Genomic DNA, 72,089 nt, shown 5'->3' with positions numbered 1-72,089 from the left:
GAATTCTTCGTAGTGTTGGTCTCTCCCAGCCTGGACAGTTCTAATGCCATCAATAAATTTCCAGAGCATCAGATGGTCCATCCTGAACTCTAGCGGCATTCTGCGGTGGCAAGTTTCAACAAATTAAATTATCATAGCTTTTAGGACCAAACTGGTATCGCCGAAAATCCCCGGGTATCGTGAAAGAGGCCAAATTTAGCGGTTCAATATTTGCACTGACTAATTCGAAATAATTTCAACTATTTATATACCTCAAAAATTAAAAAAAATTCTAAAAAGAATATCCCCGAAAATAAAAACAAAAATAAGAAGATAAGAAAATTGAAGCTTGGGTCAAAGTGGTCGGGGTCGAAAAGGTCGTTGCCGAACTGGCCTCGGGTCAAAACGGCAGGTGCGAAACAAATGGGGTCAAAACGGCGGGGTCAAAACATCCGGGTACGTTCTCGACGGCTTGACCAAAAAAAAATAGAGTGGTGAGACCCCCACTAATCGCTCCAAATGGTCCCAATGTGGTAAATCCAACAACAATGGAGAATACCTGGGCCGTTGATTTTTCTTTACATTTAATATCGATTAAAGCAGATAAGTAAATAACATATGTTTGTCTGCATTAGGAATCTACCGTTTACTTAGGTCGACCACATTTAATATACTATCCCATCGCACCCTGACTGTGGTTTTCGACGGTTTCGGTCGGCAAAACAACTTTCATTAATTGAATTAATTTAATAATTAGGTTATACAAATAGGTATATTTCCCCAGTAAATACCGGGTACACCGCAGTGGCGTAACTAGGAACCCCGGGGCCCTTTTAAATAGCACCGATTTTAATCATTAGCGTTTGGGGGCCCCCTAGTTCTCGGGGCCCCCCCGCGCCGTGGGGGCGCTATTTACGCCACTTTACTACACCGCTAGATACTACGCCAAAAGAGCGAGTGTCTTACAAGGAGACATTCCGAAGTGTAAGTCACCGATTTTGTTCAAACTCGGGGGATTGGTAGACTTTCGTGTAACTTGAAAAAACCTAAAGGGAATTTATTCAATGGGCAACCATTTTGCCATGGGACCGAAAAATGGTTTTGCCAACAACAAATGGAAATTTTCCCATTGAAAATAACATAAGATTCTGACCGATTCCTAGGACCCCCCCCCTGTGAAAAATTTTAACAAATTTCAAAATTTCGAAAATGCCAAAAATATAAAAAAATAGATAAAAACTGACAAAAAAAACATCAAAATTGATCAACTGTTGATCAATTTGAGGTCAAAATCCCATGTTATTTTTAATGGGAAAATTTAAAATTTTGTGTTGTGATAAACATTTTTCGTTGTCATGGCAAAACGGTTGCCCATTGAATAAATTCCCTTTAGTATTTTTCATGATTCATGGAGGTCTACCAATCCCCCGAGTTTGAACAAAATCGGTGGTTTACACTTCGGGATGTCTCCTTGTTAGTTCTTTAGGCATACACACGTTTTTTTTTTTAATTGATGCAATTTTTAAAAGCCTTCTTCTATAGACCGTATAATAAAAGGAAAATAATTATGAAGTCAACTTATAATTGGTTAAAATTGTCATTAACCAGTTGGTTATATTGTGTATGGTGCCGTGCGTGGAGACAGTTATTGCAGCGTTCTTTTTCCGTTATGAATGTGTCCGAGTTTCACCGCTGGCGTGTTTCCTTGGTTACCCAAATAGGCATAGTTACCCGGGAAGTACTGGTCGCCCCAGATTGTTGGTTAATAAATTTTTCTAAAAATACGGTGTGAAACATTATGAAGATAGTATTCAAAAATTTCGTAAATTGAAGAAAATGTTAAATTCAGGGTTGTTGCAATTTAATTTAGAAAACCATGTTAGTGGTAAGTTCTTCGTTTATCGATTGAAATGATAACCATAGATATTTATTGGAATTTCAAGAGTGTGTACCATTGAATTGGGAATAGTACCGCTGGGATGACAATTTCCATCTGCCTTCAGCGAGACAAATTTTTCAAAATTGAGAACACTAACATTTGTCGGTGGCACCATCGGCTGTTAGCGGCGAGAACTATATACTATACCATTGAATTAATAGTACTAATGTACTTGGAAAGTGATAGATGGCGCTACCCGTATAATGATAGAGTTGACAGCTGAGTGCCCTAACTCGAAATTTCAGAATTTGTTTCGCGAAACCACGAATCCCGAACGCGCCTATGTCATTCTAGTGGTACTATTCCGAATTCAATGGTGTGTACCTTGTCAATGGTTGTTTCCTTAATTTGACATTTTCATTAAATTAAGGGCTTGCCACCACCCTCCTAAGCATTGTAACCCGGCCACCTGAAAAAATGACTTCAAAAGTCACTTGATGACTTAGGCCTAAGGTGGTGTCTTGGGTATTAGCCTAGCTGATTATTATAACCAATTTTATATAATTTTTTGTCATCTCCGCCACTGAATTAGCCATTGAACTTTAACGTTAATGATCCAAATTTTAAATGAAAGTCAATATACCAAGCCTCGACATCACAAATTCAATTTTACCCATCGGGGTTGAGAAGTTGGTTATCTCACCTATTTCACTAATTTTTGCACAATTTGCAGGCCCGTAGCCAGGGAACGGGCCTGAGGGGGGCCCTCAAAAGTAATTTGTGCCCCCTCAAAAATTCTGAGTGCCCCGTCGTTCCACCTCAAAAGGTATCTGTGTCCCATTCTAAATATCATTCTGCCCCTAGAAAAAATATCAAAGTAAATAAACAAAATCAATAAAAAATATCCTATTCACATATTATATTTAGTTAAGTCCAACGGTCCAAACTATATTAATTACTTTCGTGTATCTTGCTTTACTATATTAGTATCACTTCCACCATTTGAAGTTAAACGTTTTATCTGCAGCTGAAAAAATAATATGGCGCGTAATCTAGTACAAATATGGATTGGACTAAACTAACTAAAGTTAAGTAGTATTGTAGTCTATATGCTATTCTACGGTGTGGCCGTTTATTCGTTTTTACCCAAGTTTAATAACTGCGGCTTATTTCACTTGCTTCCCTTTTTGTAGTCACGTTCTGTGGCTCAGAATAATAAAAGTTTCCCAAGCGGCGTTATTCCTGTTTCCCTTGCGTGTGGAACATGTTGAAGCAGACGCTATTTTAACAGTGTTGCCATGCATTTTTCGTTCTAAATTATTTATTTCACACCGGAAATGTATAACAAACCTGTTAATAAGCATAGAAATTTCATTGGTAACTATAATGCTGCCGCCTACGGCCGAGCTTGTGGCCAGTTCGTTTTGAACCTTCAGCCAATGAGAGGCCGTAGAGTGGTTCCACAAGGAGGATAATAATCCTCCTGGGTTCAGCTATTATCGTGGGAGCTAGGTGACGTCATTCTCTATGGTGACATTATATTCTTGGCAGAACCACTCTTTGAGGTCTGATTGGCTGAGATCTGGCTATCGTCTGCCACGGCGTTTGGTTCATTTTCCAGTTACAAGGCAGCATTATAGTTAGATAATTTCTATGTTAATAAGTCGCTGGAAAACAGGTCTGTCATGCATTTTCGATGCACAATAAATAATTTAGAATGAAAAATGCATGGAAACCCCGTTAGAATAGCGTCTAATTCACCAAGGATCCTATATGTTAGAAGGATATGAAGTGAGGGACGAAAAATGGCAGTGCCGTCGGTGGGTCATGCGCGATAGAGAATCCGTCTTTAGATTCCGCCAAGGACAAAACATGGAGGAAGCACCACCAAAATTTGTCCTTGAGGGAATAGAAACAAGACGTCCCATGTTTAGAGGATCTCTTAATATCGACGGTGCTGCCGGCGTTTTGAAAACACGGCCGGAGGGCTACCTATCTTTCTAACATATAGGATCCTTGGATTCACCCGGTTCTACGGGTTCTGACCGTTCTGAGGTTCCTTGGCTTACGCAAGATGCCCGACACACGCACTTCACAGAACGGGACGTCTCTGGGGGTTGCTTGTCTACGCGTTTATTCTTTAATCTATTCTCTTTTCACTCTCTATTACTCGTCTACGGTTTGACGGCCGGATTGCGGGTTTCTTATACTCTTTTTCTTTACTTTATTCGGACTTCTTACAAGCTGATGAGGGCGACAGGCGTAGGTACTTCGGATTTCGGTATGAAAAGTCCGGCTAGGCGAGGGAATCGGTCTTTTTCATCTGGTTTTTATATCTTGGGATTGTTAGATAATCGGTGTGCATCAGGTTTCATGAGGTTGGAGAAGGCATTGCTCTTCCTACACTTATGTCTGCTTGAGGTATGACTTTCTGGTCGGAATGCTCTGGACCGATGTCATCGGGGTGGTTGGTTTGCGCGAGGTATTCAGCGAGGGGTCTTTTTTTAAGTTAAGTACTTCCGACATGGTACCTTTCTTGGTCCGAGAATAAGAATTCTCTCGCATTCTGACTAACGTGACTGTCTGACTCTTGAGAATCAGCATTCTCTACATGGCTTGTCACCGCAGTTGAAACAAAAAACAAATGGTGACCTCACGTTTGTTGTGGTTCATTGGTGCACTTAAAACTCGTGTCCCTTGATGCCATGATGACGTCATCTTATCTGGGAAGGTTCGCTCGTGGTTTCGGGGGGGGGGAGGGAAGGGATGAGATAGAGGGTCTCGGGGTTATTTTTAGTTTTGCCTCCTAGCGGAAACGTCCGGACGCACCCTCGACCTGGTGACGGCAGCCTTGGAAAAAGTACGCTCTTCTAGGAGTATTGTTACCTGGTAGTAGGTCTTAAGCCTATAACATGAAAATGGTTTCATGGGATCTCTGTGAGCTGAGTAGAGGTCAGCGTTTGGATAGTTAACCGTTTATTTGAATAATATCCATAAACTAAAATTATCCAACAAATAATCAGTTATTTTTGGCTTTTTCCCATATTAAATCGTTTCTATCCATGGATAATATCCATGGATAAACGGTTAACCGCAATTTTCATGATTAATTGAAATTTTGCCAGTTAATTTATCTGTTACGCCGATCTCTAGAGCTGAGGGAATATTGCTGGTCCAGTCTTTTGTCTAATTCAGAACTCGTAAAGTTTTGGGAAAACATGGCTGGGAAGATTTGCGAAATGTATTGCACCACGGTCATATGACAAAGAGAAAAACACTTTATTTAGCGAGGGATTTATGTGTTACGTAGCTGAAAGCTGGGATTTAGTTCATCATATATTTAAAGAAAACTGTTTTATAAATCAACTTAGTTTTATAATATAAGGCGAGGGTAGATCGAGTTTATTATATGTATTAACTACATTTTATTCGTATGGGGCATTCTAAAATTATTTAGGTTTTTATCATTAATTTTAATTATATTTAACGACTGGGATTAGTTTTTATTAAATCGATATTTGAATTCTTAAGGCTTTGATATAGTGGGCTTTATGAATACTTAAAATTAACTATCGATAAATAGCTAAATTAGTATCAATAATGGTCAAGTGTCTGAGGGAAAATCTAAAAGCAAATAAAACAAAAAATAAATTACAATATGTAAGCATGCGGGGGAAAGTGAACCTGAAGGGTTACAAGACTCTTAAGCTCATTTTAAAGTAATCTTGGCCTCAAAGGTCTTGGAAAACATTTTTTTAAGGGTTCCATATTGGGCATAACTCTTCAACTGTTACAATTAAAACCGTGCATCAACTCATAGAGCTTTAAAAAACCATCGATTCTACATTTTTGATTTGGGTGAGGACACTGGGCTAAAACTTTGGCATTATCCATATTTGAGATTTCGCCATATTCTACTAAACTCCTCAGTCGATAAGATTATAAGGGTATATGGCAAATCAATCGTTAGGAAATACCCAAACCCATGCTGTCTTTAACCATTCGGGCCCCAAAACGTTAGCTCTAACCATTGATTTTGACCATGGAATTTATGAACTTTGTACCAATGTCACCCTTAATTTGGTCCATAAATCTGACTATTCATGGTCTCAAAATTCCGATTTAAATTTTAGTGATATTTTCCGGCTCGTGAACTTACAGTGTTAAAAGAGACAAATTAAACCATTTCCCGCTTCATTATTTTGGCGAGGAAGCCCGTTAAACTTAGTCAGCTTGGGGAGTTTTATTTGTGATTAATCATTCTTTATTTTTAACGAAATTTCTCTATTATATACTTATTTGATGTTAAATAAAACTGCGTTATATTTGAATATATATTTTTAATAAAAGATGAATTATTGGACTTCACCACTTCACCGTAAGCCTTCTATTATAAACGTTTACTGAAAATTATTACTTCAGAGGATTATTGTGTATAGGAGACCAAAATTTGAAACAGGACAGATTTAATAAGGTGTTACTTTTTATTTGGTTTTTGGAAGACATGGTTATTGGGAAAACGTTGAAAACTTTATTTCTATGAGGAAAAGTATTTCTTTAATAGTTTTAACGAGGTGTTATTTATGATATTTTTCCTTTTTACCAATGGTGGTTTGGAAAGCGTAGTAATATATTTTTCTATGAGGAAATGTTTTGCTTACATAACTCTAATGAAATGTTAATTTTAACTGTTTATTATTAGGCATAATTATTAATTATTGAGAGTGCGTAATATTTGATTTTACAGGATAAAATACAATGTGATTTAAATATTTAGTCTCATACATGTAGATTCTAAATTTGATAAGATTTTAAGGAGTTATTAAGAGGTTCTTTATATGAAGTGTGAGAAAGAAACGCCCAGTTTGCTTTAAAATGTTTATTGTTTAACATTTATCTAAAATTGTATCAAATATTTTTTTTGAATTTTTTTTTCAAATATTTCTTAATAAAGTTTGAACAAATCTGATCTGCTAGATTAGATCAAATTAGGATCAAAGTTTGATCAAAATATTTGATCAAATTATATTTCGATCCAATAACATTTATTTTCGTAAGGGATATATTTCTAATGAAATTGCGGTATCAGTAGAAGTAAAATTTTATTAAATTCCGATGTGTTATTTTAGCAAGAAAACGTTTATCAAATTGTGATCAAATAGAATTTGATCAAATAAACTTTTTTCAAACTTTGATCAAATTTTACTTGATTACATTAATTTTTATATTCTGATGAAATGACATTTGATCAAGTAAGATCTTATCAAATTTGGATAAAAAATATTTTATTAAATTTTATTTTGATCAAATACCACTTTTGATCCTTTTTTGATAAAATTTCAAAACGTTTACCAACCCTTTTCGTAAGGTTACCGAATATACTCTACACATTGGGGAAGAAAGCGTTTACAAAGTTATCAGCAACTTTATGTTTACTTTATTAAAGGTACACCTAGTGACGTTGACAAAAAAACTAAAAAAAATACAAACACCACCTTGTTTTATTCCAGAGTATGTTTTTTACTTTTACGTCAGATCCTTGAATCTTGTTTTTACATTTTTTGCAATTAAATGGCATTTTTTATATTTTCAGATCTGTTTTAACGGATATTGTGTATTAAGTGATACAGATAATGTCGATGCTTAGAGAAGAAGCTCAAAAAATTTCAACTACGTTTCGACCAAAACGATATGATGATTCATGACGTATGAAATTTTATCTTGATCACGATACCCAATTATATTTTCAAAAAAAATATTTTTGTTTCAATTGACGTTTTAAAACTCGATAGAGACCTACAACGGCAACTTTAACTTTTGGCGATTGCATAGAAAGTGTGGATTTCTAAAATCTATTTTTCTGAAATAAATAGTGACATGTGTTTAATTTAGGCAATAGTAGAGATACTGATTTTTTTTAAATTAAAAATCATAATTTATTTTTATTTGGCTTAAATCGATTAACAAATATCTCGCTAGGAGGGATACCAATTTGAATAATGGGTTTATGCTTATGAATCAGCCCCATTAGTATTCTGCCTACGCATATATAGGCCCTAAATGGGTTAGAGTATGCAATAACTGGTGGCTTTACCGGGGAGTTGGGGTCCGGCTCTTGTAACCCATAAGGGCGGTGGCGCACTGGGAGATGTTAGCTCTGATCAAATGGTCCTATCGCCACCTCGGACTTCGGTCAGGTTTGGGCTGGATACTGAACTTCGGTTCAGGCTAACGGAGAGGGTCCAGGCAAACTGGCCGCCTCGGCGGATTGGGTAGCCTGCTGAGGGGTGGCGAGCCTCCATATGCGGGCACGGCGGTCCTGTTTCCCGGCCTTTTGGGGTCCACCGGGATCTCCGCTGCCAGCTGTGCCGGGTTACTTGGGCTGCTGTGTGCTCGTCGTTCCCCTTTAGGAGCTCTCTCCAAAGGGTTTGACTCCTTACCTACGTAGGTAGGGTGTCGGCTGGAGTTGCTATAGCATCCACTCTTAATCTCATTGCTGTGTGCGAAGTGGATATTGGTCCACCCATTGCTGCACCTTCTGCTGGGTTGAGTGGCTTGCGTATAAGGTGCGACCATCAGTAGTAGGGTTCTGCTACCCATGTTGGATTTGTCGCCGGTCCGGGCTTGGGGACGCTGGCGTAGGGCACTATGATGATAGGCCTCCGGTGGTATGGTCTTTGTTACTAGGTACACCGGGCTATAAATTCTGTCACACTGCCTACGCATATAGGCCCACGAGGGGTCGGAGTGAGCAATAACTAGTGGCTTTACCGGGGAGTCGGGGTCCGGCTCTTGTAACCCAGCACGGGTGGTGGCACACTGGAAGATGTTAGCTCCGTCCAAATGGTCATATCTCCACCTACGACTTCGGTCTGGTGTGGGCTGGTAACTGGGCTTCAGCCCAGGCTAACAGAGAGGTGCCGGGCAAACTGGCCGTCTTGGCGGATTGAGTTGCCTGCTGTGGGGCTACGGGCCTCCGTATGAGGGCACGGCGGACCCATCTCCCGGCCTTTTGGAGTTCCACCGGGATATCCGGTGCCAGCTGTGCCGGGTTATGCGGGCTGCTGTGTGCCCGCCGTTCCCCTTTAGGCGTTCCTTCCAAAGGACTTGGCTCTCTACCTTTCTAGGTAGGGTGCCGGCTGGTGTTGCCAGAGCATCCGCTCTTATTCCCACTGCTGTGTGCGAAGTGGGGGCTGGTCGACCTATTGCTGCACCTTCTTCTGGGTTGAGTGGCTTGCGTCGGGGGTGAGACCGTCAGTAGTAGGGTTCTGCTACCCATGCTGGTTTTGTCACCTGTCCGAGCTTGCGGACGCTGACGTAGGGCCACCGGTGGTGTGGTTTCAATCTTACCGGTACACCGGGCTATAAATCTAATGCATGCCTACGCATATAATTATAGTACTCAACATTAAATATTATAACTTTAGTTCCATTCTTGCGTGGGATAATGCAATTTCGTAGATGGAACCGGATTTATGAAAACTGAACGTGTTAATTTTGAAGATAGCACATTTTGCATGTATTACGTAAGTTATATTTAAGTATCTTACAGCGACAACTGATTGCAAAAAGAGAAGTACATTTTTAAAACTTTATTTATCTTGTTTATATTGAGATAAAAAATTAAAAATATTTAGGGAGCTTATTAGTCTAATTAATCATAAAATAATAGTTACCTTCTCTACCCTTGTTTTAAGGCTCGGACAATTTCAAAATTACAATAAATTATTTTATTCATCAAAATATACAATGCATTCCGTGAATAAGAAATTCAATCTGTCATCCATCTAGAAAATACGTCAAATGTTTATTAAAATACGTGATACCTAAAATAGGTTTTGGAAATATAAGCTAATGAGATAATAAGTTCCATTGAAAAATCTTGACCAATTTGTCATTGCAGAAAGTTGCCGGACAATGCGAAAATGGTATTTTAAAAGACAATCACTAAAGAGGACAATAAAAAAAACCAGTTAAAAAAATTGAAACTTTAATACTAAAACATATATATGCATACATATTTTGATAATTCCATTTGAACTAAAATAATTTTGCCGATTTAGCGTCCAGAGATTGGATGTTGAAATATTTTCACGTAGAGAATGATCGTTGCGTTGGGAATTAGGCGTTGCGTTGGAATTTTAGCGTTGCGTTGTAAATAATTACGACATGATTAAAACATAACTTCTAATTTTTTAATTATAAAGCAATAAAACGTACATTACTACAGTAGTAGTTTGTTGAAGACTGAACTATTTACAACACTACAGGTTTTTATATAGTCCTTATTTAGTTTTTTAGTTTACTTGTTATCAAAGTTCTTATTATCAAAAAAAAGGTCTAAAAAAAGTGAAAATTTTACACACTCCCCACTATGATCATGAAAATGTTCATTAAGTGATCTCCAGAGGACACAATAGATTCACAGCCCTTCTAAGTACCAGTCCTAAGGGTAACCGTAGCTCGCAGGATCGGACTTGATTATCTCGACCAATGAACGTTTCTTGAACTCGGGCTATTTGCCACATCTGTCTTGGTTGACGGTTATCGGAAATTAGGACGACGTCGCCACACTTCAAGGTTGAATCTTTGGTTTACTCGATGCACCGTGCGGAGATCTCGAATATATTCCGAATGCCACCTTTTCCAGAATTAATCCATTAGTCGTTGACGATACTTCCATCGCTTAGTCATTTCGGCTCGATTAGGTTCTTTCTTGGTATCTCGAAAGTTCTTTGGAGGAAGACAGGTTAATCGCTGACCAATTAGGAAATGAGCTGGTTATAAAGGTATAGGTTCTCCGATGTCGCTGCTGACGTAGGTGATAGGTCGGGAATTGATGGTTGCCTCGGTTTCAGTTAAGATTGTAAGAATTTCTTCGAACGAAAGTAAGGCTTTCCCGAAGATTTTCTTTAATATTTTTTTTATAGCTAGTACCATCCTTTCCCAGAAGCCCCCCCCCCCCCCCACCAGGGGGCTCGCTCCACTATGAATTTCTAGTCGATACCCTTAGATCCAAAAAACTCCTTAACTTCAGGCGATCTTATAGTTCTCCATAAGATCGACAAGTCCTCTTCGGCTCGGTGAAATGTTTTCCCATTGTCCGAATAGATAGTTCTACAAACGCCTCGCCGAGAAATGAAACGTTGGAACGCCAGCAAGTATCGCTCCGTTGACAAGTCTGAAATTAGCTCTAAGTGCAAAGCACGAGTAACGGCTCACGTAAATATTACTATATAAGCTTTCTTACGATCTTGACCTTCTTTGTATATTATGGGACCAGCAAAGTCTACTCCTGTTGTTTCAAAGGGTGGAGCTTCTGTGACTCGTCTCTGGGTAGCGGAGCTGGAATAACTTTCATAGGCTTGGCTTTGAACCTTTTAAAGATTAAACATTTGTTTAGACACCGTTTCACTTGTTGACGTCCCTTCAGGATCCAGTAGCGTTCTCTTAATTGCGTTAGATTTTCCGCAGCTCCGGAATGGAGAACTTCTTCGTGAGCGTTAAGGATAACTAAATCGGAAAATTTATTAATGTTTGGTAACATTATAGGATGTTTCTGGTCGAAGTTGAAATTTGATTTTGAAGTCTTCCTCCCAATCTTATAATCACGTCGTTGTCGAGAAAGGCATGGAATTCGTAAAGCTTCGACGTTGTATCGATCAGTTTTCCTCCCTGAAGATGTTTCAGCTCTGTACTGAAGACTTGTTTTTGTACCAATTGCATCCAGTAGCTCTCAGCTCGTACTAGTTCATTCGTTGTAAGTGGACCTGTGGCCTTAGTAGTAGCCTTCTTGTGGTTTTGAAAGAGTCGTTGGATACAAGCAGTGATTCTCAGCGGTCTTCCAAGAGTACTAAAGTCCTCCAAATTCAAGATGGGATCAACATCATTGTTTTCAGCCACCGTGGAGTGAACGACTGTCTCTTCCAGGTCACCTTCCAATTTTTGCTCCTTCAACAAAATGGTACTGTACCATTCTTTAACGAGACTTGACAACCAATTTGGACCATGCCACCACGCTTCAGTTGAAAGCAACTTCTCCATAGAAAGTCCTCTACTTAAGTGATCAGCGGGGTTCGTAGAGCCGCTGCAATGTCTCCAACCTGACGGATCTGAGAGTTGTTGTATTTCTTTAACTCGGTTGGCGACAAACGGTTTCCATTTCAGAGAGCAGCCCGTAATCCAACTAAGGACAATAGACGAGTCAGTCCAATAATAAATCTGCGACTCACCAACGGGAAATTCCTTTTTCATATAGTTAGTCAACCGTGCAGCAATGAGAGCACCCATCAGCTCCAATCGTGGTAGCGTGATTTTCTTTATAGGAGACACTCGGCTCTTGGACGAAACCTGACCTGATCATCTTTCATTTTACATCGGACGTATAGAACAGCTCCATAGGCCTTAAGACGTCTTGATTTCGGTACAGCGAATGGTACTGTCGAGGAATTGAAACTCGCTTTAGGCTCGAGAGATCAGAACACCATTGCTGCCAGTCTCCGCGTAAGGAATCGGTAAGTTCTTGGTCCCAATTAATTTTCTCGACCCATAATTCTTGAAAAAGAATTTTTATTCTAACGGTAAAAGGTGATAGATAGCCTACCGGATCGAAGATTCGTCCCGCTGCTTTTAGGACCTCTCTCTTGGTCGACTTCGATGTCACAAGGCAATCCAATAGGTTTTCGACTTCAAACGTGAAAGCGTCTGTTTGAGCATCCCACGATATTCCCAAGACTTTCAAGAGTGATGTTCCTGGAATTTCAGTTCTCTCGGTTGATTGACAATTTTCGGCTTGCCAGCATTCGTTAAGCTGAGAAGAGTTACTTCTCCATTTCCTCAACGACATACCTGCTTTAAGCATTATTTATCTGGCCTCCTTTGAGCGTTGATACGCTGCAGCGGTATCCTCGTCTCCAGTAAGAAAATAATCCACGTATAAGTCTTGATCAAGTTGTTTACAAGTTTCGGGGTATTCAGCAAGATGTTCTTTAACGTGATAGCGGATGGTGGCTGCCAATAAAAATGGACTGCAAGTTAGGCCAAAGGTTACTCGGGCAAACTGGAACTCTCGAATTTCGGGTGCTTCTGTCGGATAGTTTAATTTCTCGATCCAGAGAAACCTCACTGCATGACGGTCTCCTTTTCGCAAGGAAATCTTTAAAAACGCTTGTTGAACATCAGACACAATCGCCACGTTACGTAAGCGAATCTTCAGTAACTCTGGGTTCAAATTCGGTCCAGATATTAAACATTGGTTAAGTGAGAGAAAACCAACTTCTTTAGAGGAGCCATCGAAGACGATACGAGTCTTAGTAGTACTTCGTCCACTTCTAATTACGGGCTGGTGTGGTAAATAATAAACACCATTTCCAGTGTCAACTGAGGCTACTTCTTCGTTTACACCATTTTCTTGGTATTCACGGAAAGTCTCTTGATAGGCTTGATATAATGCAGGGTTTTTCTGAAGACGTCTAATTAATGAACGTAAGCGATTAAGAGCAGTACTATAGTTTTTAGATAAATTGCCACGATCTTCGACCCAAGGAAGTGGAATTTCGTATCTTCCGTTTTTGAACTGGATAGTCTTTTCGAAGCGCTGAACTAAAGTTTCTTCAGTGGTAGATAGAGACGAACCATCGGCGTCTTTTATCCCGAGAGATTCGAGCTCCCAAAATTCTTTCAAACGTTCCGATACTTCTTGGTATTCTTCAGCTATACCAACGTTCACCCCAACTCCAGCAAGATTGACGCCGACGTGAATACTATTTACTAGACTCGGACCTTGAACGACCCATCCTAGAAAGGTCTCCAAGTGATTCGTTAATTCGTTTGATATTACCAGTAACCAGGGTCCAGTAGAAATCAGAGCCAACGAGCAGAGTAAGATCGTCGTTCCCATCGTGAAATTTCGAAGGTAGGGCATCCGCTAGAAAAATATCTTCGTCTCCAATGCATTGTGTGATTTGATCCCCGGGTACTCTTATAGTAGCCGTGCTTATTTCGTTAGACTCCAAAGCTTCAAGAGTAATAGTTTTGTTATTCACCAGATTTTTTATAGTAAACTTGACTCGAGGATACGTAGTTTCTTCGGGTCTATTTTTGCCAAAGGTATGTAACATCAGCTTTTCTTCTCCAACAGACTGCAGCCCCAGTTTCCAGGAAATATCCTTGCGTATGAAAGTACGCTGGCTGCCTGTATCAAGTAAACAGCGGATTAAAGTACTACCTTTGGAGCCCTCGATCTCTGCTCGGGCTGTCTGCAAGAGTATAACCCGTTGTCCAATGTATCTAGATACCACTGTCGTTACGGCGGCGTTCTTTGGCTCAGTGTTGATCTTTGATTTTGAAAAGTTGTCATAGTCTTGGCACACAGCCTCGTGATGTCGGAAAGTACATTTCTTACAGGACAGCTTTATTTTACAGTTCCTTGCCCGATGACGTCCAGTTACGCATTTGAAACAGAGGGATTTCTTTTTAAGGACTTCCTTCCTTTCGGATATTTCCATGACCTCTTTACAATCCTCGGGGCTGTGACCATATTTATCACAGAAAGGACAGGTTCCCCCACTGGTCGTAGTTAACGCTGCAGCTGAAGAAAACTTTCCATATTTATTAGGATAATGAGAATTATCGTATACGTTACTCTTGAAGCGTCGTTTCGTTTCGTTGCCTCTGATACACAGTCGTAAATTTCAGCTTCTTCGCGGCTTTCTACTTCTCTCTGAATGATGTCCAGAATTTCTTGAAGATCCCAGTCCCTTGACTGTTTATTGAGCTCCACTCTCAACTCCTTGGGAAGTAATCGTAATATGATAGGACAAAGAATGGCACTATACTGATCTGAATCGACTCCCAGACTCTGCAAACTTCGCACTTCAGTCTTACACGTATCGTAGAACTTCCTTAGTCCAATTATATCGGAGGACCTCTTGACCGGCATCATTTTCAGCATCTGATTAATGTGAACGTCTACCAGAGTCTTCTTTCTGTCGTACCTCTCTTTGAGAAGCGCTATCGCTGAGACGTAATTTTCGGGTGTTATTTTAAAACCAGCTATGACTTCGGCTGCTGATCCACCAAGGTAAGACTTGAGATAGCTGAACTTGTCAACATCAGCTAGGCAATAGTTTTCGTGAATGGATACCTCGAATGATGACCAAAAGGTTTGCCACTGATGAATATCCCCGTAGAATTTCTGGTTAGCGAGATTCGTCCAGTGAATGGTTTTATCTTGAATTTCTAAGGCGTAAGTGGTCTCTTCTTCCATTTCGTCTTCCGTCTGCAGGAACTCTTCGTAATCGCTGTCGATTTTTTTAAACGCCTCAGCTTTCGTACTTAGCTTTAGAACGAGGCTTTCTAGTTCTGTTGCATTTACTTCTCTTTTCGCAAGTTCAGCTTCGATGAGATTCGAGATCTTTGTAACTGCCGATCGGTACGCTGTTCGCTTCCCTTTTAGCTTTTCCATCGTCTTAATCGTCGGATTTCGTAGCGTTGTTCGTTGATGACCTTGGATTGACTTCCGATAATTGAACGTCGAATGAACTCAGTCCTTATTCTTGGGATCGTAGCGTTGTTCGTTGATAACTTCGGTTTGACTTCCGGTAATTGAACGTAGAATGAAGTTAACCTAAGTCCCGAATTTCGGCACCATGAAATATTTTCACGTAGAGAATGATCGTTGCGTTGGGAATTAGGCGTTGCGTTGGAATTTTAGCGTTGCGTTGTAAATAATTACGACATGATTAAAACATAACTTCTAATTTTAATAATAAAGCAATAAAACGAACATTAATACAGTAGTAGTTTGTTGAAGACTGAACTATTTACAACACTACAGGTTTTTATATAGTCCTTATTTTTTAGTTTACTTGTTATCAAAGTTCTTATTATCAAAAAAAAAGGTCTAAAAAAAAGGGAAAATTTTACAGCTGTCTAGCTAAGAATTTTTATATTCCAAATCGAACATCGAATAAAACGATATCACGAACAGTTGAATTCCACACTATGTTAAAAGTAAATTCCTCATATTTAAGTAAAATTTGAAACCAATTTTTAACTATCCTGTATATAAGTTAAAAAAGTGCCCTATAAAAACCTCGGGAAATCACTTATTTGATGCCTTGGTTACTCGGAACATCCCTTACTAGTGGCATCGCTTACTATAGGCATCCTTACTAGTTGCATTGACCAACATGGGTATTAGCCTATTAAAAAAAACATGAGACAGCCTTAGGTAATTTTTACCTAATCATATCGTTTTTAAGGCATCGCACTTACTGGCCTGGTCCTTAGCGACCTCATTCTTGATATTGGTTTTTTTCATGCCTTTTGCGTAAATAAAATGAAGGAAGATCAGGTGAACAAATATGTTATAATTAACAAATGTTTAGATACCGTAAAAAAGTTACGTAACGCAGTAAGAAGGAGAAGCCCACCTAATGTGATTTGATATTTTATATTTTTACCTCTCCGAGGGGACTTTGTACCCTAGGAGGAGTTATACAACCACCGTGTCTGTCTGTCTGTCTGTGGGTCTGTCTGTCAGGCCTGCGTTCGCATTTTCGGGGCAAAGGGTAATCACTGCGTACGCAGTTTCTTAGAATCAGGGAAAAGGTTTTTCCAAAAGCTACCTCTTTTTGTCATTGGGCGTAGTATAATTTTTTAAACGGCCGGGAATCGAACCCGAGCCCTCTTGCACGACAGGTGAGCGTTCTACCGCAGAACCACGGATTTAGTTACGGTTCATTGAAAAATAAATACTCTTCCGAGGAGAGGTATATTTTGGCTTGCCAACTTGTTTTGTTGTTGTAACTTATATAACTAATTAATAATATTAATAACAGACTCACGGTTTTAGCAGTTGAAGTCACAAGTCAAAGTGTTCGAACGGCGTTCGCAGTTGGCAATCCGAAGCAAAGTGATATCAAATGTGATCCCAGTTTTCAGAGACGTAGAAAAATCTACATTTAATTCCGCTCCAATTACGTGATCTGAGATACGAGAAGTGATATTGCAGTCTTCTTGGGTGTATTCGTGTGTTGTGTTGGGGTGTTTGCGTTGCGCGTTTGTCATGCTATTGATAGTTACTGCATTTTGAAACAAAAGACATACCTAGTGCTAAGGGCTTCCACCAATTGTTTATGGTATACGTCTTATTGTCAAGGCCATTAGCATCGAATGGGATTCGAGCCCGGGTCACCTACATGGCAGGCACGTGTTCAACCATTGGATTATAAAAGCTAATTACTTCGAAGAGAAACTCAGGAATACGAAGCGATTCAATGTAAGTGAAAAATAAATTAAACTTGGGTGGAAAAAAATATTCGTGTCGGACGGGAAATATACCCGTTTCTATTGCAGGACGGCAACTGATTTCAGACTTCACCAGCGCCACTTCGCCAGTTTATAATCATTGCTGGAATAGGTGCGTATGTAATATAATCGAGAAAAGAATTGAAATTTTCAAAAGAAGATCGCTATACAGCGACCGAGAAACGACCCCAAGTCTTTCATTTATAATAATAATAATAATAATAATCAGCTAGGCTAATACCCAAGACACCACCTTAGGCCTAAGTTATCGAGGGACTTTTAAAGCCATTAGTTCAGGTGGCCGTGTTACAATGCGTAGGAGGGTGGTGGAAAGCCCTTCATGTTACGTGAGCCAACAGTTCCCTACACTAACTATTACCGTTAACCGCCACAAGTTTTACATTACAAAATAATTAGAAATTAGTAGCATAAATTCTACTTCGCTGGTTTCGAGAACACTTAATGCCTGTAGGTGCACATAGTGCCACGTCAAATCACCGCGTTAGGAATGTCGCTGTTTATTGTTTTAAATCTCTTTTGCGGTTTGGATTTTTTTTAAATAAAGGGTTTTATAAAATAAATTACTATGAACAGATTTGAGAATGCATATCATGTTCATGAGGAACGAAATTAAAATAACAGGTGCAATTAAAAATACTAAGTATTGTGACAACGGTAGCAGTATCGCCATCTGTTGCTTCTTATCTACAATAATAATTTTTTAAATTAGTTTTCTGAGCCTTAATTTTAATGAAAATGGGTATAATTGTCAAAAGAAACTCAAGTATACTCGTTGCAAAATTTAAACTTTATCACGCGAACCATTTTAAAGTTACAGGGGGGGGGGGCAAAAAAATTAGTTAATTCAAAGTAATTTTCCTACATACATCTTATATCAAATATGTAAATCTGACATCTTTTCAGTTAAAAAATAAACCTAAAATATGAAATAGCATCCAATCACACGTATCTTAAAAATGTTTACGTGGTCCGAACAAAATGATAAAATGAGTGTAATAAAAATGTATATAAACAAAACAAGTCGGCCAAGCCGTAGAATTAATTCCACATCCGCCAAATTCAAATCGTTCATGTATGTCGCCTTAGTGGTTTCTGAGAATCAAAGACCTAACTTTATGCACCCCTGAGGGCTCCCAAGTGGTATCGTGATCAAGATAAAATTTCATAAGTCATACATCGTCATATCGTTTTGGTCGAAGGTAACGGAACGAGAACGCAAGCCGTTTTTAAATTTAAATTATTATTAACCAAACTGAATTGTTTTACATACCGGGTTTTAAAAATTAGGTACCAAAACGTCAACGCGTTAGTTGTCATTATAATTTTCTCAAAACAAATTTTTTAAGACACCTGGTTTTGGAAATTATGTAGCGTCGACACCCTTTACCATCGCAATTAACTAGCGCACGGTCATCCATACATAAAAACCAAAAAAGGGGCACTTATTTATGAAAACGGCACTGTTAAGGGTTATATGCTAGTCACAGGACTCACGCAGTGTGCAAATATCAGGGGCTAGAACAGTAGGGACTAAAAATCACCAATAGTTAGTTTTAATTGACGGGGTTGGCGTAGTGGACAGATCTTTCACCTCGCAGCAAGAGGAGCCGGGTTCGATTACAGATTGTGGCGCTGGTTGAAAACTCAGAACCCCTCCTTCTGTGTAGAGTTAGCAAGTTTTATCCCCACTGGTTTAAGGGGTTTTCTCCCGAGTTCTTCAGTTTCCGCCTTCCATTAAAACTTGTAGAGGTAAATGGTAATAGTTAGTGTAGGGAGCTGTTGGCTCGCGGTGCATGCGGGGCTTGCCACCACACTCCTACGCATTGTAACCCGGCCACCTGTTGAAAGGCATTTAAAGTCACTAGATGACTTAGAGTCTTAGGGGGTGTCTTGGGTAGTAACCTAGCTGATTATTAATTGTAACGCTATACTGGATTTAGCCACTTATTGAGTATTCTCTTTCCGATCAGGAGACATGTCATAAAAACATAATCAAAGCTATTCTAAATTTTAATAATGCTCAAATTGGCGGTCCCAGTTTTCGCGTAGAACAACGTCACATCATTGATGGTTTAAGCCTATTTTGTTAATGAGGACTTAGTTAAGCAAAATAACTGTATGAAGGAAGCTTCATCAAGCTTTTCAAAATGGAGATATTAATTAACCCTGTTGCAATCATTTCATCTTGTCTCAAAATTATGGTGCGCCTCAGCGCGAAACTAAAATTTATTGCGTATTTTGATACTAGGAGCCTTTCGCATTGATTGGGAAGAAACGATTGCGTTACGTGGACTCCAAGATCCAAAGACCGGACTCTGCTCGACATTTTCGCGCTTGATCAACGAAATAATGTTGCCAAGCTTCTTCTGCTTTGGCACTCCCGACGTTATCGCGCTCACCTTAAGCAATTAAGTGATGACGCTTTCGCGCCGGGAAGAAAACGCGCGACTGCGCAGTAGCTCCTTCCAAAAATTACCCAGCCAAGGTCAAATATCGCTACCGTGAAGGCGCCAAAACCCATTTCACCGTTGGGCGATTTGGCCTTGGGGGTGAATAAAAGCGGTAAAAGTAACGTCACTCTTTTGTAAAACTCCACGCTCTTCCCGCCAGGCCGTCTATACAGGGGAACCTAGTCACTTCCTATCCTTCTAAAAATATCGAATCCTTGCATTAAGAGACAAGATTGATTGTGGTGAGATATGTATCGCCATAATCAGAAGAATCAATTTTTTGTACCTGTAAATTTTGAAGATTTTGGCTGAATAAATATGGCATACAGAATAATGAGTAATTATTGCAGATATTTGGAAAAAAGATATTGGCCTCAAGTAGCGACGTTTTTGTTTAATGTTTTGGAATTCGCTTTTGCTAAATAAACTCTAAAATAAAAAAAATTCTAGTTTAAATGGTTTTTTTAATTTCATTATCTAAGCTAAATGGAGCACCCTTTTTTGGTCTTGTTAGTCCAAAACATTTCTGACGACGGCATTTGGTCAGTTTAAAAAATATAAAGGAAATCACTTTACAGCAAGTGGTTATGTTACTTATGTAGGCCATTTCTCAAGATAGCAGACATAAGCGTATTTTGAAAATGTACCTATTTTGTCCGTTGATTTTTTTACAATAATAAAACGACGAAGCTGTACTCATTATTGGATGTTTGTATATGCTTCTTATAGAAAATGTATGTCTCACTATATATGTATAAATATTTTACGCCATTTTCCATAATTATTCTAATATATCAACGTTGTTGGATCAAAATGAATTATTACAAAAATTTATCGTTGGTAAATTGACGTGTATAGTTAAATATTTTAATTTATTTTTGTCCAAGTTTAATGGCGACAGCATTTGAACAATTTGTGGTTCTACAGTGATAAATATATAATTATAACTTAAGTTACCGAAATAAACATAAAATCATCTTACATATTAATTTATTGATGCTCTTGACTATTTAGAATTAATGTTTTATTCGGATATTTTGTAGATATTGAAAAATATCAAGAATTTGTGCCAAAATGAGTACATGACATAAGTAGGATTAATTTCGTGTAATAACAAAAAGTGGATCAATATGTGTTGACATTTTTGAAATAATTTTATATTTAAACTGAAGTTTATTTGTTAAATTAGTTTTAGTACCAATAATTCGGAATGCGACAAAATTTGATTTTAAAATTGCCTTTTCTCTCAAACATAACCGAGAAATAGGTTTAAGTTTGAATCAATTATAGAATCTTTGACGATTTAAAATGAAGAAACAATTTACTCGCATTGCATTCTTTGAATGTAACCTTCTATTTCGTCAATATATTGTTTTTTAACTGATTTCCAATAAATTGGTTTTAGCTATGTTAGTAACACAATTTAATGATTGTTTTTATTTCTCCGTAGTTCAAAGTGTTATGAAAAGGTGTTCTACTTTATAACTCGCTGTTAAAAACTTGAATTTTTTTACTTAGTTATGCTTTGATTAGTTTCATTAACTTCTTTTTAAATAATGTTTCAGGTCTTTCAAAGGAAGTAGTGATATTCGAAGTGAAAAGTCGTTAAGAACTTTTTAGTTTCTGTTTCGAATTAGAAAAATTGGATCTACGGTTGCGAACTGTTCCTACGCTCTATATGTTTCATGCGAGGAACTTAATTTGGTTATGAAAAATAACTTATCAACGCAAACATGAATTCTTATTATATATTTATTTCTAGATTTTACAGGTTTTTTTTAAACGTAATTCGCTGTTTTCTTGAATAAAAGAAACTAAATGCACCTTCCTTTTCTGCAGTGGCCCATTTTGTTCTGTAAGGAGTTCAATATTAAGATTTTATAAATCAATTACACGGCTAGAGGAGAGTTCTAAATATCCATCGCTAATTGCTACTAACACCTTCCACGGCTAGTCATGTTTACGTAATTAAAAAAAGCTTTCCACTATCCATGTAAGAATAAGTAAAAAGGCTAAACCTTTTAAAAAATCAAAAAATTCAAATGGCCACATACATTGTGACTACGTACGGTAAACATTTAATTTAATACCAAATTTTTTTTAATTATGCTTAAAGAGAGCGAATACTTAGTAGTAATCTAGATTCCTAATGTCACCGAAAAAGAAAACTAAATAAGGACGATTTTTTTCAAAATTCGTCAATCACGACACAAAATGTAGTTTTTAGGAAACCAAATAGTAATAGCAGAACATGAGGTAATTTAAGAGAATAGCTCAATATCCTCGCCAAACAAATTCTTCCTGAGAATAAATAAATACATATTTGAAATAATTAAAACGATATTTACATTTTCATTTATGCATAATAATCCATTCGCCATATTGGTAACAAGAGTTGAAATTATTCCATTCACGTTCACAACGCTACATTTTGCTAGGCATTCTGAATACTACAAGAGAAAAATTTTGCAACTTTTAAAGTACGGGCATAGATAGGTTTCAAATAATTAAGATTGTTAACCGTTGCCCCTTCAAACGGCACTATATGCTTCTCCTTAACACGCAATTTCAACTTTTTGCCATAAACAAGGACACTCTGTACAAATACCACTTGGGAAGAGCATCAACTGGTTATATGGCCAGCTCCCTGGGCCTTAAACAAGGCTGACCAATATCCCCATTGTTCGCCCATTACGTAGTGCCGTTTGATCGAAGATTATGCCAATTACAAAGACGATTCCATCTAACCGAAACAGCAAGACTGGATATCCACTGTTCGACCAATGCGTTCTTCTTTGCTGATGACATAGTGGGCTGGGCAAGCTCAGCGACTGAAATGCACGAGTGGTAGCTACTCCTCGGAGTACGGCCGTACCTTCAGTCCTTCGAAACGTGCCATTCTTTTTATGAATCCAAACATTCCGTACACTTTATCCAAGACAAAACTATCTAGACGTCCATGAACAATCTCTGTTGAAAACGTGCAAAGGCTATCTCGTGTAACGCGTCACATATGCTACCAATCATACAAAATCAACTTGACTACTCGTTCTATCTTTAAAGTGGTTAGTGTCCCCGCACTGACATATGGCAATAAGTTGCTGAAGATCGACTCAGTCTTTCTCAAACAGGTAGACCAAGCTCAACATTGTTTCGACAAGACAGCTGTGGGTGGAAACTTCATTAAGTCCAGGCTTCCATCAAGGGTGTCCTTGGTCCACTTTTAAATTTCGGGAGGCGAAGAGTAAGTTCAACTATTTAGGTCATCAGATTCACATCGACCAATATAGGCTGGCCAAGCGAGTTTTTGAATACGGACGTCTAACAGCGACCAAAACAAAGGGGCTTCACCAAATGACACAGCTGGACCATTGGTACGCGCAAAGTAGTCTCAAAGAAAGGTGGAAAGAGAGTATTGTAAAGATCGCAACTAGACTGGAAGATGGAAGTGGCGAAACATAAAAGACTGGAGCTCTATTATCACAAGGACACCACAGCGTCTGAGCTATTCTATTCAAATTATATCGGCAGTGACAGGTTTTTTCCAGTTCGCTGTGGAACCGTGCCTACTGGTAAAAAGCTACGCTAGATTTTTGGCAACGATCCTGCGTGTCTCCAATGTGGAGAGCTCATGGAAGACATACACCGCATTATCGGTTGAAGTTTACAAATTCTTAAGAGGCCATACCAGATAAGTTTGTCTAGCAAATTTTGAGCCATTTAATATGTTAAAATTTCTACAATACGGGATAATAAGATTAATATTTAATTAAATTCTTAAATTTGGTCATTAGTGCTTTGACTGGGGGTGTATGGGGCTCAGCATTTTCAGAAATCCTTAACTTACAACTGGAAAGCTTACAATAATTTCCTTATAATTTCCAATCCTATTATTTCTTTTTAAGATTTTAAGTGTTTTTTTTATTATTCGCGTTCCTGTTTAATGTTAGTATAACTATCAAAACTAACGTAATTGGACATTTTTTTGGATTACTCCAACTTTCTCGGTTTGTGTTCAGCTTTGATAACGTAGTCATTTTATACCTCCAACAAAATTCATTTTAATAAAGCTGCATCAATTATCCTACAAGATTCCCATACGCGTTTTGATAGGTGGCTTAACCAGTCAAATTAGGATCTAGACGCCAAACTTATTTTTTAATTTGGTGTTAGCTTTTTTGTTATGAGGCAAAATAAATAATATCGCTTTTGGGATAGATAACTGTTATAGGGTTGTAAAGTGGTTCGAAAATAACTAGAGTGGGGGTACAATGACACTGAAAAGTATAACTGTAGAAGGGCTACGAAGTAACTGTAGTAATTGAGCTCTAATGCGACTACAAATTAACTATAATGTTTCTGCAATTTGACTGAAGGATACATTAAACGTTGCTGCAGGAGAGCTGCAAAGTGGCTTCAATCAAGCTCTAATTTGACTTGATGTAACTGTTACGGGACTGTTATGTAAATGGACTGCTTTAAGACTGTAATGGTTCAGCAAAATCACTACAATTAGGCTGTAAGTTATCTAATTTTTTTCTACTGTTTGCGTTAGGAATATTTCTTTCAAGTTCGGAAAAATGGCTTAAATTAAAAACTTTTCAGCACCCAAAAAGATGTATTTCAACTAAACTGCAGATTCTAAATGAATTGATTATAAATTTGCTATTTGGCTGCCTTGCATCCATATTACTACCTCTACATTTTTGTGTGTTAGCTTATAAACTAGTTATGTCAAAATTTCTATATCCTGCTAGCTTATCTCATAAGTTATTAAAAAATATTTCTAATATCAGGATGCGTTTTTATCGTTTTGCAAGCTAATAAGCAAAAATCACACCATATTTTTAAATTGATTAGAAAATCACTCAAATGGCTATGAAGCAAGCGTCTATAGGGTGATGAAACTTTCACCAAAACGACATGTATACCAATTTAAGCTTGTGTCTCAAATTGGTTAATTTTGTTATCTATTTAATCGGCCCAGAACTAATAGTTTCTTTCCTTAATCTGCAAATACACCTGTGTGTTGCAGGAAAGCACGGGCGGCCCAAAATTCAACCCAGCACCAGTCCTGATCGTTACCTTAATGTTATAGTTGAAATTCTTCGATTTGGCTCTGCAAGCTTCATCCGCATTCTCGTCGTTTAACGTGCAGGAGCTATTTAAGCAAACCTGTTAAATTTATCTAGTGTTAATTCGCCATTAGTGTATAAACTCTGTCATCATGGGTTATTTTTAATCAAACAGTAAATTTTCGCTTTTTGAAGTAGAAAACAAAGACTTCTACGCAATTAAACGTTATCGCCGCTATCCTTGGTCATTTTCTTGAAAGATTTAAGTAAGGGCAAAGAAAGAGGTTTTGGACTTTATAAATATTTCCCACAATACAACAACTATATTAAAATAACTATATAATATTTGGTACTTGGCTGATGTAGAAGCTATTTATTTGATTGGGTATTTATATCTAAAGTCAACCTATTTAACGAAATGATATAGCGTATCTAGTCGTTATTTTAAGTGGAATATGATCTTTCTCTTAAACCTTGATGTGAAATATTTATACTCTAGTTTATAAAAAGCAATTGCAAAAGTACGAGTAAAGTCTAGTTCCCACTTAGCGAAAAAAAAAACAATTTTCCCGCTGAAAATTGACGCTCGCGAATAAATTTTGCGATTTTTTTCAAATTCGCCGCTAAAGTCGCGTCTCCGCGGTATCTAGCGAATGTTCTATTTTTTTCCACACCTTGGCGATAAAAAGCTTCAGCCAATCAGAAAACGCGTTTCCTCGATCTATTCCGCTCCCATCCGTCACTTATTAAGCCTAGGTCTTTAGAAAAGCAGCTCAGCCAATTTGACCAAGATACTGAAGTAAAGGTAATTATCTCACGAATAGAATCGTTTATTTATTGAAATTATCAACAGGAACATCCATTTGGGTCATTTTGAACTGATGTTTTATGTTAGTTCTAAAACATTATTAAAAACCCGCACGAGATGTTTTCAGCGTTTTTAAATTTTCGCGCTAAAGTGAGAACCGCTTCCCCAGCGACCGAAAAAGTGCGTCTTTTTTCGTTGCGCGAAAATTTTATTCGTCTCGAAAATTCGCTAAGTGGGAACTAGCCTTTTAGTAGAAAAAAATTCAAAGTATTATAACGTGACGGTATTTGGTTGTCGAATCCGGATACAATTTTAAAAAAAGCTGGCTATATTAAAACTTCCATGATTCCGGGTTCCCGTAAACAGCGGCGTTAACGTTATGATGCGACAAAAAGTCAATCAAAAGGGGTTTTCGTTACCCCCGGTGATTTAGTGCCATTGGACGTCTCAACTGGTTCTCCGCACGGAACGCCCGATGGGTATTCCCTCGTGTATCTATTTTCGTTTCCATCTACGCATTGCACTTCACAGTCATATTGATCCTTCAATAAAAATAAATGTACATTATTTTTGTAGGTACTCAAATCTCATTAATATTGAAGACAGACTAGACGAGTAGAGAAGCAGCAGAAAAATATCGGGTTTGGAAACCCTTATCTTAAAGGGATCCATCACTCGCAACAGGGGGAGGCATAGGGGTAACATAAAATCCGGACTTGCAGTGTGCTTCAAAACCAGTTTTTTTGTGACCCCTATGCCTTCCCCTGTTGTGAGTGAGGGATCCCTTTAAGTTTCTCAAAATATATAGATTTTATAGTCTTTGAGCTCGGACATAGCATTTTACTTAAGTTCGGGTTACATTTATCTTATACTTAAAGAAAATATTAATAATTGGGTGATTTTTAGCGTGGCTTTCAAAACACCTTACACACTATCATAAAGTTTTCTTTCCAGAACAAAATTTAATTGGTCCGTTATCTCATTTAGATTCCAAAAACATATCTTTCGATGCGATTGAACCACACGCCGTTACATTTTTAGAATCCCCTTTTTTGATGGGGAAACGCTAGACACCGATTCCCGAGAAACGTCCCAACAAAAGAATTACTCAAAATTAAAGAGTGACAGGTCTGTTGGAAAAAAACCTCAATCGACATATGCCAAAAAAATGTTTTCTCACTGAATAGATAGCGTGTCCTTCATCTCTATTTATTTGTCTACATAATTCGTTTTCATCAACGCCAATCCAAATCAGAGACACATATTTAGGAGTACTTTGACTTTCCACAAGGTATTCTACAAATTAAAAAAAGGTCATTAGGATCTACTTCGATATTTATTTGGAGAGCTAGCTTTCTCAAAATTGAATTAAATATTTTTTTAAATTTGAGATAAATAAATAAATAAATAATCAGCTAGACTTATACCTAAGACCATTTACACCTGGACTGCAATGAAGGTAGGCGTTGTTGTTAGGCTAGTGTCGTCGCTACCCCAACGCCACCATCGTTATTTAGAGGCAACTCTCGTCCACAAGGGAATTCGGACTGAAAAAACGCGCTCACTTCGCGCTCCTCTCCTGACATTTTGCTCGGTCGCCCCGCGAGTAGGGACCAATTTTCGCCCGTTATTTACGGCGTCAAGAGAAAAACAGCGGAAGAGAGCGCGAACCGTTCGCCTCCTAAAGAAGGGGGATCAAAAAAGGTGGGTTGCTACATGTTTGTGGATTACTATCGCGGATTTTCTCCACTTGGTGGTGTTTTGTAGCGGACACTCTGAAATCGGAGTTATAACGTTTGCATTGTAGTCCAGGTGTAAATGGTCTTAGCTTATACCAAGGGTAACTTCTGTGGCAAAGGGGACGAAGCCACCTTACCCACATCTTTAATAGTAACTTTTTGGACCTCAAAACATTTTTAAGAAGAAGTTAATCATTAATCCATTTTAGGATTATAGCGATTTTCTACTTTCAATCCACATTGAAATGAGGATCTATTTGTTTTGAAAATTATACCTTAAGTTGCTTAAGGAATATTACTTTTAAATGACATTTCTGGCCAATTCGCAGGACCCCACAGCCCGCATACCCACTTTTGTCAGATTTCTTTCCAATTCAAAATTCAGAATGCCATCTCTATCCAAATATTTCATATTTGACTTTAGAAACCTTTACGAATTGTTCATTTTCGTTGGATACTTTAGGCGTACCTTTTATAACAACGCACGTTACGCTATCTTGGGTATACAGGGTTTGACTTGGATATGCTATGCTGGGTACTTTCGAGGTTCTTTTAGTGTAAGCCCATTTTCTTATACAGGGTGTTTCTTATCATACCAATGAAAAATACGTTAATCGATAAATCTGATTTTTCACTGTTTTAAGGACAAGATGATAAGGATCGTTGTTAAGGTATTAAGTTGTTGAGAAAGTGATGATTTTGGAAAAAATCGTTTTCAGTAATTATTTTTGTGCTTATCACGTTAGTGCACAGGGTGATGGAAATATGTTTTCTAATGTATGAAGTAATATATGAAGCGTTGTAATTATAATTAGTGGTAATGATTAGTGCCTTGATTATGTTAATGAACATAATTATTAAGCTATTTTACCGGGTGGTTGATATAATGCTCATTTTAGTTAAATTTATACTTATGTAGTTAAAGAAAAATTATTTATTTCATTGAAATATTTTTCATACTTAATGGACTGGGTGATTAATCAACCTTGGTCATAAATTTATAATAAAATTCCCCTTTGGTTATTAATGCTTAGTGCGTTAGTTATGTTAAACGACAGGGTGATTGGTATATTATTTTTAATAAAAAGTGATTTTGAAAAACTCCGATGTTCTACAAAACTCCTCTTGGGTTATTATTGTACGCTTTTTTGATCATGTACAAGATTATTAAAAACGTATTCAAATTTTAATTTCTTATACAAAATAAATTGAATGCATTGAGAAATTGTGTGTACTCGCGACTGCTATTGGCATCTCGTTTATATAGCATTACAGTAAAATACATTTATTTTTAAGAATATAGACGTTCTAATTTGGTGTAACAACGGCAGTCATTTGTTTGGTTTTACGAAGTGGACAACACTTTTAACCAAAAGAACAAACATTGCTTAGTATTGATAATTGTTCATTTTTTAATTATAATATAATTGTCGCAATAGTCACAAGAGTCACAGCTGCCTAGATTTATTAATTATTTTTGGTTTATATAGTTGGTGACCTTATATAGAAAAAAAATCGATTTCCTTCAAAACGATTAGAATTCGAAACACGATCGTAGCTGGTACCAAAATAAGTACTGAATTGGTGTATTGATCCAGATAAACGTTGTTTGCCAGACTGGAACTTATCAGTACGGTGCAGAAGTGCTTTCTTTCTCTGACATTTTGGGGTTTAAAACTAATTTGGCGAAGCTATTTATTTTAATGTTTTACATTTAAGATTAAAAGTATACTTTTTAATTAGCATATTGGACTAATAAAATCTACCTAAGCCTTACATTTAAGATTTTAAAACTGCATCTAAATAATGGAAATAATAATTAATCAAAATCCTTATCAGTTCTTCTTCAATGTGCGATTGTGTACATTCGTGTTCCAATAAAAAGGTAACGCCGTACGATAAAATGGGAAAACTATTTATTTGTTTCTAAGACTTGGGAGAAAGATAGCTAAAGTTAATCATTATGGGTAAAGATTTTAAACACGCCAAATCCATCAAAAATTATGTTCCATCTATATAAATTTTAATTGACTACATCACAAAGTTTGTATTTATTATTCTATTTTTAGCCTACAAATGGACAATGGGAAGCTATCGTTAACGCGATGATCGCGCTTATTGCACGGACAAAGGAAGCACCCGGTAAATTATAAGAAGACAGTTAATTATTGAAATCTGACCACAGAATTTCGCTTACCGCAGTTGAAATAGCAGAAGGATAGAAGCGCAAGGATTCGAGAATTCATTTTTTCGAGCGTCTCTCTTCACGTCCTGCGACAGAATAAATTATTTGAATTCTTGGGGTAGGGATTATTTTATAGAAAAATTCCGAGTTTCGCTAGCGTTGTCACGTTTCGTAGGCTCATTTTTAAAGACATGTTATTGGAATTGAATGAACAATTGCTTATTATTACCATGTACAATTTCGATATAGAAGCTGAGATGCTGTTGACAACGACCAGAATACGAAAACAAAATTATTACACATGTTATTGCGAATTGACACTTGTCACTTTAGCTTACGTGTTAGAGTTTCAATACGTTTCTCTGATTTGAAAAGGTATCGTAACTCAATTGGAAATTCTAACTACAGATAAATTCATCAAAACAAATTTTACATTCAAAGCAGTTTATTATAAATGACAATCATTCTCACGTACTTGGAACGACGAAAAGTGCAGTTGAGTGAAAAAAGATGATGTGGACAGCTTCATCGGAACAAAGTGGCTTATCTTTTACCCATTAGGGTAAAATAAGTTCAAGATCGGGCAACATTTTGTTGCACTTCTATTTGGTAATTCAAAGTCCATAAGACGTTCTGTGGATAAATATTAGCAGCCCTTGAATAGATTTGTGACAGTGCGTCACTATAACAACTAATATTTTATTATTAAAACAAAGTTACATCAAAGGATTAGGAATGTATTTTATTTAATGATTTTGGCCAATTGTACTACTTTAATAAATCTGGAAAGTTGATTATTTGATTAGAATTATTTCATTTTTCAATATAATAATTTTTCATTTTAAGAACATGAAGTAAAAACCAATCCAATTTTTAAAATATTTTTGATGATGTTGAAATGTTCCTCGAATTTGCATCGCTGGTTACATTTTGAAATTAGAATACCTACACAATTGTTTTAGAATTTTGAAATATACGGAAATAATAACATTCCGGCCACCTTGAAACGCACATTTAAAAAAAACACAGTTATACAAAAAAACTCAAAATGACATAATTTGACAACTGGTAGTATTAGAATTTTTTCTGTCGTTTTTACTGTAGCCACCCGAACGCAGTTATCGGCACCCGGATGTAAATCAATAATCCTAGCTAACTTCCATTTAGTAGGAGGAAGATCTTCATATTTTAGTAAAAATAGATCTCCAACTTAAGTATTTTTCCGTGTTTGTGTCCATTTTCGAGTGAGGTATTCTTTTAGCCAACATTTCCAAATATGCTGAAATATTTTTTGGTCTCACTGCCAGCGTGATAGTCTGTTGATTTTTTCAAATGTCAAATTTTCTTCAGGAACAGCTGTAAATGTGTATCCAATTTAAAAATGCCCTGGAGTAAGCGCTTGTAGGTCATCTGGATCTGAACTAAGCGCTGTCAGAGGCCTTGAATTCAAACACGCTTCTATTTGGCCAAGTAATTTTTCCATTTCTTCATAGGTAATATTTTTTGACCCATGACAGATTTAAGGTTTTGTTTCAATGACTTTACTCCGGCTTCCCAAACTGTTCCGAAATGAGGCGCTGCTGGCGGATTGAAATACCAAGTTATGCTTTGGTCTGCCAACCATCTTGTGATTTGTTCATTGCTTGTTGTGGTCGTAAGGTATCTGATGAACTCCTTTAACTCTAGATTTGCTCTTGTGAAGTTGGTTCCGCAGAGTTTTTCCTCTCCTCGACACGAAAAGTTTTAGCGCTGCTATGAAAGCGTTGGTTGACATGTCGCTGACTAATTCGAAATGCAAAGCTCGTGTTGTGAAACAGACAAAAACCACGACCCTTGACGACTTTGAGCAAGAAAGGACCTGCGTAGTCCACCCCACACTAATATACATAACTTTAAATGTAGATAATATACGCCTAAAATACATTGATAAATGGAAAACACATGATATCGAACATTACCGTTGTTTGGTATTCCTCCCCTTTACCTTTACACTGTTTCGCGAAAAACTCTCAATTTGCACTTTCCCACGGGTCAAAGTTTGGAGTACGTTAAGAGGGCGAGAATAAGACAGTTATTAGACAAACCTGGTCGAGAAGGGTCAGATTTTTCTACGTTCGAAACAATTGACTTCTATTTTCTATGTTCAATATTTTAATGTTAAGATCATCAATAAATGACAGTTGTTTTTATTAACGTTGTGTTTGATTGTTTTTTATTGGCATATTTTCATTTTTTAAATATTTTGAATATGCTTTGACGTTTTAAATATGGCGACTACACAGAAAAAAAATGTGTTTAGGTTTTTAACATCTAAACATGTTTGAAAGCTAAACATGGGTAAGAGTTGGTGTTGATTCCTTTAACACCTCTGTTTAAATAAAACGAGATGCTCAAACAATCTTCCAAGATCGTTCCGGTAGTGTTCCAAACCGGAACCGCTGGTAAGAGGTCATGTTTAGAAATTAAACTTCGTGGCTTTTAAGCATAATGCTAAACACTGATGTTTAATAAGTGTATATTGTGTTACGAGTTTATATATGTTTCGCGTTGTCTATATATTTCGTTTAATTTCGTTTCCTATTTTTCTAAAAAAAAAATCATATTTGTTATAACCACAATATTTGTGTTAACTACAATATGGACCGGGTTCTTGTATCATATCATTATCATTAATTCGTAGCCAATTAATATTAATGTTATTTTAGATCGTAATTAAACAACTAAAATATACGGATATCCAAAGAGTGGATGCTAGACTCCCGTTGAGGGCAGAGGTAATGGCCAACGAGCGGGAGGCAAGGAAGAGGGGTAAAATAAAGGCCCGAAAAAGAATGCTTAAGGCAACGTTTACAAAGGAGCGCCGTGAGAAAAGGTTAAAGGATTACTGCCAACTAGCACTATTTGGCGGTTTTTCGGTGGTGTTGGGCTATGTACATTATCATATATTTTGTTATTATCATAATACATTTTCGCAGACTTTTTCAATTGAGCAATATTCAAATTCACATATAAATGAGTCATAAATGTGAAATATCTTAATTTTATTTATACGTTAATTCCGTATATCGTTTGTTTAAAATGCAGTTTGGCTAGTTTTTATTATTGTTTTAGAGGGTTATGATTTTTAGACTTCGACTATATTTGCAACGTTTTGGTAGTATATCCAATATGGTGCTGATACGATTGCGGATAATAATTTGGCATTTATGGAACAACAATTAAAAATATTTGAAGATTTAGAAAAACTACGTTAAAAATGTGAGTTTTTTTCTATTGCTTTAATTACCTTTTTTTGGACAACTTATTTTTTAGAAAAACTAGATCAATGTTGTAGATCAAGAAATTTTAGTACTACCATGTGGTGTGTCAAGTTTGTAGATTTTATAACTGGGTATGAAATAAATGTAATTGAAATGCGCTCGAGTGAGTGTAAAATAAATGAATTAACATGGAATGAAAAAAATGCTGGTCAGATTTATCATTTATCAGTTACAAACTGAATAACTAGAAAAGGTTTCAGCCAATATGAAAAATAGGCCCCCCTTTTAGTTTTCGGTTTTTTTACGATTTATATATAACATTTTTTACCCGGAATTTAATGGTGTATTAATTATTATCCGCAAACATGTAAATAAAAAGTTATCGGGAATTTGAGATTTCACTGTCTGTCCTATACTTCTGCACCCCAGATAGAGTAGGAGCCATGAAAACAAACTTTAATATTGGTCAATACTAAACAAAAAAGAGAAAATGTAGGTGTAGTAGATCTTGAGATGATTTTAAATTAAATATTAAAGACCGAGAACAGAGCGAATTTCCACCCCCTGTACTTAATTTTTTGACGAGTGACAACTGATTGACATCTCTGTCAAATTAATTGTAAGCTAAGACAGCTTGAGTGACCGCCTGGACAATTCCATGTATTGAAGCTTACCTCTTTTTTTGATACTCATTGAATATATTCTATTCAAAAACAGTCAGAGCCGTCGGTCAAGCTGTCCACGCTGTCACTCAATTTTGCGGGGGTTAAAATTCGCTCACGAGAAAATGGAATCTCTGTTCTCGGCCTTTAAACATCATTATACATATTGAAATTATATGTACCTCAATTAATTTCGTTTTCCGCGTATTGAGCACGTGATGCACGTGCCGTTTTTGAACATTTTCCTTATTTTAGGCCAAAGTAGGCGACTATCGGAATATATCGTACGTGTCCTAGGTTTTGGCTTAAAAAACTTACAAGTTCGAGTAAGTTAATATTGGTTTTAACAATACTAGGTGCGTTAGGCTAGGTACGGTCCTCTAGGTTGCGTTGTAGAAGGCCCATCGTGATAGCAAGAATGGGGTTGGGGTGGCAATACGGGGAACACTTGAATACAAGGTGCATTAGGCTAGGTATTGCCCTTATAGTTAAACGGCTAAGGTACGATGCTAAATTTCGTGGAAAAAATTATTTTAAACATATGAAATCAAGCCAAGGAACGTTAAGGTACTATAATCAAAAGCTAATTTTTAGGCCAAAAACCTATGTAACCTACGACATCTCCCGATAGTCGTCTACTTAAATAAAGAAAATGCTCAAAAAACGGCACGTGCATAACGTGTTCAAAGTGCTCAAAACGCGGAAAACGAAATGTGTTGAGTAACATATCATTTAAATATTCAGTTAATCACCAAACCCCTTTTTATAAGAGTAAAGTATGGTCTACACACTCATTTCTACGTCGTGTAATCTACTACAACTACAAATTTATTTTTCAGTATTACTCCTTAGTACACACCAAAAATAAATTTGTCCTGCTCTATCTATGGGGCAAAAGTATAGAACTTCGATTTCACTAGTTGCGAAATTGGCGATTTCCGAAACGCGTTCACTTAACAAATTATCATCTGTGGTAACAAAAACAAGTGGCAGGCCAAAATATACCTCTCCTCGGAAGAATGGTCCCTAGTGGTATTAATTTCTCGACACGACCCCCAAAGATATCTCCGCAATTCAGAGTTATTTACGAAAAACGTATTCTCGGTTCAAACCCTGCCCGGTATAAAATTTTAATTTTAATAATTGAGACGAAACAATCGAGTTTAATTTATTCAGAATATTATAAATTAAGTAGTTACAACAGCGAGTTAGACTTACTAAAACCATGCACAATTGAATTTAACCCTTTTTACAGTACATGTTTATCAGTTGAAAATAATACTAAGCAAATTTTAATGAAAGATATATCTACAGATGGTAATTGTATTTTTCTCGCTTACGAAATACTTGCCGCATCTTTAACGCTCATTTTATTTCAACACTCGTAGACTTCCAGTTGACGTTGTGACACATACCGCATGAAAAAGACCAATGCCGTCCAATTTCCAATATCATATAATGACTCGCACACCCAGGAAATCATTGACTGCGTTAGAAATCGTAGATATCCAAATATCCACACCAAATATATTTACAAGAAGCAAAAACCTTACCATCAACAAAGCATAGAGAGCCACTTGACTAACCGCCAGCTCTTAAAGCAATTAACGTTAAATTATTTCCTTTGAATTAACACAACTATATATAGGTCGTTAAGAATACCCGTAAATAAATAACAAAAAAACTAACAAAGTGGACCACCCACAGGGTCTACCCTTTAACCCTCTTATCTCGGCTGACTGCGCTAAAACAAGATTTAACCTTTAAAATTTCATTCGTAAAAAAACCAGATTAGGCCTTCATAAATTCATTAATAAAAAAATACTTTATTACCTATTATGCTTACGATGCGTGTCTTAATTTCAGTGAACCTAAGCAGCTATCGGTGGTTCTGTGGTAGAGCGCTCGACTGCCAAGCCGAATGGTCTGTGTTCGAAACCTGGGTGGCGCATTTGTTTTTAACCAATAGAGAAACGCTAAATTAGAATTTCTTCGATGCAATAATTTCAATTTCAATTCTATTTCAATTAAACCAAAATTTCGTACTCTATTAAATACGCTTCCGATAAAGCTGAAGGTCTAATTTTCAATAAGGCGTAACAAGTGTCGGTGGTTCTGTGGTAGAACGTCCGCCTGTCAAGCAGGAGGTCCCGGGTTCAAATCCCGCCCGATGCGATCGCAAATTGATACAAAGACGAATCCCGTATACAACTGGTGGAAACCCTGCCATTGGACGTTGAGAGGTAGCATTAGACTCAGCACTCGGTCCGTCCCAAAGTCATTAAGAAGAAGTTGAAAAGAAAACGCCCATATAAACACAACAGCCTCAACATGCACAACCATCAGAACACAAACACAACAAATTCAACACTCACAACCTACGCATAAACATTACAAAAACGTAATACACCAAACCGTTACGACGGTGAGCGAAAAAACACCATCCAAACCAAACCGCAAATGCATCCGTTAACGCTCACCGTCACACGGTGGTTTTGCCAACCCTTCGAGAAACTGCGAACGCAGAGATCTCGAGAAACTGCGTACGCAGTGATTACACTTTGCACCGAAAATGCGAACGCGTTCGCAGGCCTGACAGACAGACACGGTGGTTGTATAACCCCTCCTAGGGGACTTTGTCCCCTCGGAAAGGTAAAAACCATCGTATTTCTTTAGTTCCAAGTAAAGAAAATTACTGTTATTTTGTACATTTCTGAAAATTATCTTCGCAAAATGTTACGGTTATTCTTAATTCTTACAAACATAAATTTGTATTTACAATTTAATTAAGAATAAAATGAGGTTGTCAAAAACGTCCTTTATTAAGAGTTAAATCGCACCTTTAAAATTGTTAATACGCCCTTTTTAAGAGTTAAATCACACCTTTAAAAGTGTTAATAAGCCCTTTTGTTAGAGTTAAATAGCACGTTTAAAATTGTTAATACGCCTTTTTCAGAGTTAAATCCCACGGTTAAAAGTGTTAATACGCCCTTGTTAAGAGATAAATCACACCTTTAAAAGTGTTAATACGCCCTTTTGTTAGAATTAAATAGCACCATTAAATCTACAACGCCTTGGCCAATGAAATGATCCATAACCCCAAATTTCACCATCGTGAATTCTATATGGCAGAGCTGGTCCGAGACGATCAGCCATTACGCCTTAAGTAATATCTTCATCGAGGGTGATCACTTAAGAAAAATGTGATGAAGGTATTTTTTTGGTTTTAAGCTATCAATAATCAGAAAGTTTTTATAGATATTTTATCTCTCCGTCATTCTGGTTTTTAGCAGATTAGAATACTTTTTGTCGCGCTTGGGTTTCGGTATAAAACGCCCGGCCATTATTGCTCTTTGTTTTGTTGCAGTTAAAATTACGTCTTAAGCTTGTTTTCCACAAAGCTGAGAAACGCGTCCTTGCGCGCGCCAGTGGAAAACAAGCTTTAGGTGTAGCCGGTTCGTTGTTGCGTTGCTTTAGTTATACTTAACGTTTTTTTAAATTGTCTCTATCATTTTACCGTTGCGCCCGGTTTGCCGTGCTGTAAATTTCAACACTTTTTTCAAATATGACGTAGTAACACCATTAAAATTATTATTGAGCTCTTATAGGTGCAATGTACCTTTCAAAGGGCATTTTAACACCTTTATAGGTGTTTTTATCTCTAAACATGTGCATTAACACCATTAAAAGTGTGATTTTACCCTTTAAAAGTGAGATTTGACAAATTTAAAAGTGTGATTTTACCCTTTAAAAGATGAAATCTAGAACTTTAAAAGTGTGATTTTACCCTTTAAAAGAGAAAATTTAGAACTTTAAAAGTGTGATTTTACCCTTTAAAAGTGAGATTTTACAACTTTTAAAGTGTACAAATAGTGTTAAAACCATTTGTTGTAATGATTTATAATAAAAAGTACTGCTACTTCATGGAATTTAAAAAATGATTTTATTAAAATAAAATGATTGGGAGCTTTCGGACCGTAGTCCTTCGTCAGCCGCTACAATATTGAGAATAATGTAGTGGCTGACGAAGGACTACGGTCCGAAAGCTCCCAATCATTTTATTTTAATAAAACCATTTTTTAAATTCCATGAAGTAGCAGTACTTTTTATTATAAATCATTACAACAAATTGAAATAGAACCATGGAACAAAATTTTAAAATTCAAGTGTTAAAACAGTTTGAACCAATTTCTTAGAGTGTATAACCAAGGGTAATACAAGCCCTTTAGATTCTACTCCGCATGGGGCAGATAATAAGAATTCATCATGACTCTGTAGCAAATGTGTCTATGATCCGACAATGACGGTTCTCTAGACTCATGCCAGTCAGAAATTAGAGCTGCGACATTTTCTGTGCACAGCGTGAGATCAATGACCTCACTTCTGTTACCAGTAACAAAAGTCGGTTCATTGTTCTTATTGAGAATATAAAGTTTGGTACTACAGTAGCCACGTATTCCATTAATTAATCACCACGATCGTTGCAGTCACTGCTGCCCCAGATAACATGATGAGCGTTCGCATCACATCCGATTATGAGTTTCTTTCCCGACCGCTGACAGTGGTTAACCAATTTGGTCACCGCCTGTGATGGTGGGGCAGAGCATCATCGTTAGGGAAGTAGGCGAATCCCAACGTGTGTTCCTCATTCCCTTCAGTAGTAGATGAAATGATTTCAACGACGGCGGTATCCCAAGAGTGATAGATTGAAAGCGGAAGGGCATGAATGTCCTTGCGTACCAAAACAGAATTATAGTCATAATAGACATTACCTGCACTATTAAGACCAACGATATTCCCCTTGGCAATCTGGGGTTCCTGAATAAGAGCAACAACAATTTGCTCCTTAACAAGCCTTCTATAAAGTACAGCGGTGGCTGTTTTACAGTGGTGAAGATTTCTCTGCACCACCTTATTGCTTATGGTGATGCGTCTATTTTAGAGGTCGACTGGCGTTTTCGCCCTCCCCAGCGGTGAGTATGAAAACCACACCGCTCCCGCTGGTTCGATTAGTTTCGCCAATCTGCTCCACTATTGCTCCGTCTGGTTGAGCCACCTTATCCTCGACCTCTTCACCTTATGATATGCTGAGGTCTTTGGTGTCTTCTGTCAGCGTATCCTCTTCCGAGTTATTGCTTAACAGAGGCTCGAAGTCCTCTAGTCCTGAAACTACTAAGTCGTTAGACTCCGGTACAATTTCAGGTGTGGGATTTACCACACCCTCTGCAATACTTACAGATTTGGGTTTTTGTTTTTTTTTAAAATACCCCTGTCCAAAACTGTATCGGCGACCAGTCCTGCCTCTTTGATGGTGTTGACCGACTCACCATCCATTTGAAATCACAAAAAATTGAAAAAAAAAGGTTGCTAACTTTCTTTTGGTTCCTTACGCTAATGTAATAAAGAGAATTTACATTATGAAATTTGGCTTCTTATAAATATAGTAACATATTTAAAACGCTTTTTATATCGATAGCTTAAGATCGCTCCGATGAACTTTTCCTTTTGAACATTTCCTTTTGCGAGGTCGGATATCCTCCTATCAACAAACGCGTGTTTCATTTATTCCTCCTGAGCGTTCTAAGATCGCTTGAAATCGATCAGCCGATTTCTACAGATAAATGGATCGTACCAAGCTTTTGCGTGTTCCATTTCTCAGTTGATCAGAGTAAGAAGCATTAAATGGAAAATGTCGGAAATTTTAGGATTTCCACTTAAGCACCTGAAGCAAAAAACCACTTACAATACTACTATAAATATATTTTAATTTACTTTACTCCAAAAATTTACTACAAATCAATTAATAACAACTGCTTCTTGTAAAAGGAATAATTTATCCCAAATTATCCATGATCATCCAGAAATGTTGAAAAATTAGATTTTAATTTTAGAAACCGCTAAGGAAAGGGATACATTTCAGAAAAAAATATCTAATAGCATTTGTAACAATTTATTTTAAGATGCATTTTTTATATTAAATTAGATAATTATCACTAAATCGACAAACATTGTTAAAAAACTTTGATCAAGAAGCTGACTTATTTACTTTAATTAGAAAATCTAGTCTTTAAAAACTATTGGAGTTTTAAATCCAATGTTAATAAGCAGAGCTACCCTACACTAACTAACTAACTATTGAAACTAGTAAGAAATCGTAACGTAGTAATTTAAAAGACAAACGTTTATTAAGAATGAATACTTTACAAGATGAACGACATATTAGGAGTGACGATAATAATAAACGCTGTAAGCGAATATATATACACATAAGGTTAAAAAATAGTAAGATAAGATTAGTGATTAAAAATATATCTTATTTACAATAAACATTTTTTTAACCTATTAAAAAAAACTAAACGAGAAAAGCCGATAACGCTTTTTATCTTCAACAAAAACCGTAAAAGGACCAAAATGGATGAGATGCGACTGTACCTACGAAAGCCGTAAAAATATTGAAAAACAAGCAGATTAAAACAACTTTAAACAGATAAATAAACCTCTGAAATACAAATATAATAAAATAAAAGGTCTTTTCATAATTAAAAATAAATAATTAGTGTAATAAAGAATTGCATGACCATAATATTGACCTTCTATGATTCGTTAAAATGGCAATCATTCGCTTTTAGAACTATATACAGGGTGTTTTTAATTGCTCGAAAAACTGATTTTTTTCAAAAACTATGTTTTCTAGTAAGTTGAATTGTCTCCTCGAGTTTTCTGCGATGTTTATTGCATTAAACACCAGATTAACAAATTTCTGACTTTCATAAAGTTACACTTCTCTCCCAATGGAATTAAAAAAAAAGTTATTTTAGCTTGCCCAACTTGTCACTTTTTCAAGTCGTATTTTTTCAGTGAAAAATACGTCTATTTTTTCCGCGCCAACGCTATTTGTACGTTTTCGATGACGCTCTACAATTTTCTCATTGACAATTTTCTTATAGCACCTAACGGTTAAAATTTAAATTTTCAAAAACGTAAAAACATTTTTCGATTTAGATGCAATTTTGGTAGAAAGTGTCCCCCGGCACGTATAATGTACAGTACGAATTTCAACTTTCTAGAAAACATAGTATTTGAAAAAAAATCACTTTTTCGAGCAAAACAAAACAACCTGTATATTTCCTGTTGTAGAAACTGTATATTCCAGAACATTTCTTTTTTCTACCTACACATACTTAGGCTCGCATATGCACCTCATATCTAGTAGTCACGCTGGGATAAAAAATGTTATTGCGTGCTGAAGGAAAAGGAAAACGAGTACAGTAAAAAATATAGATACTTAAAGAGATCATTAAGGCTGCTACACTTTTTAAATAAAATATCATATAACAATATTGCATTCATAATAATTAAATATGAATAAAATTTATTTAATAGGAAAACGTTTCATAATTACTGTCAACCGACTTAGTTGCTGTAAATTTCTACCATTTGTATATAGACTAGGAGCAAGGAAGGTGAAATAGTTGCAGTCTAGTAATTAATCTTTCAGAGGGCGAATACAAGAGTAAAACAGACCCATTTTCATTGCAGAACAATTAAAAGTGAATTTCAGATAAAAAAGATACGTGCTTAATACGAAGAAAAATAGACAATAGTATGGTATTATCAATCTGTTGCCCATAAACAGGATATTGCCGAAATTTGATAATTCATCCTCTCTCTGCCTGTAGATCTCAATATCTTCTTCTAGGTTTTTTAGGAAACAAATGACGCATGTATTCGTGAAATTTTGTTAACGTTATATCTAGTGTAGGCATCTTAGCCAATTCTGTACTTGTAAATGGACTTTCATCTATCTCCTTCATCCTTAGCATGTATCCAGATGGTACTCGTGTGTTATTTTTCGTATGCGGAAATGGCAGTCTACTTTAAGCATCAGCATTCTAATTTGATGATCTCATACTGAAAAGCTGCCAGAAGCAGTGCCCAACGTGGAATTTTTGCCACTGCCATAGGTGGAACTCATTTATTTGTTGACAAAAGTGAAACCAACGGTTGGTGGTCAGTGAAGAGTAAACTTATTTCCATAAATCTAGAACGAATGTTTGAAGAATGCTTTGGTGAAAATCGACCTTAGTTGTTAATCATCCCCAGGAATGAACGTCGAGTCTAGTTGTTTTCTGTTTCATAATTTCTTTCATCTTGCTGTTCAAAGGGTGTAGACTTTCAGCAGCCAGTCGATGGCCCAGTAACTCTATTTCTGGTACGAAGAAATTACATTTGTCTTTACGTATTCTCAGACCATTGCGATTTATGATGGATAAGAACTGGTTTATATGTTGGAGATGTTCCAATTTAGCGCATCACCTTGGAAGGTTTCATTTCTTTTAGAACCATATGGCGTATAAATAAAGCGGATAATGAGAATATGGTACATGGTAAATGGTTATGTTGATAAAGTCCTTTAGATGTGTTGATGACAGTATTCTCTGGATTCTGGGTGAAGTTCAATTTGATTGTACGCTTCTCTTAAGACGACCTTGGTAAATTATTTGGATCCAGCAAGCCTAGAAAATATATCCTGGGCTCGTGCAATGAGATTTATTCAAGTGTTTATAGGTCGATTTTTGTGGACTTTAAATCTCCGCAGATTCTGATTTTCCCATTTGGCTTGATAACTGGGACAATGGGTAAAACATATCGGGAGAATGGTACTCGTTGAATTATGTCTTCATTTTCCATTCATTCTATTTCTGCTTCTACTTCTACTTTCTTAATCATTTGATACGGTATTGTGTGGGCGTTCAGATATTTTATCGGCTTTACATGTAGTTTGACTTGAATATTCTTCAACTTCCCGAGACCTGCTTTGAAAACGTCTTCGTGCTTCTTCCGTATTCCGTCGAGTTTTCCACGGTACGGACTCAGGTTGTTGATTTGATTCTCGCTGATGGAAGGTAACATCTTGAGTTCAGAGAATAACCATTTCCTTCCAAACAAGTTAAATTGTCGTCCTTCCACTAGAAGTATTGGTACTTCAGCTTGTCTTGATTGATATGTGACTGACTGTGGTGCTTCCAAAGATCTTTACCGGATTTCCAGTGTATGAACGTAGAGTCCTTGAAAACCTCTGGATGTTATTTAATTCTGGAATTCTCTAAGCGTCTTCCTCACATATGAAATGTCTGGAATCGTTGTGAACTTAAAATTTTATATCTTTGCCATTGACTTGGCATGAGGCAATGTCCAGTGGTGGTTTATGGGTATTAATTTATTCTTATTTAGATACGATAGTGCATATGGGAAAGCCGTATTATCTTGGGACTTTCTCAATAGTGAATATATATTTGCCTCCAATACCGTCTGTAAGATTACTCGCTTCTTGGCATCTTCAGTTACGTTTTTGACTGTGAAATACGCATCAATTATTTTTTAGTACTGGGTCCATGATTCAGTTCCGCTGTCAAAAGTGTCCAATTTTCCGTATATCCTAGTCATGATTATTTGTTGAGGAACAATAGGAACTTGCGCTTGAAGATTATTTCCACCAAAATTCATTTGGGCTGCTATATAGGAATGTAAAAGTCTTAGAACTCTTGTATTAGCACGTTGACCTCTTTAAGCCTCTGCGTAATGATCGTCGTTTATAATAAGCTGACGTTGTTCTCGTAGTTTGATTGACCGTCCCGATGGCCGTTTTTGTGTTTCTTATTTATTAAAGGATAAAACATGATGGTTTAAAAGCACACAAGTAAATACAGCTTTCTGCATGGATCCATGACGGGAGAGATGACTAACCGCGTCTAAAGGCTGGTGTCTATATATCTATTCTGATCACCTTGTCATTTGTCCTTATTTATCTTATCTTACCTTTAATAAACTTTACTATCAGTGCCCTCTATCCAAAATAGGCTTATTACAACGTAATCTACAACTGTTAAGAAATTATTATTTACAGATGTATACATTATTTATTTTTCTGTTAGTATGAAATCATGAAAAAGAAATGAAAAGTTTGTCGTTTCTCTTCCCTGCACTTATCTTAATTATGGTTGATTCCCTTTTTCTCCTTTAAAACACTTAAATTAAACTATCAAATTTAATGTACTTTGACTTAACCATATTCTTTTATATCTGAAATAAACAAAAGTAGCCATTACAGATAGTCCTTGACGTTCTAAAATATAAATCATTAACATAAAATGGCATACATGTTTATTATATGAATTCCTATTCACTTTCGGGATAGTAGTTACTTATCGCATTTCATCATAAAAAAGTGTGTTCTACTTAAGTAAAATAAAAATAAATCAAAACGAATTTTAAAAGAACGGGTCAATAATTGGCCATGTGCCTGAGCTGGGAAAAAATAAAAATAAATTTTGAATTACGATAACTTTTATTTAAAAAAACACCATATCTCTCCAGTATTTCGGATTTAATACCATCTCTTTAATTCCATGTTCCTACCAAATGTAAGCGGCGAAATATTTCCTTTCCCATGCTTAAGATTTTAGATCCAATGTCACGATTTCAAAAGCCAAAATTGAAATTTGTCTTGTAAATAAAATATTTTAAAACTAAGTGAAAAACGAATGTATTTATATAATCACTGAATTTGGTATTTTTTGTTTTGATAAATTTGAATAACTAACCCATATTCTACATGACAAAGTGAAAAATATAATATATAAAAATGTGAAACTTCAAATGGCAAGTAAATACATTCCACTAATGTTTATTTAGTTATAATTAAACTAAACAAAACAACTTTTACTAGGATCTAAAATCAATTCTGTTTTATTATTCAGCTATAAACATTTAAATTAGATGGGTTTATTCTTCAAAACGCTTTTGAAGTCAGTCGATTTTTGAAGTCAGTCTATTTTGGAAATCAGTCTATTTTTGTAGTCATTGTCTATTTTCTAAGTCAGTCTATTTTCGAAGTCAGTCAATTTTTGAAGTCATTGTCTATTTTCAAAGTCAGTCTATTTATGTCTACAGTCATATTGTCTATTTTTTAAGTCAGTCTAATTTTGTAGTCATTGTCTATTTTTCTGTCAAGCTCAAAATAAAAGTTTTTGAATAAATCCTACTAATAATAGACCTGAAATACCTCCTTTGTTTTCTCGTTAGTCCGTTGCTTTCTCGTATGTCAATACGTTAGAAGTTCTTTAATGAGCAGATATTTAAGGCGTCGTGTTTTTATAAGGTTAGATTATTAAGCGAGTTTTGCACTTGGAAAAGAAAATAGTAGGAAAGCTTTCTTTAGTTTGTTGTTTGTGCACAATATTGATCGGAAAGCCGGTAAGAACAATAATCTTACCATTGATTTTTCAAGTTAATGAAAAAGGATCAAACATAGTCCATTTCTCGCTAAGATTTAGCTAAACTACACGAACGAGTGGTTTTCTATAACCTTGTTTCAGATTAAGATCAAACCAAATAATTTTTACTCAGAGAGTTGAAGCGTTTCTTTCCAGATAAAATGGGTTGGATATAATAAAACGTGTCCCTTTCATTATTCGACCATTCCAAGAAGGCAGTCACTGTGTATTTATCTACGTTAGTAGGCTTGGATCGAAAAATCAACACGCTGATGAGAAACTAAAACATTTTTTAAATCTACTTTCATATTATACAATTTGAATTATACTGGCAAGTATTAAATTACTTTGAAAGCTATCAGACTAGCATTAAAACTTAAAAGACCTTTTTTCTTTTAGTTGTATAATTGAAAGATACCGTTTTCAAACTATTAAGCTAAAGGGGTTAGCACAATTTCTCGCGTGTGCTCGCTTCAAAACAATTTAAGATTTATTTAAAATACCTGACAATGGGAAAGTTGAATACTCTGATAATCAATTTTCGAAAGTTTTTCCCCGGTAAAGGTTTATAGGCACTATAATCTTTTATTGGTATGATACGGAATAAAATTGGTTTTTAAAAAAAGGCATAAAAAAAACGGAGAAAAAACAGTTTAATCATTAAGGTAGAAATATTTTTTTAAAGATTTATAAGTGGCCTTACTACCACTTAAATAGACGTTTCTGTCATCATCATATAATTAAAATCCGCTTTTAGTTAACAGTTTACTCTGCGTTGGAAATGCAAAGATCTATTTTCTATGATCATGAGCTGTTCAGGAAAAAACCGTTTCAAATATTAATTCATTGGGAGCTTTCTAAGAACTGCGTTGCATTTTAATTTTAGGGTTATATTAACATTGTATGCAATAAACAGTCAAATCTAAGGTATTTTCTTTTTCAGAGAATGAATTAAAACATTTTATTATCGACGCTTCAACGAAGGTTTTTTAAACACCTCCAATGCTAGTTTTAGCTATAAATCCAGTAAGTAGTAAACGCCCTTTTCGCATGATGAAATCAATAAAGATTTATTTATAATGAAAGTTGATTTAATCCATAAAAAGCAATTTCGAACCTTAGATACCATCAAAAATTTAACTGGAAAAGTATCATTTATTCATTTTGCCGGCAAATTGGATAAAGTTATGAGTAGCTTTGGCAAAGTTAATATATATTTTGCACGCCATCTCTGATTTACCATAGTCAGTTCTTTATTTTCAAAAGACACAGTATTTTCAGAAATGCGCTTGATCTCTTGAGTTTGGTTTACGTTGGTTATAATTTTGATTTATTTCTGAAATACATGTAGGCTACTTAAAATACTGTAAAGATAATCAGGTGAGTATTTCACATTGTTATCTTTGGGAAATTTCCATTTAGTATATTTCCATCCCCCAATAACAGAATGTTTCATAATAATACTAAATAAATTCTAATTTACAGTTTTTTTTAATTAATAATCCCGAAGCTACAGGTGAGCGCGGTTTGCAATGAGTAGGAGGGTCGTGGCAAGACCTTCATGTCACACGAGCCAACAGCTCCCTACACTCACAATTACCTTTAACCTCAACAAGTGTTTATGCAAGGGGAAAGGGCTCGGGGGAAAAACCCTTAAACCATTGGTGATAGAATTTGCACACTCAACGCAGAAGGAGATGTTCCGAGTTTTCACACAGTGCCACAAGCTGCGATCGAATTCGGCTCCTCTTGCTGTGAGGCGAAAGTGTTAGCTACTCCGCAACCCCACTTTGGGGGGTGGCAGAGTGGTTAGCACTTTCGCCTCGCAGCTAGACGAGCCGGGTTCGATCCCAGCTTGTGGCACTGAGTGAAAAACTCGGAACAACTCCTTCTGCGTTGAGTTTGCAAGTTCTCTCCCCACTGGATTAAGGGGTTTTCCCCCGAGTTCTTCGGTTTCCCCTTCCATAAAAACTTGTTGAGGTTAACGGTAATAGTTAGTGTAGGGAGCTGTTGGCTCGCGTGGCATGCAGGGCTTGCCACCACCCTCCTACGCATTGTAACCCGGCCACCTGATTTAAAGGCTTCAAAAGTCGCTTGACGAAGGTGGTGCCTTGGGTATTAGCCTAGCTGATTATTATTATTATTTATTATTATTTTAGTTCTTACAAGAAAATTTTTACAAAAACTACTTTAGATTGAAATTTGAAAATTTTATGTCTAAGTGAATTGACCGGCGGACATTTATTGGTGAAATAGCAGCGTTTTCTGAAGATTTATTAAAACTTTTTTAAAAAAAATATTTTTAACCACTAAGTGCTAGATCAACTTTATCTGTTGTGAATGTGTAGAGCTTCACCTTAAAACTACAAATGCTTTTGATTCGCTGAAAAAGCCCTTTTTTTCACTGAAAAACGAGACTAGAAAAATTAACAAATTTAGCAATTCAAAACAAACTTTTATGATCAAGGAAAGGGATATCAAAGATATGCACGCATTCACGTATCATGGGAATCGACGGAAACCCCCAATTAAGGAATACCTGTACTACGTTTAATAGAACCGTGTTCGGGTTTTAATTAATATAATAATTTATTTCAAACACACTTAATAATAGTTTAAAAAGTGTGTTCAATTATACCCCTATCAGCCAGCTTAAGCTCGGAAAATCATTTCATCAAATGCTCTATCATTTCTTGGGTTGAATAACAAACCATAATTCAAAAGATTGACGATCTCAATGATGTTACACAAAATTAAAATTTCTACCTTAAGTAGTTTTTGTAACAAATGCTTGTTCGAACATAAAAAAAAACTAGCTGTAGTATTAATCCCCCATTCTAAGCGAGAGTTAGCAACCTTAATAAATAAGCGTATAGGCAACACTGATGAGCAGATGCGAAACCAAGGAAAAACCAAACTTTTCCCGTTGTTGGCAAAACGAGATGAAAGTAAACGAAATTTGGAGTAATTTCTTTGATTTCGCCTTTAAGAAATATAACGAAGAGATGTACCGAAAAGCCATTTCTTGCCATCCCAAAAGAATTTCATAAATTTGTCAATGCCGTTAAATCTTTTTCTAAACAGGTCGAAAAAGTTCGAAAACGAAGCTCAGTAGACTGGTGACATTTTATTATGTACATCGTGCTGAAAAATATTATTTTGTTTAATTAAATTCATAATTGTTTATCTCTTAAGTAATAATGAATAAAAGTATAGAAAACGACGAATATCACTTTGCTGTAGTAGAAGTAAGTAAAAACCAGTGGAATGTTTCGATTTCTGAAATTTTTTATTTATATTTAATTGGTTAAATACTTAATATTATTCAGAGCTTTATTTAAAAGAATTATTGGAAAAATAATAGAGACTTGGCCGCCATTGTGGTCATATTTTTCTCCCCACGATAAAAACTATTGAAAAAAAAACTGTGACGCAGCACTGCCAAGTCCCTATTTCAGTATTAGTTTTTTCATTCCTAATCAGGTTGAGTAATTCGTGTATTCCCGAGGCAGTAAACCAGCTGCTCCAACTTCCGCTAAAAACTATTAAATACCTTACTCTTCCGAGCATACGCAAAATCAGGATTTTACAAACAGTCTCTAGGAGATTTTAGTGCACTATTTTTACTGGGTAAACGTAGTTGCCGTTTGTAGTAAAATGGTAAGTGATACGTCAACCGACAGCTAAACTCAAACCATGGGTAGCTCAATTGTTTTTGGAGATCGGAGCACCGGAAGAGGGTCATTTTTACATTTTAGTGCTTTCGGTCGAGTTTTGTTTTTGAAATTTGAATTTCGTGCCAATTCAAGACTCAGAATACAAGCGCCATCTGTCTCCAAATATTTTATCATCGACCTATTAAAAAATAAATAGTGCGCTTAGTGTGATGGCTTTTAGCTAAAGACAACAAATTCCATAGTCTCTTTCGCAATATAGAAACTTTTGGCGTGCTTTTTAGGGCACTGCACGTCTGTTAATTATTATGAACATGATGTTCGGTGGTTGAATGACAAGGTGATTAGGATGCACAGTAATTTGTTGAATAAATGCTACTATTGGTAGCAAGTTATTGTAAATTATGATTGAAATTTTGTTCCTAATTAACTAAACGTTGTAAGTATTTATTTTTGTAAAGTAATTCTTCGGGTGTTATGAATGAGTGCCCTGATGATGATAAAGGACAGGGTGGTTTAGTTTCTGTACACGGTGGTTGAAATTTTGGTGAAACTAACATTAACGCTCTTATAGTGCGTTTATTAATGTGATCTATAGGGTGATTGAAATATTGTTCTTAAAATCCGGAACCACTCAAGAAGTCGATGAATAAAAGTGAGTAGTTTACCCCCGTATTCCTGGATACGCGTGGGGGGCGCACCGTGCTTTCCCCCACGCGTCCACAGCTTCGTGACGGGGGGAATGAAGCGGGGAATCGCGATTCCGCCCCCTCTCGGGCGCGTGTCACGCGCACGTTACCTGAATAATTAATGAGATTAACAGGTGTTAATTAGTCGACCTGTCAATCAACCTGTTCAAGGTCAAAAGGGTGAATATTAATGAGCGTGGTATTGTTTAACTAGGTGGATTACCGTTAGGGGTCATTTACCTGTTATATGGATAGTATAGTAACATGTGTTTGGTAAGCGCGAAAAGGATCAATGAACAAGTGGAGGGGAGGTAAAGTTTGTATTTACTAGTTATAAAGTTTGTACCTTTATAATTAACCGTTAGGGTTCATGACCTGGTAGCTATATGGTTAACAAGTCATTAGCATTTTTTTGCGTGAATTTAACATGTGTTTTGGGAAAGCGACGCGAGGATAAGTCTATTACATGTTTGACATGATTTTGGCGGGAAAACGGGTATAGTTTGTACTCTATAGGTCTATTACATGTTTGTACCTTTATGATTAACCGTTAGGGGTATTTGACCTGGTTGCTATATGGTTAACAACTCATTCGCATTTTTGGCGGGAATTTAACTTGTGTTTAAGTGATGTAAGCACGAAAAGGATCAATGAACAAGTAAAGGGGAGGTAAAGTTTGTATTTACTAGTTATAAAGTTTGTACCTTTATAATTACCAGTTAACCGTTAGGGGTATTTGATCTGGTAGCTATATGGTTAACAACTCATTAGCATTTTTTGCGTTAATTTAACATGTGTTTTGGGAAAGCGACGCGAGGATCAGTGAACAAGTGGTTCAACTCTTTAAATTAACATATTTGGCGGGATTGGCGGGGAAACGGGTATAGTTTGTACCTTTATAATTAACCGTTAGGGGTAATTGACCTGGTTGCTATATGGTTAACAAATCATTTTTGGCGGGAATTTAACATGTGTTTATGATGATGTCAGCGCGAAAAGGATCAATGAACAAGTGGAAGGGGTATAGTTTGCATGGTTTAATTACTTGTCAACGGTTAGGAAGCGTCTTTGGGATGATGGAACTGAACAAGTGATCTCTTTTATTGGATGTTATATGGTTGAGCATTTAGCATTTTGGCGAGAAAATGATTTAACATGTTCTGAAGACGGTTAGCGCGGAAGTATTACCTGTCAAGACATCAATGTTAGGAAGCGTCTTAAGTAATCTTAAGAAGTAAATATTAATGAGTTTTATAAGCTGTGTTTTAACGTTAGGAAGCGCGGTAAAAATTATTCATATTTACGCTAACAACACATAACGGGGTAAAGTTTTTAGGCTGGTTTCGAGTGGTCTCTCTTTTAGCGGTTATTATGAGAACTCTTAGTCATTTTTGGCTTGAAAATTCTTTAACATATGAAATGATTAGGGAGAAAATGTATCGACCTATTAACAAGTGGTGTCTTGGTTGAACTCTTAGGAAGAAATTGAGAGTTAAAGGTATAATAAAAGGTTACATCATAATAAGCTGTGTTGTAATAACCGTTAGGAAGCGTGGTAAAAATGATTCACTTTTAATGACTGAACATAACGGGATAAAGCTTGTATCGTGTTATAACCTGTCATTCGTGGTCATCTTTATAGTGTCCCACCAGGGGTGTCTCATTGGGTAACAAGTTGTCCCTATATGTTTCGTTAATGACTATAGCAGCGTCACGTGAGACGCACCATCTTATTTACGGTAATTGAAATGGGTCTTCCATAAAGATTGCTGGTGAAAGTTTAACATTTGTCAATGCTTCACCACTAGACTGGTATCTTTGGATTCGGGTAGAAGTTTCAAATATAAGTCACCCCTAATACGGGCACCTTTTTAACGGTTTTTTAGGTTATTAATCTAACAATGTCTTTATGCACATAAAAAGTATAGACTCTTAAACGCGCCTCCCCGAAGCGCGGTAAAAATGATTCATATTTACGTTAAAAACACATAACGGGGTAAAGTTTGTAGGCTGGTTTAGAGTGGTCTCTCTTATAGCGGTTGTTAATCATTTTTGGCTGGAAAATTCATGTGTTTTGGCCGCCATCTTTAATGATTCATATTCAAACGGGTCCTGTATGGTGTATTGAAAAGGGTGGCCATCTTTGTTATTTTTTAGGAAATTTGCCATATTTACTTTATATCATGTTCAAGCTTGTTTTTAAACAAGTTGTCCCTAAAATATTTTTATATATATTAACATAAAACGTCGCATTAAAAGTCGGTAGATGGCTTGGGCCTAGCTGATTATTATTATGACAATGTAAATGCATCAAAAACTATATATTACCGTCACTTAACCTTTAATAACGACGCGCGAGAAACATTGTGCATTACGTGGTAAAGTTTTATTGTTAAGCCTAGCAATCGTAAATAATAAGCCTAAAATTTATAAATTGGAAACTGTGTATTCAAGGTTATTTTGGGGTGAAGAAATTAGGGAGTTTAGTTTTTTATTGGATATTTCAAGTTTTTAACATAGTCAATACGTTAATGACAGTAAAGATAGTATATCCTGTCGTCCGTTAGGAAGCGTGTTTGGGGTCATCTCACGTAAACATTTGTTCAAGGTCAATTGAATATCAAGCGTGGCCAAAAGACATTTCAATAACTCGCGTTTCGGCGTGTGTAACAAGTTTTCCCCTATATGGTTCGATCAAAAAAGCCGCGTCACGTGATCATCTGTTTTATGGTTAATGAAAGGGGTCTTCCATAAATAAAATTATTAGTTTGTCAATCATGCATTGCATTTTTAGATATACAGGGTCTTTTTTTTTGCTCGGAAAAGTGTTTTTTTTTTTTCAAAAACTATTTATAGTACCGATATCAAATTTAGAAGGTCAATTCTCTATACCGGGGGACATCAGTTTGAGAAATTTGAGCGTTTTCGGTAATGTTTTTCACCAATTTTGAAAAATTATTTTTCGACCACTAGGTGCGAGATAAAAAATTTCTATTATAAAGTTGTAGGCCGTCATCGAAAACCCTTAAAAATTGTTCACTCGACGAAAAACAATTTATTTATCAGTGAAAATTCGAGCTTGAAAAATTTACAAGTTGGTGAAGCCAAATTACGATTGTTTGAAACGATAATTGAAACCGAATTACCTAATCCAGTTGAAACTTTGGTTAAAAAAACGACCGGATTTAAAAAACACGAGGCTATAGGTCAATCCTAAACATGCATTGGGTATTTAAAGGAAAACTTTGGGAGATTATTATCAGTGTTTGATAATATTTCGAACAATGCCTCGTTATTCAGTAGCTTAGCGTACCGAGATAGTTGCCATTTACTATGGAGAAGCAGCGCAAAACCTTAGAAGAGTGACTGAAATCTTCGCAGAAAGACATCCAAATGGAGCACCATCTGTAAATACAGTAAGACGAGCAATTCACGATTTCAATCAATTTGGTAACTTGCAACCTAGGTTTCGCGGATCGGGTCAACCGGATTTAGACTTCGAGAACAATGTACTCGCGTACTTTGTGGCATATCCTCGTCACAGTTGCGCTAACGCCGCTGCTGATTTGGGTTGTTCTGCAAATCGTGTGTGGAAAATTCTTCGTAAGAATCGCTATCACCCATACAGAGCTACGCTCCACCAAGGACTAATTGACGGAGACCATCAAAGACGTTATGAATTTAGCAACTGGTTACTAAATGCTGTCCAAGAAGATAGACAATTTTTGCGCCATGTTTTGTTCTCCGACGAAGCGTCATTTTCTAGAGATGGGCCCTTTAATCATCAAAACAGCCATCTTTGGTCTGACATCAACCCACATTGGGGTTTTGAATATCATCACCAGGTTCAATTTGAACGGGTCAATGTTTGGGTTGGACTTGTTGGAAACCGTTTGATTGGTCCCTTTTTCCTGCCGACGAACCTCAACGGCCAAAGGTATTTACATTTTTACAGAACGAACTGAGTGACGCAATCGATGACCTTCCATTGGCTGAAAGACGTCAGTTGTGGTTTCAGCAAGATGGCGCCCCTCCGCATTTTTCCCGGCAAGTAACTGAGCACCTCAACAACGAGTTTCCTGAAAGGTGGATAGGGAAAATGGTCAAGTGCATTGGCCAGCAAGGTCACCTGACCTAACACCGCTGGATTATTTTCTCTGGGGATTCGTTAAAGCAAAGGTATACGCCACGCCCATTGAAACTAGGGAGGAACTCATTAGACGAATAATCAGTGCTTGCCGAGACGTCACACCAGAAATGGTAGAGAAAGCGTGAATAAAATATAAGCATTTAAAAACCAAACGTGTACATTTTTTCAAGTGTGAAAACTCTGCTACTTTTGAATTAGACTTGTTCCCTTTTCAATTATCGTTTCAAACAATCGTAATTTGGCTTCACCAACTTGTAAATTTTTCAAGCTCGAATTTTCACTGATAAATAAGTTGTTTTTCGTCGAGTGAACAATTTTTAAGGGTTTTCGATGACGGCCTACAACTTTATAATAGAAATTTTTTATCTCGCACCTAGTGGTCGAAAAATAATTTTTCAAAATTGGTGAAAAACATTACCGAAAACGCTCAAATTTCTCAAACTGATGTCCCCCGGTATAGAGAATTGACCTTCCAAATTTGAAATCGGTACTATAAATAGTTTTTGAAAAAAAAAACACTTTTCCGAGCAAAAAAAAGACCCTGTATACGTCGCTATCAAGTTTCAATATTTGGTTAAGTTGCCCCAAACAGGGGAATCATTATTCGTGTAAAGTTAATCTAACAATGCCTCACGTACATAAATCGTTTACGTATACATTGTTTTATATTACCGTACCATCGGTCTGGTCTAATATGAAAAAATAGCAATCGCTCACGAAAGATAAGGAGAATGTGATTAAGAAACTATCATTTTTAATATTACCACTTCTATAATGAGCTAAGGTAGTGCCTTGGGGTCCAGTTGCGTTGGGGACGTGTTAGATATGTTGTTTTGACGCTTATAAACAAGTTGTTCCCAACGGTTTTTTATATATTAACACGTACCTAAAAAAACCGCTAGATGACTTAGGTATAAGCTGATTAATATTATGACATTGTTTCGGCGTCGTCATTTTAAGTTCAATGTTAAATTCGTTAACCTCGCAGTTTGAAACAAGTTGTCCCTATATTAAGAATAAGCTTGGTATTATTAACAACGTTTGCAGCTCTGGCCTTATAAATGTTTCACAGTATACAATGTCTTTACGCGCATCGTGTACATTTTCTTCAAAAATATTAGTTTACGTATATCCGTACCATATAACCTTTTAGTTTTACCAATCGAACATGTTTAGGTCACGAAAAATAAGGGAGAATGATAGGAAACTATCGTCTTTAATCATATAAAAAACTAAGTATTTACTCTTAGGATTAGCCAATACTTTACGGGCGCGGGGTCAAGACTTTTGTTATTATCTGGATATGTTACTTATGAAACATTAACGATTCTTCTAAATATAATGCATTTATAAGTTCGCGTATTGAATACATTATAGTATTAAGAACTTATGAGTACGTGGCCACTATACGAAATATTTACATAACAAGGTCAGTTCCTACTCATAATAAACGTAAAAAGATCATCTAACACTACCTGTATATTATTCCGTGTTAACCAAGCGGCACGAGGAATGTTTACGTAGCGGTTTAATAGACTTTAACATGTACGGTCCGTTAATTTTCGTAAGTGGTAGCGAAAGTATGGGAAGGGCCACAACGTGAAAGAACGCTCAATCAATTTGTGAACCTTTAAAATGACTAATAATTTAATTATATGGGAGTAATATAGTGGTGACAATCATTAAGACTTAGGAAACATTCTACCGTAAAATAAGCCTATCATAAGCAGACATGGGTTTATTGTGATATCAACACATGGGTTTATTGTGATATTAACAGACCTATATTCTATTTAGTTTTTCGCCACTATAAAAATTGAATTCTTATAAACGATCGTTGTTCGATTATTATTAAAGAGCATTATAGTTTCACCACCAGGGGTAAATTAAGAACTTAGTGGCAGCACACACTACCCTGATTGTAACGACTGCATTATTAATGTAAGCAATGTTTAAATACTTGACCAACGAATGTTCCTGTATGTTAGTTTAATGTTGATATTTCGGTTAATATTGCAGTAAAAAGCTAAGCCTAACAAATACGTTGTCGTCAAACCTCGGACCAAAAGCTATAACTTGTTACTGAAAACATTTATACTTTCTGTTATTATCTCCCGCGTATTGACTTAGTAATAAAGGTTAAACGTATTTTATAGCGTCATATGAAATAATGGGCGGAAATAACATACTGGCAGGTGTTTTCGGTAACGAGTGTGGCGGCTGAAACGGTAATTTTGGACTATTTGAGAGGCGGTATTATTGAACTATACTTGATAAGTTGAAATAAAGTTTAACATATTGGAATAAAAGCCTTTCTTCGAAGAGTACCCTTTAATAACGCTCGTCTGTTTAACTATATATTTGGTTTTTTTTGTGCCAGGTGTTTTGAAAACCATAACCACTAGATAGCGGTTTTTAAATTACCGCTAGGTGACGCCAGTTACAATTTACCGCTAGGTGACGACAGTGGCCGCTACGTGACGCCGGTTACATTTTACGCGAGCTAAATTTTTAACCAGCTTTAAATACGTAAAATGCATTTTGAAAGAAAAAGAATAGAGAGTTTCAACTCAAATTTTCCGGCAACCTTTTTAAATGTAAACGAGTTGGCAAACGCCGGCTTTTTTACATTGGGCATAAAAATATTGTCATGTGTTTCTGTTGTGATGGTTTGGTTAACGATTGGAAAGAGGGAAATGTACCTTTACTAATTCACATCCAACTGTTTCCGAATTGCAAATTTGTTCAGGATGAAACCACGGATAACATTCCCGTGCTTCGCGAAACGAACGATCCATGGCATTTAGGACCTATGCGATCTGAATTTCTAAGATTACAGTCGTTTAAGGATTTCCCGATTTATTACATAGACGTGAGAGATTTAGCACACGCAGGTCTCTTCTACACGTATAACCAAAATTGTGTCAAATGCTTCTGTTGTGCTGGAGAGCTATTATTTTGGGAACAGAACGATATTCCGATGGAAGAGCACGCTAAATATTACCCGAGATGTAAATTCGTTTTAAACCAGAACTGCGGTAATATACCATACGAGTATGATTCAAACCAAGCGCCCTATTCAAGCACCAACGAGAAGGCTCTGGTCTATAGCTTAATTACTCATGTCATTGAAACTCTAGATCGGAAGAAATCTAGACCACTTTGTAGCATTTTATAATTTTCAACCAGAAACAATTAAATGAGTATTAAAATGTACCCGTTAAATCAATAAAACTTTTGTGAACCAAACATCGTTTTCAACCGAGTTCGCAGAGTGTCTTTCCCCTCGTTTTCAACATATTAAAACTGATATACGAAAAGACTATTCTGAAGTAAATTTTAAATGATGTACAATTAGAATAAACTAACTATTTTCTGACGTTACGCATCGTCGCTAGGCCTAAAGTAGTGCCTGTCCTGGGGAGGCTTTTTTGAAAATATACTGAAATTATTATTATCATGGTTCCTCGTGTATATAATTTGCTAGTGTACACTAATTTTCGTATGGTATAATAACAAAGAACACATTTACTAATAAAAAATGTATTTATAAACTGAAAATGTTTTTCAAATATATTACATCATTTAAACAATGATCAATCAAATCCCTTACGTCAAATGGACAATAACCTATAAATTGTTCCAAAAATCTTTTTCCACTTGGTGATCCTAAGAAATATGAAAGGCGGCGTAAATTTCTATAAAGTCACAGGGGACTTGCTTCTGTAATGGTTTATAACCCGCTTGAAATTTCGAAAAATTGTCGACCAAAACACTAAACATTAGGTCTATAACCGGTACGCTTTGTTTTAACAGATTTAACTGTTCATCTATACACATTTTAATTTCATTTAAAGCTAGCACTTGCGCTCTACTAAGTGATAGACTGGCTGATAAGTTTATTTCGTATTCCAAATATTTTTGAGTAAACGGCATTAAATTCCATGAAAATCTTCCTCCCGAACAAGAAACTTCAAAATTGTGTTCAAAAGTATAATCGGAATAAGGTTCGACGGTCGAAATTGGCAGATAAATCTTTTTTATTGTTGTTGAGTTTAGATTTTTAATGACCGAACACCATTCTTTTGTAAGGGCGTCCCATGTTTCTAAGGAAATGTCCGTACTTTGGGCTCCATTAGAAATATAAATACCCGGCTCTTTGTTAAAAATTGATACAGTTACCACCAATTGAGAGGGTGATTGTAACGTCAGAGAAACTAAAATAAAATACGTGTTTAATAAAATTAAAGTTTAAAAAGTTTTAACGTACCCTTTTTAAAGGACATTGTATGAATAATCCACCTTTTGTTATCGAATCAATTCAACTATAAAATTTTGTCCTTGTATAAAACGTGCAGGAATTTTTTAATAGCTCGCGGCCAAGCTTCCTCGGCAAAAAAATTCTCTTTCAGCGAAACTATCTCTCTCTCTCTCGACGTCGCGCTTTTCGGGGAACCTCGCTTCTTCGGCGTAACACTCTCTCTCTGCGCTTTCGGGGAATCTCGGTGAAACGCTCTCTCTCCACGACGGTGTGGCGCGTGTTTTTATCTCACGCCGAGATAACCAGCTGGTGAAACTGCGCTTGAATGAGGGAGGTGTGTAAATTTATACCAAACGCTTTTGGGCCACGTCTGTGTGCATATTTTTTTAATGTTAAATAATTAAACATTTAAAATTTAGTGATATGTAACAATAAGTTTGCCTCTTTTGATTAGTGTGTTGCTTTATTTTTATACAACTTATTATACAATTTTTTATACAACTTTATTACAGGTTATAAGATAATTTTTAACTCGGAACCTAGAAATGAAAAATGCTATTAGAATTGTAATTATTTTTTCGGAACCTAATGTTTTACCTCCTTCTACTACGATGGTGATTCCCGGAGCAGTAATAAAAATTAAAAATTAAAAATGAGAAACATGATAGTTTTGTTTTATAATTACCATTTCGAAGATCAAGCTCCCTAGGTTTGTTCGTTGGAGGTTCCGGGTTTTTCGGAGATGTGGCTGGTGGCGTTTCGGTCAGGTCGTCCTGTTTCTCGGGATATATTTCTAGGGGTTTACCCTCTATACTCTTTACATAAGCGGCCACTTGCCTCGGCTTTTCATAGGCGCACACATTTCTGTAAAATAAGAAATACTATATATTTTCCCCGACAAAAGATGTTGGTCATTTATTCATACCGCGTATGGTCGTTGTTAAAATGGTGGTGAAATTCTCCCGGCTGTAGCTCTAAATCGGGGAAATTAGGACACTCGAATCTCGTGGCCACAATTATTCGATCTAAGTCGATAAAGTTTCCCAGGTACTCTTTGGTTTGCCTTTCTTTGACAATAACGTATTCGGCCAGTCGCGCTATATTTAAGACAAGGCGATCGACGGCCTCGATATCGTATTGTCCCTGAGCCCTGGGAAGCTTATTGACATGGTTGCTAATCGCGTTCATTTTGCGGTTTGTATCCCCCGAATAATTTTGAGCAGCCGGTGTTCGAAAAACAATGAGGTCTTCGCGACCATCTGAAGTTTTGTATCCAATCTGTAAGGTTTATATGGAACTTTAAATATAATAATAATAATAATCAACTAGGCTAATACCCAAGGCACCACCATAGGCCGAAGTCATCAAACGACTTTTGGAGCCATTAATTTAGGTGGCCGGGTTACAATGCGTAGGAGGGTGGTGGCACGCCCTGCCAACAGCTCCCTAAACTAACTATTACAATAAACACTATACTAATTACTATATAAAACATTAAATATAAAACTTTAAAAAATTACCTCTTTTACTAAAAATCGTTTTGATGACGTATATTTATTTTTAGGCCAAATCATGGCAAAAAGAATGTGTACGGCTACAAACGATTCCCTAGAAGAAATAACTAAGTATTGGTAACAATAAAAAAACACCTATAGAAACTTACATTTTTGTTACTCCGGGAAGGTTCACTAGGGTCAGGATTCCTAGATTCGGGCGACTTAAGGATATATATACTACCTAAAACCCCCCTTTCGTTGCAAACCATTTTGGTTTAATTTTCGTAACGGGTTTTAAGAATAATGTACAGGTGGTGTATTTTATTAAGCTAACGTAACTGAAAGTGTAAATGTAAATACTCTGACATTTTATAACCCCTAGCGGGACGCGTTGGAAACACAAGCAGCTGTTTCTATTTCGTTGCAAACCATTTTGGTTTAATTTTCGTAACGGGTTTTAAGAATAATGTACAGGTGGTGTATTTTCTTAAGCTAACGTAACTGAAAGTGTAAATGTAACTACTCTGACATTTTATAACCCCTAGCGGGACGCGTTGGAAAAACAAGCAGCTGTTTCTATTTCGTTGCAAACCATTTTGGTTTAATTTTCGTAACGGGTTTTAAGAATAATGTACAGGTGGTTAATTTTATTAAGCTAACGTAACTGAAAGTGTAAATGTAACTACTCTGACATTTTATAACCCCTAGCGGGACGCGTTGGAAACTCTAGCAGCTGTTTCTATTTCGTTGCAAACCATTTTGGTTTAATTTTCGTAACGGTTTTAAAAATAATGTACAGGTGGTGTATTTTTTTAATCTAACGTAACTGAAGGTGTAAATATAACATTCGACCACTTGTTTAAAAATGAAAAAGATGGCGGCGTTATCGAAGCATCCTAGCAATTACCAAACTCGGGATCACACTTTGAAATAAAAATGGATATTTTACTATCGCCGTCGCTATGAAAGTACCTAATTCGTCACCTTTAAGTACCCAGTATTTCCAAAAGCATTTCGTGACTCCATTGGAAAATCCATTTCGAGATTTAGTTTAAGATTTTTCAATTCTGTAGGCTTCCTTCAGCTTTCAACTTTTTTTCAACAGATCACGTGATATAAACTACGTCACAAGTTGTGAAATAATTTTCATAGATGCGTTGTTGTTTTCATAAGCCAGTCGCTATGGGAAAGAGAAAGATGTATCTGCTTAGGGTACCAAAGAAATGCTGGATAGGTGAGGAACGATACCAGTCCGTGAGAGGTTTCAAACAACATTTAATGACTCATTTATCTTGTAATAAAATAAAAGAAGAATCGGATCTGGCGTGTGATTGTGAGGCGAGTGAATCTCTCCATTATACCGAGCAAGAGGAAATGTCAAATGATAAAATTATCGATTATCTTAACGAACTTGGATGTAAAAAGCGCGATGAAAGAATGGAATCATACGAGTCAACAAAAACTACATCTAACGTGGTTTTTCCCGCCGAATTCAAAATGCCGACGGTGTAGGGAGCTGTTGGCTCGATCTCGTGGCATGCAGGGCTTGCCACCACGCTCCTACGCATTGTAACCCGGCCACCTGAATTAATGGCTTCAAAAGTCGCTTGATGACTTAGGCCTAAGGTGGTGCCTTGGGTATTAGCCTAGCTGATTATTATTATTATTATTATTATTAAAAGCAAATGGATGCTCTGATTTATTTTCAAGAATATTGTAAAACTAATCAAATTCCTAATATTAAAACCGTTGTAAAGAAATTGTGAATAAACGTTCTTTCTATTGAATTCATTGTTATTTTTAATAACATTTTAAGGGGACCGTATAAAGTACTTTTTAATTTAAGTAAACTAACAATGATTTTTTACAGAAAATGTTCACTGTAAAACGCGAAAATAATGTTAAGGCGGTATTAAAAAACTCGGATACACATTTTTTTACATTGATACTTTATTATAATATTTTTCGTTACACTTTGAAATTAAAAATATGTTTACGACTTTTGTAATATTGTTACATTTCCAACTTGGCATCCTCGAATGAATGGACACAATGGAATTTGATCGCAATGAACTATTAACGGTATGTTGCCCTCTTGCCATTCCTCAACCACTAGTCCGCAAAAAGGACATTTGACACTCGAGTCGTTCTTGAGCGAATAAAATCCCCAGGCGGCCAACTCTTTGGTTCCATATTTAACCCAGTTTTTAAAACTTAATAATCTTTCTTGTTCCGAAAACATTTTTAAAGACTCGTAAGAAGGCTTCTTTCGTATCGTAGGAAAACCACTTTCAATTTTTATTCTCTGTGCGATATATTCCGCTTGAAGTTTTCGTCTCTGTTGTTTCAATATATTTATACGTTTCAACAGTTCCTTATTTTCCTTATCACTCATTATTCGACTGTCGTCAAGAAAATTTACTGTAAAATGAAATATGTAATTCTTGCTTCGTAGGGTTCACCCTAAACTCGTTACCGAAAACACCTGCCAGTAAGTTATTTCCGCCCATTATTTCATATGACGCTATAAAATACGTTTAACCATTATTACTAAGTCAATACGCGGGAGGTTATAACAGAAAGTATAAATGTTTTCAGTAACAAGTTATAGCTTTTGGTCCGAGTTTTGACGACAACGTATTTGTTAGGCTTAGCTTTTTACTGCAATATTAACCGAAATATCAACATTAAACTAACATACAGGAACATTCGTTGGTCAAGTATTTAAACATTGCTTACATTAGTAATGCAGTCGTTACAATCAGGGTAGTGTGCGCTGCCACTAAGTTCTTAATTTACCCCTGGTGGTGAAACTATAATGCTCTTTAATAATAATCGAACAACGATCGTTTATAAGAATACAATTTTTATAGTGGCGAAAAAATAAATAGAATATAGGTCTGTTAATATCACAATAAACCCATGTGTTAATATCACAATAAACCCATGTCTGCTTATGATAGGCTTATTTTACGGTAGAATGTTTCCTAAGTCTTAATGATTGTCACCACTATATTACTCCCATATAATTAAATTATTAGTCATTTTAAAGGTTCACAAATTGATTGAGCGTTCTTTCACGTAGTGGCCCTTCCCATACTTTCGCTACCACTTACGAAAATTAACGGACCGTACATGTTAAAGTCTATTAAACCGCTACGTAAACATTCCTCGTGCCGCTTGGTTAACACGAAATAATATACAGGTAGTGTTAGATGATCTTTTTACGTTTATTATGAGTAGGAACTGACCTTGTTATGTAAATATTTCGTATAGTGGCCACGTACTCATAAGTTCTTAATACTATAATGTATTCAATACGCGAACTTATAAATGCATTATATTTAGAAGAATCGTTAATGTTTCATAAGTAACATATCCAGATAATAACAAAAGTCTTGACCCCGCGCCCGTAAAGTATTGGCTAATCCTAAGAGTAAATACTTAGTTTTTTATATGATTAAAGACGATAGTTTCCTATCATTCTTCCTTATCTTTCGTGACCTAAACATGTTCGATTGGTAAAACTAAAAGGTTATATGGTACGGATATACGTAAACTAATATTTTTGAAGAAAATGTACACGATGCGCGTAAAGACATTGTATACTGTGAAACATTTATAAGGCCAGAGCTGCAAACGTTGTTAATAATACCAAGCTTATTCTTAATATAGGGACAACTTGTTTCAAATTGCGAGGTTAACGAATTTAACATTGAACTTAAAATGACGACGCCGAAACAATGTCATAATATTAATCAGCTTATACCCAAGTCATCTAGCGACTTTTTAGGTACGTGTTAATATATAAAAAACCGTTGGGAACAACTTGTTTATAAGCGTCAAAACAACATTGTACGTGATCTAAAGGAAATATGGCGTTCACATTTCCAAAAAATAACAAAGATGGCCCCGCTTGACAATTTACCCCGTTATGTACTATTAAGAAGTCTACAAAGACGTTGTTAATATACTTTTACAAGTAATTGATAATTATTACCGCGCCACCCTCAGAAGTAATTAATTTTTCTACACTTAAAAAATATCTAACACGTCCCCAACGCAACTGGACCCCAAGGCACTACCTTAGCTCATTATAGAAGTGGTAATATTAAAAATGATAGTTTCTTAATCTCATTCTCCTTATCTTTCGTGAGCGATTGCTATTTTTTCATATTAGACCAGACCGATGGTACGGTAATATAAAACAATGTATACGTAAACGATTTATGTACGTGAGGCATTGTTAGATTAACTTTACACGAATAATGATTCCCCTGTTTGGGGCAACTTAACCAAATATTGAAACTTGATAGCGACGTATATATCTAAAAATGCAATGCATGATTGACAAACTATTAATTTTATTTATGGAAGACCCCTTTCATTAACCATAAAACAGATGATCACGTGACGCGGCTTTTTGATCGAACCATATAGGGGAAAACTTGTTACACACGCCGAAACGCGAGTTATTGAAATGTCTTTTGGCCACGCTTGATATTCAATTGACCTTGAACAAATGTTTACGTGAGTTGACCCCAAACACGCTTCCTAACGGACGACAGGATATACTATCTTTACTGTCATTAACGTATTGACTATGTTAAAAACTTGAAATATCCAATAAAAAACTAAACTCCCTAATTTCTTCACCCCAAAATAACCTTGAATACACAGTTTCCAATCAAGGAGGATTAAGAAGGGGAGTGGTTTTGTTCGATTTTTTTCTTTTCCAGCCGCGGTCAAAGCGGAGGAAAACTTTGCGGCTGGGCCGCTAGAGGCGCTCGGGAGGAAATCAGGGGAAAATACGGGACACTTCAGTTTTTAGCGCCACCTATTGCCAATAAGGGAATTTGTTTTATGTTTTTCTACATTTTAATTTTAGTGTCGGTGGGTTCGGTAGGCGAGGTCGTTTTTGAAAATATTTAGTTATAATTAGTGCCTTAAAACAATGAAGAAGTACAAAAATTATAATGAACGATCATATCTATTGTAAAAAAAAGCCACAACGCCTCAGAGGCATAAATAACTCTTCCTGTAATAGAAGTAAGTACAAATTTCGTTAAGCCTTGGCTAACCTATTAAATTATTGAATATATGTTTATGGAGGATATTTTTAATTGTAGTTGCGTTCGACAAAACAACACTGGGATTGAAAATTGAGAAAGTGTTGCACAGTGCATCAAACTTAAAGGGATATTCTACAACAGGAAGACCTTCATGTGTTATTGTAAATATTTACATATTTATGTACTTTTAATCAGGATTCTTGGTTACTAAACTGATTGTTCTTATTTTAGGAGTGTTTCGAAGAAATAAGGGTAAAAAAAATTCACTTTCTTACTGAAGAAGCAACTGATTGTTTAGAAATTTTCTCCAATAATAATGAGATCAAAGCAACATTTGATAAAGATAAATATATGAAAAACAGGATTGCGTTAACCAGTAGCCAAACGTTTGCGGAAAAAATGATGCCCTCTTTCCAGCACTTACAAACATTTAAAAACTTGAATCACCAAAATCAACATTGTGTTATTCAAGTGTTTTTGGTCCGCATGATAAGGGAACTTTACAACTTATTCATTTTAGATAACATTGATAACCATGATTCAAACCAAAGTAAAAATGAGAATGTTTTAGACGAATCAGTACTTCACCAGGTAGCTGGTTATGTAATAGACCAGTTAAGTGGTTTCTATGGTTCTGCAGCATTTGAAATAAACAGCCTACAAGACAAAACTCAACCTAAAGAAGCATTTCATGGGTGGTCACTAAAATTGGATAGTGGTGGGTTGATATACTTGAAAAGGGAAGCTTTTCAGTTTTTTGTCAGAGCCCATAAATTAGTCACTCCACATCTCCAAATAAGAAAAGTAATGGAGGAAAATAACAATAGAAATGAACTTTTTCTAGAAAAGTTGTACAAAGATCATGCGCTAAAGATATTGTGGCAGTCGCTATGGAGTGATGAGACAAATTCTAAAGCTGCTTTAGCAAAATGTTTCCAAATTTTTTTAAATTGTCATCTTAAAGGGTTTACTAGTCATATCAAAAATCAGATTCAAATTAAAAAAAAGACAAGTTTAAATACGTGTGGTATCCGAAATGAGTTAAAAGTTTTAAGTGAGAAAAAAGTTGATAAAAAAAAGGCTGCAAATTAAATTTTGTGATAAGGTTGGCCAAATATTAAACGTGATAAGCACTGCAAATGTTCAAACCAAGTCAATGTTTTTAATAAAAACGTGATATTTTAAATCTATAATGATAGTATGTTTAATACAATAAAAATAAGTAACATATAAATGTCCTACGGATAGACCAGAGTACCTATTCCATCAGTCCAATAATTGGAGGCGTCGTCGCATATCTTGCCGTCTTTGAATTCGTTTGCTAGTGACTTCACAGTTTCCTTTTTTAGCGTGCAAAACTACAGAACCCATTAATTTAATTCTTTTTTCGTTATTGTGATATTGATTGACAGTAGGGTTTTCTCCACACCCAGAAGCGGCTCGTTGCTTGCCAAAATACCTTTCCAATGGATCTTGGTTGAGTTTGCTAGTTAAAATGTAACGAGCACCCTTCTTAATCAAAAATTTAATTGTTGCAATTGTTGAATATACTGTAAAATATGTTAACACTTATTAATGACCAATGGAATTATTTGGTAGATAAATAATTTACCAGTTATGCGCAGCCCTGTTAGAGTTTCTTTGCTGAGGTTGATATACTTGAAAAGGGAAGCTTTTCAGTTTTTTGTCAGAGCCCATAAATTAGTCACTCCACATCTCCAAATAAGAAAAGTAATGGAGGAAAATAACAATAGAAATGAACTTATTCTAGAAAAGTTGTACAAAGATCATGCGCTAAAGATATTGTGGCAGTCGCTATGGAGTGATGAGACAAATTCTAAAGCTGCTTTAGCAAAATGTTTCCAAATTTTTTTAAATTGTCATCTTAAAGGGTTTACTAGTCATATCAAAAATCAGATTCAAATTAAAAAAAAGACAAGTTTAAATACGTGTGGTATCCGAAATGAGTTAAAAGTTTTAAGTGAGAAAAAAGTTGATAAAAAAAAGGCTGCAAATTAAATTTTGTGATAAGGTTGGCCAAATATTAAACGTGATAAGCACTGCAAATGTTCAAACCAAGTCAATGTTTTTAATAAAAACGTGATATTTTAAATCTATAATGATAGTATGTTTAATACAATAAAAATAAGTAACATATAAATGTCCTACGGATAGACCAGAGTACCTATTCCATCAGTCCAATAATTGGAGGCGTCGTCGCATATCTTGCCGTCTTTGAATTCGTTTGCTAGTGACTTCACAGTTTCCTTTTTTAGCGTGCAAAACTACAGAACCCATTAATTTAATTCTTTTTTCGTTATTGTGATATTGATTGACAGTAGGGTTTTCTCCACACCCAGAAGCGGCTCGTTGCTTGCCAAAATACCTTTCCAATGGATCTTGGTTGAGTTTGCTAGTTAAAATGTAACGAGCACCCTTCTTAATCAAAAATTTAATTGTTGCAATTGTTGAATATACTGTAAAATATGTTAACACTTATTAATGACCAATGGAATTATTTGGTAGATAAATAATTTACCAGTTATGCGCAGCCCTGTTAGAGTTTCTTTGCTGAGGATCATTTTTGATTTTTCTACTTCTTCTTCTTCGGTGTTTTCAATTTCATTTTCCCAATCTTCGAAGTATTTGAGAAACACGTTTTCAAGCCACTAAAAAATCCAAGAACAATTATACTCAACATTACAAATCACCAGGAAATAACGCACCTCAAACCGCCAATCATCAGTGCTTCGAAATGGATACTTTTCCGGCTTCCTCGATTTAGCTCCATCCTTGATATTCGAGACATTAAGCATATCAAAAAATTTGTCGAATAATCGTAAGAATGCTACAGTTTCTGAGGCTTCGTCGCCTATTAAAAGTTCCATAGCATTGGCTGTTGTGGCGCTCATCGTTTGAGTAGCGAGTTTAACTCGCATGCGAGAAAATGGTGTAAGGTGAACGTGATTATAAGTTAGTTTTGGTGCTTTCCGAAATAAAGACTTTGAATCTATCCTGTATGTATCATAAACGTGTTTCCATAGGATTTTTTTATCATTCTTCTTAAGTAGTCGAACTGGATATACTGTTTTATCTTTCTTTTTGTGCAATTTACCACTTTTTTCTAGGTTGTTACGCGCAGTTTTCTGAAGGTGACAAACATCAGATATGAAAAATAGTGGTTCGTAATTATTGAACATGTTTGAACATCGATACCCTATTCTATCTCCGTTCAAAATTTGTGCATTCTCGGTACTATCTTTTATCAGTTTCTGGTTAATCGGTGCCTTGTCACATATTACTGTTAATATTTTAAATCCCGCTCCGCATAAATTCTCAATAGCTTCCCAAACAATCGATGATATATCATTGGAGTTCAATTTATCGCAAGGGAAAAAAGCGTAGGGAAACTTAAAATTTGTGGTAATACCACGTACCATTATTTGAAGTATGTGACTAGCTAAAGGGATAGATGAAACATCATCTTTGTTTACATTGACTAGTTCAGCTTCAGCATTGTTTATTGAATTCCGAAAATCATTAAGGTTTATAAAACCTATAAGCTGACCAGAGTTGCTGTGAAAGACCAGATCTTGTTTAACTGAAACTTCGTCAAGGATCAATGAGAAGTATTTCTGGTGTTCCTCTAAATTCTCTATATCTATCTTTTCCCTCATTTCTTTTAAACTTTCTTCATTAAATCCACTTTTAGCTGTGAGGTCACGGGAATAATTGAACAGCGTTCGTTGAGCTGGAAGTTTGAAAACTTGCTTAAAAGCTTCATAGGTTGATGGTGACTTGGATTTTAGGTACAGACACCACTAAATGATGGCCGGATGCCATCTCGTAGGTCGTGACTTTTTAGATTTTATTAATTTCAGTTGCTCTTTAATGAGTAATTTCTGAAAAACACTTGGGTTTTCAAATGGGTTTTTTTGAAGCAATTGCTCCAATTCAGCGCTGTCATCTTCCAATAGAAAAATTCCATCTTTATTAATAGTTTTCCGAATTTTATTTTCCATTGCTTTCACTTTTCGGTTCATAGCTTGATTTTTTAGTTTCAACCCCAAAATTCTCTTCTGCATTTGACCTTTATCCATATATCGAATGTTTGTATTTTTTTTCGTTGGATATGTAATTGGACTGCATTGATTTGAGATAACTTTTTTCCTTCGTTTCAGACGTCTTTGCAAATATACCTTGTTCAGTCTACACTGTTGGCAGAGCGTGGTTACTTTGCTCTTAAACAGCATCTGGCATTTTTTAGATCGAAATGAATCGGATATTTGGCAAAAATAGGAAGACTGTAGATAACCGTCTCTCAAGGGTGCAAATTTTTCATCACAAACTCCATGACAAATAACCCATTCGTCAATTTCTTTCATTATTTTAAGTAAATCTTCCACTGAAGTCAGAGGTTCATCTAGTTTCATATTTTCTCTTAGGTTGTGACTAACAGGCAATTCGTTATCACAGCTAGTTATCCTATATTTCATATCTGATGAGACTACTATTTTTAGAGTTAACTTCTCATTTTCATTCTTCTTAAATGCTACAGTTGCGTTCCTCGCTTTCAGATTGATACGATGTAATATGTCAACGCACCACGTAATTTCTCTTAAGTTTCGCGATTGATAAGACAAGAACTCTTGAAGAAGATTTTCTAGCTTGTTGTAGTTTTTTTCCTTTTGTTGAGTCATTAAAATAGGAGACGTTGCTGCATCCTTAAAGCGAGATATTTTGATGACATCTATTTGATGTTTAATGATTTCATACTCCTCTTGGGTTTCATTAGAATTGGTCAAATTATCGTCATTGCGAGCTGGAGCAATACTCGACTGAAAAATATTTACACATACATGTATTACATTATAATTAATCTAATTAACAAATAGGTAGTTTACAGACCTGAGGGTCACTGATTTTTCCTAATAAATTATCGTCTACTAAACTTCCTTCATTGTTAGGAATTTCTTGGTTGTCAGTTATCTATAAACCAAAGATATAAATATACTTGTATATAGCAGCTCAGTGACAGTTCGATAGTTTGATTACCTGTATCTTCTTTTTCTTGGGCTTTATATTGTCAATGTTATCATCTGGAATAGGATCGGGAAACTCATTCGTCGGTCCATTGCCACCAACAAAGTGTTTGGAGCAAACATAATGGTGATTTTTTATGTTTTCTGGTAAAATATCTTCTCTGTTAATAGCATCAACCCATTTCTTACACCGATCATAATTCCTTCCAGGTTTTGGAACCGCGATAAAGAATATTTTCTTTTCAAGAACCGCCCAACTTTGTGATTCACTATGATTTTTGCATGAACGGTAAATACAGTACTTCTTCATTGTTTTAAGGCACTAATTATAACTAAATATTTTCAAAAACGACCTCGCCTACCGAACCCACCGACACTAAAATTAAAATGTAGAAAAACATAAAACAAATTCCCTTATTGGCAATAGGTGGCGCTAAAAACTGAAGTGTCCCGTATTTTCCCTTGATTTCCTCCCGAGCGCCTCTAGCGACCCAGCCGCGAAGTTTTCCTCCGCTTTGACCGCGGCTGGAAAAGAAAAAAATAGAACAAAACCACTCCCCTTCTTAATCCTCCTTGCTTGAGGACTCCTGGTCATCGGCTCCTGCAAATTAATTTCTTATTCTATAAACTTGGTTATAGAAAAGCCGGAAGAGTGGTTCAAGTTCATTAATTTCTCCTAAAAACATGAAATTTTTCATTTTTGTAAAAATTATAAAACATATCTATTTTCCAAATAAGAAAGTTGAGGTATATATATTTAGGTTTCAGGTGAATTATGCCAACAATGACATGAATAGACTGTGGAGTCAAATACAGTAGGTTAGATTTCGCTGTAGTTATATGTAAGCTCACGTATTCTGTCGAATTGTTTAAATATCGGAAAACAAATTTGTTTGTTCGATAACTTGTAAAATTATCCCATTACCCGTTTCTAATTTATGCACAATTTTGATAGTTAAAAGCGTATCAGTTGCGATTTGAAGAAATGGACTTTTTAGCTTCATAAAACAGAATAGCTATTTTTATTAAAAATTTGCTGTTCACAACTTCGCAGTCATAATACCCGCGTCCACCTTTAACCGATTTTATATTCGGTGCTAGTAGGTCTTCACCTCTCTCTTTTCATTCTACCCTTCCTAAAACAAGCCTCTTGTTTTTGTGGATTTCACGAAATAGTTTAAGATTATATTTGCAAGAATAAACTTACTTGGAAAACCTCTAATGAGAATGGATGACTCATTAATGTGGTGTCAAATATAATTTTTTTCCTGTCCGAACCATCATAATTCATACTTTCGATAGCATCAACTTTAGCATCAATCCAGTATAGCCGCTTTTCATCGTAATCCAAACTTATTCCGTTTGGCCAACCAAGACCAGTTCTAACGAGAACCTGTCGCTGTGACCCATCCATTGTCGCACGCTCTATTTTGGGTTCATGTCCCCAGTCAGACCAGAACATCCACCCGACAGAAGGATCAACCGCAATAGCTCTTGGTTCATCCAAACCCAGTTTAAATAAAGTCGTTCTCCGCGTACCATCGTACTTAGAGACTTCAATAATGTTATGCGCCGTATCAGTCCAGTAGAGGCGCTCGTTGACCCAATCAACGCATAGGCCATCCGGAACGCTAATGTTCTCTGACACGATTACTTCGTCATTACCGAAAACGTTTCGTCCACCAGATGTTAAGGAGAGCCTAATATTAAAATAGTAAAAAAATTAATATAAAAATTTAATTAAAAAGTGTGTAAAGTATGGAGTATTTATTTCAATGACCCTTTTTGGGGTCATTCACGTATTACGAATACCAAAACCTCGACCTTTTCATACATTATCGTAATAACCCTTATGAACTATTATCCCTAAATAGAGGAAATGGCATAAATTTAAACTTTGCCTATTTAACTGTTTTTAAAGATTCATAAAGTTCGTTATGATTTTTTTTTAAATTTTGATTCCGATTTAGAATACAACCACCTCGAGTTATCTTCCCATAAATCTTAATTCAAATAAAGGCAATCAGCTGGAATCACGCTATTAATAAACGCTATGCTACGTAACATTAATAAATGGCGCCTTTTACCAAAGGTGCTTTGGAAGAAAAACGTTTTATAGTGACATTCTTATTATCCAATAAATCGATCGTTTATGGAGTTTATAATTCCTGTAAATTTTTAAATATCTTAATAATTTCAATTATAATACCTTTTGATATAGCCTTTCTTGACATCCGAATAAAATAAAAATTCTTTTTCGTAATCGTAATCGAGAGCAACAATTCTCTCAGCTTTAGTGTCGTCAGTGTACACTTGGTAATTGCTTAAATTATCCATGTCCATTTTCAGTAAATTGTTACTTCCCGCAACTATCAGGAATGGAGCTTCATTTGTAATATCTAGAAATAAAAGTAATAAAATATGACCCCTTACAAACAACATAAAACATGGCTATACGAACCGTTTAAAGAATAGCTTTTTTGAACAAACATTGTTTATAAAGAATATTTTTATTTTTAAATTATAAACAAAATAATTGAACCTTTGCCATTGAGTTATTTCTGGTTTTTCAAACGAGGGGCAGATCACTTGGTTACAGGGTGTTCTAATAATCATGTTTAAAAATTTAATCCTGATTTAATCATTTGTAATCTTTGTACGGCCGAAACTACAGATTTAATTTTAATCTTTAATCATGATTTAATCATACGAGGGTGTCCTAATAATCATTGGAGTGAGCTACCCCTCGTTTTCAAACTGTTGTTCAGCTGGAAGATATATTTAAAAACGGTTTATTCAAAAAGTCAATCCGACAAATTTACTATTTCCAGGTTCTATGGTCGTATACGCAGTTTCAAAATCGCAATGCTATGCAAAAAAATCCCGATGGCACACTAAAAAAGGAACCAGGGCGAATATCTCAAAATCCGTTTTAGGTACAATTTTGAAATTTTCAAGTCGTATACAAGATCTAGGGGGAAACCTACTGCGAAAATGTCGATGACCTAGAACCATATCTTCAAAGTCATTCAAAAACTAATGCGAGAACCGTAAGTGTT

General features: G+C 36.0%; 4 protein-coding genes across 4 annotated transcripts; 1 reads left to right on the top strand and 3 right to left on the bottom strand.

Moving 5' to 3' along the window:
- Window positions 1–10,854: 10,854 nt before the first annotated feature.
- On the bottom strand, window positions 10,855–12,148 carry LOC149963212 (uncharacterized). Its single transcript, XM_090165246.1, has 3 exons — window positions 11,471–12,148; window positions 11,109–11,235; window positions 10,855–11,051 (listed from the first exon to the last, which is right to left on the bottom strand). The coding sequence occupies exons 1-3, from the start codon at window positions 12,146–12,148 to the stop codon at window positions 10,855–10,857; spliced, it is 1,002 nt and encodes a 333-aa protein (XP_090021372.1).
- A 574-nt stretch (window positions 12,149–12,722) lies between these two features.
- LOC149963211 (uncharacterized) lies at window positions 12,723–15,323 on the bottom strand. Its single transcript, XM_090165235.1, has 3 exons — window positions 14,502–15,323; window positions 13,698–14,457; window positions 12,723–13,654 (listed from the first exon to the last, which is right to left on the bottom strand). Exons 1-3 carry the CDS (start codon window positions 15,321–15,323, stop codon window positions 12,723–12,725), a joined length of 2,514 nt encoding a protein of 837 aa, XP_090021361.1.
- Window positions 15,324–21,375: 6,052 nt separating this feature from the next.
- On the bottom strand, window positions 21,376–29,568 carry LOC149963210 (uncharacterized). The gene is made up of 6 exons (XM_090170509.1): window positions 29,461–29,568; window positions 26,705–26,820; window positions 25,944–26,066; window positions 24,727–24,816; window positions 21,990–22,091; window positions 21,376–21,494 (listed from the first exon to the last, which is right to left on the bottom strand). Exons 1-6 carry the CDS (start codon window positions 29,507–29,509, stop codon window positions 21,456–21,458), a joined length of 519 nt encoding a protein of 172 aa, XP_090026635.1. The 5' UTR covers window positions 29,510–29,568; the 3' UTR covers window positions 21,376–21,455.
- Window positions 29,569–55,809: 26,241 nt separating this feature from the next.
- On the top strand, window positions 55,810–56,337 carry LOC149963209 (E3 ubiquitin-protein ligase XIAP-like). The gene has a single exon (XM_090165226.1). The coding sequence runs from the start codon at window positions 55,810–55,812 to the stop codon at window positions 56,335–56,337; it is 528 nt and encodes a 175-aa protein (XP_090021352.1).
- The last annotated feature ends 15,752 nt before the right edge of the window (window positions 56,338–72,089 follow it).

The sequence above is a fragment of the Leiobunum rupestre genome, chromosome 1 (assembly GCF_980474605.1).
Source record: "Leiobunum rupestre chromosome 1, qqLeiRupe1.1.hap1, whole genome shotgun sequence".
NCBI classification, from domain to species: domain Eukaryota; kingdom Metazoa; phylum Arthropoda; class Arachnida; order Opiliones; family Sclerosomatidae; genus Leiobunum; species Leiobunum rupestre.
Note: the sequence above shows the minus strand (reverse complement) of the source record. Positions and strands in the feature narration are given on the sequence as shown.

Bases quoted from the DNA above. Each gene is read 5' to 3' on its own strand.
- LOC149963210 (XM_090170509.1), bottom strand. From the start codon at position 29,509: ATGAATTCTCGAATCCTTGCGCTTCTATCCTTCTGCTATTTCAACTGC. The intron at 26,821-29,460 runs GTAAGCGAAATT...TTTAATTTGTAG, and splicing joins CTTCTGCTATTTCAACTGCG to AATACCTTGTGGAAAGTCAA. The intron at 22,092-24,726 runs GTAACGATCAGG...TTTCTCTTGTAG, and splicing joins ATTTCAACTATAACATTAAG to TATTCAGAATGCCTAGCAAA.
- LOC149963209 (XM_090165226.1), top strand. From the start codon at position 55,810: ATGTGTTTCTGTTGTGATGGTTTGGTTAACGATTGGAAAGAGGGAAAT.
- LOC149963212 (XM_090165246.1), bottom strand. From the start codon at position 12,148: ATGGGTGCTCTCATTGCTGCACGGTTGACTAACTATATGAAAAAGGAA. The intron at 11,236-11,470 runs GTGATTATAAGA...AATCTTTAAAAG, and splicing joins ATGCCTTTCTCGACAACGAC to GTTCAAAGCCAAGCCTATGA. The intron at 11,052-11,108 runs GTAAGAAAGCTT...CTTTGCACTTAG, and splicing joins ATACAAAGAAGGTCAAGATC to AGCTAATTTCAGACTTGTCA.
- LOC149963211 (XM_090165235.1), bottom strand. From the start codon at position 15,323: ATGGAAAAGCTAAAAGGGAAGCGAACAGCGTACCGATCGGCAGTTACA. The intron at 14,458-14,501 runs GTAACGTATACG...AAATATGGAAAG, and splicing joins AACGAAACGACGCTTCAAGA to TTTTCTTCAGCTGCAGCGTT. The intron at 13,655-13,697 runs GTAATATCAAAC...AGACCTTTCTAG, and splicing joins CTACTGGACCCTGGTTACTG to GATGGGTCGTTCAAGGTCCG.